This window comes from Euphorbia lathyris, chromosome 1 (assembly GCF_963576675.1).
Source record: "Euphorbia lathyris chromosome 1, ddEupLath1.1, whole genome shotgun sequence".
Classification (NCBI taxonomy): Eukaryota; Viridiplantae; Streptophyta; class Magnoliopsida; order Malpighiales; family Euphorbiaceae; genus Euphorbia; species Euphorbia lathyris.
This window is the reverse complement of record NC_088910.1, coordinates 73,447,099-73,519,187: the sequence shown is the minus strand read 5'-3', so window position 1 is coordinate 73,519,187 and position 72,089 is coordinate 73,447,099. Positions and strand designations below refer to the sequence as shown.

At 37.7% G+C, this 72,089-nt stretch overlaps 1 protein-coding gene across 1 annotated transcript; it reads left to right on the top strand.

Moving 5' to 3' along the window:
- The first annotated feature begins 32,231 nt into the window (after nucleotides 1–32,231).
- Nucleotides 32,232–48,428, top strand: LOC136202035 (uncharacterized). Its single transcript, XM_065992489.1, has 7 exons — nucleotides 32,232–32,608; nucleotides 33,530–33,658; nucleotides 38,571–38,771; nucleotides 45,201–45,297; nucleotides 47,628–47,731; nucleotides 47,896–47,947; nucleotides 48,056–48,428. Exons 1-7 carry the CDS (start codon nucleotides 32,379–32,381, stop codon nucleotides 48,275–48,277), a joined length of 1,035 nt encoding a protein of 344 aa, XP_065848561.1. The 5' UTR covers nucleotides 32,232–32,378; the 3' UTR covers nucleotides 48,278–48,428.
- Nucleotides 48,429–72,089: the final 23,661 nt, after the last annotated feature.

Genomic DNA, 72,089 nt, shown 5'->3' with positions numbered 1-72,089 from the left:
CATATGAGCTCATCAATGAGCTTGCAAGAAAAAGCGTTCAATGGCAAGAAGATCGGCTTGTCGCACCCCCGAGACATCAAGCGTTCGCCATGGAAAAGGAGGCTCCAAAGAGTTCCATGGTTGAGATGAATAAGAAACTAGACGCTTTAATAACACAATTGAACCCCAGCAAAGATGCACATGTCCTGATGTGCAACCATTGTGGTGGTAATCATGACGGGAAAAATTGCAACACCAGCACCCCTTTTGTCGGTGACACCGAAAACGTAAGTTACGTAGGAGGTAACCAAAGGTATAACTCTAACTCAAACTTGTTGGTCCCGTGTGATTAGTCCTAAGGGGGGGGGGGGGGTTAGGAACTAATGCAACTTTTTTCCTTTAATTACGCTAACTTAATTGAATTCTTTGAGTTTCACAACTCAGCTTTGGTCAGCGCGGCCGAGTGAGGCGTAAGACGGCTTTAGCCAGATACTGACTAAAACTGTTTTACTTGTGAGTTGGGAAATGAAACTTTTTTGGTCAGCTTCCAACTCAGCACTCTGATTTACTCAGTGTCAGCTAAACATTTTATATACTGAGTAAATATAGCAAGCAACACATACAGATATATATTGAAAGAGAGTTTAGAAATTACTCAGCACGACTTATCCTGGTTCGGCCTCTCCGCCTACGTCCAGTCCCCAGAATCCCTCCAGGATTTTTAAATCCAATACTGAGCTCTTTAAAGGTAGAGCGCAAACCGTTTGCAAGGCAGTTGAATATGCAAGAGTACCATCCTCTATTCGTCTACTCAACTCCTACTAAGTGCTATAACCGAACACCTAGATTTATCTACCACTGAGTACTCAGCACACTCTCTCAATACTACGATTGATACAAAACTTGTTCTTTTTCAGACAAAGAACACTTTAAATGATTACAAAGAAAATCACTCTAGCATTTACACAGGAATAGAAATTTGGTGTAAGATCTCTTTCTTGTATTGATGTGCTTTTGTATGTATGCTCTTATTCTCTTTTTGTTTTCACTATCGGCAAAGGATCCAAGAATGAACTTGTCCTTTTATAGTTGAAGTCTGAGGCCTAATGATTTGAATCTGGAGTTATCCGTTGGATTCAAACGGCTTTATCTTGAGACATGTTCTGGTCAGCTTCAGTTTTGCAGGCCAATCCTGTCGTCTGAATTCCGTAGTCGTCAGGTTTGTCTTCTTCTCGCAGGTTTCGTCTTTTTGTGGCAGTTTGTCTTTTAGCAAAAGAACAGTTGACCTATGCATCTTGAAATTGGCTTTTGCGTAATTCCAAGGTTTCTATTATTGGTGCAGACAGTTGTCGGATCTTGTCTTTTAGCAAACGGATCATTCGCACTGTCCTGAAGATAACTCAGCTTGACTTTGATAATCGTTGTCTTCGATTGTTGCTGATACAAATACTGAGTTCTCTTTTACTCAGCTTCCATGGTCAGCTTCGTTCTGCAAGACATGGTTCTCAAGAAGACTTCTCTACTTTTAATACTGAGTTCCGTTCCACTCAGCTTCGTTGACTAGCTTGATCTTTAAGCTTCTGTTCTGAAGATGACTTATCTTTTGTCACGCTGAGTTATACTCCACTCAGCTTGTGCTGTTTCCTTATGATGTCTTCGTCCTGTCTTACTTTTTATTTCTTTTTCAATTTGTATTTATACTCAACATTGAACAAACATATTAGTACAATTAAATCAAAGCACTTAAATTTAATTGCCCCTTAATCATGGATTAACTTAAATAATTTTGTCAAATCAAAATCATGTGGAAAGGTGTTTCAACAAAACTCCTATCCTCACCACCACAATAATAATGATAACGGGTGGAGACCTCGATACCAACATCCTAATTTGTCATATAGCAATAACAATAACGTATTGAGGCACCCACCCGATTTTCACCAAGAATATAGGGAGCACGGGCTAGGGCAATCCCAAAACGCCCCCGGCGGTCGGAATGCCCAACCTCCCAACAACGTGCAAGGCCAATCGGTAACTTCCTTGTTAAACGACATTCTAACCCGTCTTGCCGATAATGAAGTGTTTTGCAGGGATTTGAGTCACCAAGTGGCTCATTTAAACCGACAACAACAGGAGAGACAGCTAGGAACTCTCCTAACCAATACCGAGCAAAACCCGCGGGCTAAAAATAGAGAATCCGAGCAATCAATAACTCTTCTTAACAGTCATAGTTCGGATCCATCGGGCTCCGTTTCGGATGTCTTACAATAAACACACCCGCCGAGAAAGTCGAGCTACTCCGACTATAAACGTAGCACCAGTTTGCATCCTCCAAACCTTTGTTTATATGTATCATACGTATTTTTCAAATTATTTTCAACTTTATTTTTCCGTATTTTAAATTTTTTTTTTCAAGTTTTTAAGTTATTCCCGTTTCCGTTTTACTAAGTTCGCCTTATTTTTCCTCTTTGCTAAAAAAAAGAAAAAAATAATAATTTTCAATCCAAAAACGGATACGCGGGGCGTACACCCTAGCTAAGCCCCGCGTACTTTTAAGACCTGTAGGATTTTTCCATTTTAATTGTCCAAAAAAATAGGTCACGCAAGGCGTACACCCTAGGCACGCCCCGCGTATTTTTAGACCTGTAGGTTCCCCCTCCATAAATACACAAATAATAGGTTACGCGGGGCGTGTCCCTACACTACGCCCCACGTACCCTTGGGGAGTTACGAAATTCAACTCCCCATGACACCTTTTTCTTCCCTTCTCCACTCTAACACTCTACCTCCTCTCTTCCACCACTCACATCACTTTTCCCACTTCTTTCTCCATTTTTCCACTCCACCTCTTCTAACCTCCAATCCTTCCACTTATTTCAAAATTCAAAATCTCTTAACCTCCCTCTATAATTAATTTTTCATTTAACCACCACCTTAATTACTCATTAAAAACCATAAAAATTAAAAACCATTAAAAACCACCAAAAACATTGAATACATCTTCAAAAACGAAAAAAAATGTTCCACCTTCCGTCTTCTACGCGGGGCGCACCCCAAGGCACGCCCCGCATACCTTCCTTGCCTCGACCACTTTTTGGTCAGAGACCCAAGTATGCGGAGCGTACATCAAGGCACGCCCCGCGTACCTTGTCTCATTGAACCAAAATTTGGTCTAGAGGGTGGGATGCGCGTGGCGTGGCCCCTTCACGCCGCGCGTATCCCCTGGGAATCCGAAAAACCCTTGGATTCCCAACCCCCTCACTATTTAAATAACCCTATTCCCACTCCCTTTCTCCCTCACATTCCCTTAATCTTCCTCCCACACTCGCTCTCCTTCCTCTCACCATGACCCGAAGCAAAAGAGCCGCCGATATCCGCACCCCGCGATCCACTGGCGCCCACTCTTCCCGTTCCAACCGAACACCATCACCACCACCACCCCACGAAGACGAAACACCACCACTCACCCTCCAATACCGAGCCCCCTTTCATATTCTCACCGAGGGTGAGGGGATAGCCTCCCACAACGTCTCCCGCTCCCCAATCATGTCGCTCCCTTACATTACCCTCGACGCCCTCGACCACCACAATCTTGGTCGTGCCTTCCAGGACCATCTCCGTGCCCTCGGATGGCATGTCCATTTCCTTGCACGCCACCGCATATACCCTTCCTTGGTGATCGAATTCTTCACCACTCTTGCGCCCACCGATCTCCACGGAAGTTATATCCTCGCCTTCCACCTCCAAAACCGGCCATTCTCTATCACCGCGGTATGGATCCGCACTCACTTCACCAAGCAAGGTGAAGATACCGGTCTCACCTGTTGGCCTTCCGAAGTCGCCCCCCGTGACTTTTGGAAGTCCATTACGGGGCAGGACGACTATCACGTCTCCAACCTCAATCCGGGTAGCATCCGCAACCCCATCCTCCAACTCCTCCACCGGTTCATCAACTATTACTTCTCGGGGAAGGCCGAGGCCACTAAGGTCAACAAACTTGAGCTCCTCATCCTCTACTGTTATGAGCATGGGCTCGCTTTTGATCTCTCCCTCCTCGTGGAGACCATGCTTCAACAAATGAACACGAGGAGGCATGCCGAGATCAGGTTGGGGCACTTGGTCACTATTCATGCCTCCTCCACCCTTGGCCAAGTAGCCCTTGACCTCCTACCCTACTACGACCCTCGTCCTTTGGACAAACATGCATTCCAAACCCTCAACCACAACACCTCCGGTCCGGGTGAAAGTTCGGGGGCTGCCCAACCACGTGAGGGGGATGCGTGGGACTCGGACTTTGACCTCGACCTTAGCCCACCTCCTGGTCCCACCTACTCCGTCGATCCCGACTTCCAATCGATCTATGCCCGGTTGGACATTTTGGAGGGGAATCAAAGGCAAGATCGGGCTCACTTCAACACCCGGTTTGACACCCTCGAAGCCAACATCGCTACCCGCTTCGACACCCTCGAGGCTTATCCCCTCATGGACCAAGCCGCCCTCGCCACTCGCTTCGACATAATCGAGGCACAAAGGCAAGCGGACTGGGCTAGCTTTGAGGCCTTCACCAACACCTTCTTCACCCATTTTAACATCCATGGGAACCCGCCCCCTCCGCCACCATAGTTTTCCTTTTTGCTTTCCCGTTTTTATGCTTTATGTTTCGTGTTTTCTTTTATGTTTTGTGTTTTTATTGTATTTTATGTCTTTTCTCTGATATATATATCTATTTCCTTCGGTCTCTAATTGTGTTTTGTTCGTTTATTTTCCGTCCTTCTATTTTATTTTTAACTAGCTCGTTATTTACGTTTATGATTGTGTTCGTTTTTTATGTTTTTGTGCACTAATAAGGTTCACGCGGAGCGTATCCTATCACACGCACCGCGTGCCCACCATCTTCGATCCATCAGGGCATCAAATTCGGACTACGCGGAGCGCCCCTTTGGGCACCTTCCGCGTATCCGAGTCTCTGCCCAAAATTACCCCCTATCAACCTCGTACGCGGAGCGTCCCCTTTGGTATGCCACGCGTAAAAACAGACCTGTAAGGTCTTTTCTTTTAATTCACCATTTATTTTTCATTTTGTTTTTGTTTTCTTTTCTTTTCCGACGTCTTTGGAATACACGTCATTTTACTCACGCAGAGGGTCGTGCAACCCTGCACTTACAGTTTGTTTTGCACTAACAAAAACAAAAATAAAAATAAAATAAACAAAAATAATTGAACTAATTTATTGGCTCATAAATTGCCCAACACACTACCTTCTTCGGAAAAATTAAAAGTTCTGTTATTCGTCGTCAAAAGTAAATACGTCGAAACACAAAGGATGGGTTTAATTAAGAAATTTAAGTCCTGATTTCGAAGTTATGGAATTTATGCAAAGCCAAGATTCGTACTAAACAAAAGCATTGAGTCCTAACCCACAAGTTATCTCTATAATGAAATTTAAAAAGGCAATAAAAACGGGATTATTGAATTTTTTTACGAGAACTTGATAGTACACAATTTAACCCGAAATTCATGTGAGGTATTTTTTAGCCTAAAAGAGTTCGTACAAGAACTCTATTTCTTTCACAACATTTCGAGAGCTTTGACTTCACTCAACTCATAGAGTTTGCATCTAATACCGGGTTAAGTACACTTATTTTGGTAAGAAGGGCAATAGATGATAAAACGGACCCACTTAGGCTAATTCTTTTCTTAATTATTTTCTCGTTTTCATAAACCTTTAGGAAACCCCCTCGAGCCTATTAACCGACTTCTTTGTTAACACCTTTTTAACATTTAACCCTTTTTCCTCTTGTTCAAATACCAATAAAATCAACCGCATCGGAACTACCAAAAAACGAATCATAGCCTTAGCAAGTAAGCACAATAAAACTTTGAAATCATTTTGTGCCGCTCTCAAATAAAAAGAAAAAGAGAAAAATAAATAAATGAAGCAGAAATAAAGAGCAAAAAGGCATTCTTAAGCTCCACCCGAGCAATTTCAAGTTATATTTTACAAACTTGCTAAAGCCAAACAAATAAAAAAGTGATGCGATCATCAAAATGGTATTCGGACTCGAGTTTCTAAAAATTAACCGCTTACCACTAAAAAGCCACTCACATTACAACCCCCCTCCGGGTCCATTTTTAATATTGCCCAAACCATAATATAGGTGGAAAAACCCGGATGAAAATGCAAACTCGATGTGACTTTGAGTAAGTGCAAAGAAGAGCGTAAAAACACCAATCCAACAAAAGTTTGAGCGTAAGAGTGAAATCCCTTGGTGAGGTACAATCGGGTTCTCAAAAGATAATCAATCCCCGTTAATATTGCCTACTAAGTTTAATTATGGAGGTTTCGAATAAGTTTTGGTCACTCATTCACTTGTGTAAGTACTCGTCGAAAACTTTTCGTAAAACTTTAGCTTTGAAATCACGCGCTTGGTAAAACCAACCGGAGGTTTGTTTCTCAATTGTCTCAATCCCTTGTCTTTCGACTTCTTTTACTTGAGGACAAGTAAAACTTTAAAGTCCGAGGAGGTTGATAGGGGCATTTTGTCCCTATCTTTTAGCGTGATTTACGGTTTAATTTCGAGCTTAATAGATAAATTTAATTACAAAAATAGTATGTTTTCAAATAAATTACGAAATAAAAATGAATTTTACGTTTTTAGTTGATTTCTTTAGTTTTTGATTAATTTCAGAAAAATAAACATCAAGTTAACTGGGTTCTCGAAGATCGTATTTTTCAGGTACAAAGAAGAAAACCATTAAGCACTAATTCACAACTACGCGGGGCGTAAAACAGGGCACGCGGTGCGTAGAACAATGCCCCTCAACACACGGCAGTCAACCGAGCATTCCCACATGGTCAACATCAACTACGCGGGGCGTAAATCATACTACGCGGAGCGTCTCTTGTGTGAATTGAAGATAAAAGTTCCAGGAACTCAACTACGCGGGGTGTAACCCAGACCACGCGGGGCATACAAGGCATATTTCGAGCAAATAAGTTCCAAAAGCTCAACCACGCGGAGCATATCCCAGTTTACGCGGGGCATGGTTGAGTCAACAAGTCTAAATCTAGTCCACGCGGAATAAATTATCAACGGAATGGGTTAATCTTGCAGATACGCGGAGCGTACCACCTTCTACGCGGGGCGTACCTTGTGAAACCTGCAAAAATAGTGTGAATTCTTATTTCAAACTTGTGTAATTATGATTTTACCCCCGAGCTTGATGTGTATAAATAAGAGTGATTAGCACTCATTTCCTCATTCAGATTTTTGTATAGCCAAACTCTACCACTTTGAGAGCTTGTTCATTTGCTTCGCCATCCCGCCGAAGTTCCGTTTCACCCTCTTCCACCAAGCTCGAGAAGTTCCACCTCCAAGACCTAGGTGGCAGCCTTGAGTCCGGTTAGCTAGTTCTAATGGCCGATTCTTCCCTTTTACTTGCTAATTAGCTTGCACTCTTCCTGTGTACTAGGCTTGGTTGTATTGATATTCTTTTTATTCCATATTTATAATATATGATTTGCAATTCCCATTTCTTTATACGTGTTGATATTTGCTACTTGTTTTGATATTCTTAATTGATTATTATGTATGGGAGACACGATTTCTGGTGACCCGTAGGGACGGGTTATCCTTAAGGATTCATATAGGTGTTGCCCTACCGGGATTAACATTCCAGAAACCGTAGGAATTGACAAACCACGGAACTTACGGACCCTAGTTTCTGATCCCCAGCATTAGACATGCCTTGACTAGGAACCACGTCGTCTAAGTACTTCACGGTGCGGTCCGTCTACACATAGTCGTCTTTGCAAGAGTAAAGTATCAATCGTATACGTTCGGAGTCTTTGCTTATTATATATTATAACTTATCATAGTCCGTAGAGTTCGGTTATACAAGTCTGTCTCACCGTAGTTTAGGAGTAGTTTGTACTTGTCACCCAAACCAACCTAAAGTATTCACTGCCTAGATAACGAATAGAACCAAGTAGTTTAATACTTGTAGATATAAATCACGTGGATTCGATACCCGGTCTTAACCGGATTATTACTTGATACGACGGGGTACACTTGCCCCTACGTAGTAGCGTCTAGTAGAGTTTTTCATCAACGCACACATCACATTTATCATCACCCATATACCATTTACAAATTCCATTGTCCCACATTATACTACTAGGTGCCATGCCATCACCATCCTGGATGGCCAGCTCGCGTATAATGTTATTTTAGGAAGACCTTTCCTTTCGGAGGCGGCTGCCTTAATTTCTGTCCGTCATTTAACCATGTATGTGCCAACTGCTAAAGGTGGGGGTAATGATTAATGGAAGCCAAAAAACAGCTCAAGAGACATATATGGTTTCTTTGGCCATTCGCCCACATGATATCTACTACCAAACCCTTAAAAAATGCAATCCATTACGAACACAATCCGATGTCGAATCTTCTACCCTTCAACATGCCCAAAAAAAGAATAGGATAAAAATTAATGGAAATAGAAATTACAATGATCCTTAATGAGCTTGCTAGAAGTGGTATTAGGATTAAATCCATCCAAAATCGTCAAATATTTCCAAACCGGATTGGTTTGAAAATTGTTTAGGCTTATCATAAAAAATATGTGTAGGAAATGCAAACCAATTACCCATCTCCTCATACAAAACTTCATAAATTTTACCAAAATTCCTAATTGTAATTCTTTTATTCTTCCTAGTAACCAAGAAGTCAATAATGTCCGTTTCACTATGCGTCATGCCCATAAAAAATGCTTGTACCGCTTCCCTTCCTCATATGAAGTAATGTCGAATGGATCCATATTCAACATGCAAACAATTATTAGAGGTAGATTAAACCGTGGGAGCAACCTTCTTATGTCTAGGCATGGTGTATAAAATGTGAATTTAGGTTATGGAGTTTGTATTTGGGAAAATAGATGAATAGTAAAAAGGTGTATGAGAAATCAAAAATTTTGTATGGAAAAAGAAGTGTGTTGGATAGGTGAAAAAGTTGATAAATATTAAATGTGATATGGTGTGGAAGAAGAAAAAGTGTTTGAATTAGAGAAGAAAATGGAAAACAAATTTAAGTAATTTTTTTTTGCTGAAAATCGAAAATCTCGATTGCGACAGAGATTCTCAGTGAGATAAAAATCCTGCTTTAAGTTTCTGACTTGTTGTTTCTATAGAGATATTGATAATCTCTATAGGGATTTTTGTGCTGTTAGGCCAAAAACTTGTATTTTTTACATATTCAACTTATAAAAATTATTTCTTCATGCACTGATGTTCCTGTAGTGATATTTAAACCTGTAAAAACTCAAAAACAAAACTAAAAATTAAATTAAAGGTAAGCCTTAAGGGCTTCCCTTAAACTAAAATGAATAAAATATATGAGTTTATGAACATTGGAACATATATACACAACCACAAAAATTTAAAATATGCAAACTAAAATATAGAAACATATTTACAGAGAATAACATTCTAAACACAACGAAACAAATCTAATCTTCGTCTTCATTAATGGAAATTCCTCGTGCTTGAGTGTTAGGCGAATTCCGCAAGTGCACGGTTTCGCTTGTAGTAATAAAAAGATATCGATCCCACAGAGAACGTATGATAATTTGATTTATTGTCTTGATTGCATTCGTTTTCTCAAGGTTTATTGGAAATAGTTAATAGTTTGAAATGGAATAAATGGTTGTGATTCAGAATCCAATTATGTCAATAGTTTGGATTATAAATGCAGAAATTATGTTCGGGAACAAGTAGAATTCAAGACTTGTTTACACAAAGCAAGAAAGCAACTCATAACTTTGCTTCGATTATTAAGATGTAACAATTTATCTAATAATGCAATTACTGGGATTCGAACTGCAGACAATCTTTCTACGGTCGAAACAGATTGCTACCTTAATCAAATTGGTGTTCTATGTTTGATAAGCCGAGCTATCGATCATATCAACCATAAATCCTAATTCTTTTAAGTGCTCAACAAAGTTTTCATTGAAATGTATTTTGTGTAAAAAGGTTTTTATTGAAAACATCGGTTTATTACTTTAAAGAATATATCAGACTCGAAAATAACAACAGTAGAAATAAATTGCATTGAAAAGATAACTTATTAATTTATTATGAATCGAATCAAGTTAACATAGAAGAAGAAACATGGATAGCATTTTAACTAATTTGAGTTCCGGGTTGTCAATCCTTTCCTCAAACTTCGTAGGTTTGTCAGACTCTGTGGCACTTCAGCCGCTAATTCTTCTCGCTGAATTCTCGAAATAGAGATCGCTGAATCCACTATCAGAGTGTAAACTCATCTTCGAACAACACTCGAACTCTAAACTATAAGAACTACATATTGTATCTCAAACTATTTACACAACTTGTAACTTTATAACAAGTTTGTGTAACAAAACTAACATAAATTAGAACGACTAAACAGCTTCAACAACATTGATTCTGAATTTCTACATCTATTTATAATGTTCCAAAAGGTGTGTTTGAAGGGTCGTATCCGTTGGTGAAGAGTCGCTTCTATCCGGGCGAACAGACGTGTTATTTGGAATTAAAACATGTGAAATCAGTGCTAAAAACTTCAATGTTGCTACCGAGATTCTGGAATCTCAGTCGCGACATGGGCATAGGGAGATTGTTGAACGAACGTGTACTTTCGAGACTGAAAGACGCATGTCGCGATCGAGATATTAGAAATCTCGATCACGACACGGGCTTATGTTCCCGCTCGTGATCGTTTCCCAACTCCTCGTATCGGTCTTCTGAATTCATGCGTGCTTTTAGCTCGTAAATATGATTTCTCTCTCGTTTTTGCTCCGTTTTAGCTCCTATTTGGAATTTTCCAAATAATTAAGTACCTTGCACAATAGAAACGAATATAGACGTAAAAGTATTCTAAATGAATATAATTAACATGATTTTAATATAAGACTAACGTAATTATTAATGGTATTTTAGGTATATTTTGGGCTTATCATTGAGCCCAGTTTATTTACATGAATTGTGTATTGTCTCTCTTTTGAAGAAAGAAACCAAGGACCAAGAACTCGAAATAATTAATATTCATGTTTGACAAATCCTTCGTTCTCCAACAACTCGAAATCAAGGACGGAGAATGGTCAATTCACGCTCCAAGGAACGAAACTTGTGCTGAGATACAACTAATAAAATTCTCATATCCAATTTTCTTGTTCTTTGAACGGGAAGTAGATATCAAACCTTCTATTTAAAATATGTGAATAATCCACAACATTACCTTATAAGAATTTTTGGTGTTTAAAACTGATGAGTTAAAGATTAAGGAATTCAGAAATTTAAAATTGTAAATTTGAAAAATATGACAAGTTTTTAATTTGTAGGTTTCAAACCAAAAATCATGACTATTGAAAAATGAAAAGGTGTCTTTTGTGCCTTTTGGTGAATAAAATCAAAATTTAGAAATTAAATGCATATGAGAAAAAGGGAAAGAGGAGAAAATAAACTCACCAGCGCAGAAATAATGCATGTCGCAATCGAGATTCTGGAAATCCCGGTCGCGACACGCTTTGCCCACTGGCAAAGACCTGCGCGTTGGACCTCCCTAAATCTCTACACAAGCAGAAATTCTTATAAGGCAAAAATCAAAATTCTTTATTGAGATTGTAATAATCTCTGCATGAGCGGAAATTTACAAAACTTCAAACAAAAGTCACTGTAGAGATTTTTTAAAATCTATATAGAAACAGAAACTTTAATTTTTTTTAAATCTAAAGACATTTTTCTAATTTATTACAAACAATTAATATACATAACAAATGTCTTTTAATGATCAATTTTTTTTTTTCTAATCTAACTATTACTTTCTAAACTAAAGACTAATGTGTAAACTAAACTAACTATGAAATGTAAAGATTAAAATACGAAAAACTAAAAATGTGATAATCCTTAAAACTAAAAGGAGAATCTAAATTTTGGACAAAATCAATTACCTGGACCAGATTTAAATATGGTCCTGTCCATTTTAACTTACTTGGAAACAATCAATCGGGAATTGAAAAGGAAAACTGTATCCCCAACTTTGAATTTTTTTTTCTTTTTTAGCGTTTTCTCAATTTAAGGATCTACTGATTCCGGTTGAATGCCCGAACTTTTAGTTTTGTGCACGAACAGGAACTACGCGCATGAACTGAAACTTTCGAAACTATGTTAAACGTAGATAATTCCTTCCTGGTGGATAAGATAATTTCATTGACTTTATTCATCATTCCTACTTTCTGATATATCTGTCTGAGAAGATTTTCCATGGTGATTTCTTAGAGAGAGATAGATGTAGGTGTTTAAGGAAATGATATGATAAAAAGAAGAAATTATTTGGTTTTAATGTAGGATTTGAATAATTTTTTTTTACAAAGAGATATGATGTTTTGGTGAAGGGTTAAGTTTATAGAAAAGAGTTAAAGGTGTTTGGGAAGAGGTAAATTTTTCTGGAAAAACCATAGCTTTTTCAAAAATTTCCCTTCCCTTCTGATGTATCTGCTAGCCGAATTTCTTTTCTGTAGACTCCTTCTGTGAATTTGTACTGATGATCAAATCTCCAGTTTATCTTTGAGAAAACTTGGATTTTTTCTTTTATGTTTATCTGCAAACAATCTGAATGCAAACGTTATATACCAACAAGGATTTAGTCCTAGTGACCATCCTAAAAAAAACTATAAAATAAATAAATACATAAATTAAAAATAAGTCTATAAACCAAGATTCGGAATAAAATAAAGCAGTAATTAAAAATCAATTAATCAACACCGTTTCCCGGGAATGGCGCCAAAAACTTGTTGGGCGAATTCCGCAAGTGCATGGTTTCGCTTGTAGTAATAAAAAGATATCGATCCTACAGAGAGCGTATGATAATTTGATTAGAAATTATTGTCTTGATTACATTTGTTTTCTCGAGGTTTATAGGAAATCGTTAATGGTTTAAATTGGTTTCTAATCCTAATTTTGGTTATAGTTAAGATTGCAATTTATAGCAATCATGTTTAGGTTAAAATATAATTCAAGACTTGTTTACACAAAGCAAGAAAGCAACTTACAACTTTGATTAGATTATGTATATGTAACAACTTATCATTTAATGCAATTACTGGGCTTCGAACTGCAGACAATCTTTCTACGGTCGGAATAGATTGATACCTTAATCAAATTGGTGTTTTATGTTTGATAAGCCGAGCTATCGATCATATCAACCAAAAATCCTAATTCTTTTAAGTGTTCAATAAAGTTTCCATTGAAATATATTTTGTGTAAAAAGGTTTTTATTGAAAACACCAGTTCATTACTTTAAAGAATATCAATAGATAAAACTTGAAAATAACAACATTAGAAAATATATTATATTGAAAAGACAATTTATTAATGAACTGTGAATCGTTACAAGTTAACAGAGAAGAAGAAGCTTGTATAGCATTTTAACTAATTTGAGATGCACTATCTCCCATGTCACCTCTTTGCCTTATAGGATACTCAAAATCCGCTTAGCCTCTTTCGTATATTTTATCAGAATTTCATCCTTTACGTTAAAGTTTTTCATCACCTGGTTTACCACCAATTTTGAATCGCTATATATGACCACCCTTTCAAGGACTATCTCTTTTAACAGTTGTAAGCCTAGGATCAGACTTCATATTCTGCCACATTATTGGTCACTGGGAAGTTCAGTTTTGCGGCATAATGTATTTGACATACTCTGGACCTTTGATCACAACTCCTGCTCATGCGGCTTCATCGGATGACGCCCCATCCGTGTACATAGCCCATTCTTCTAGTTTACTTTTTGGCGTATCCATGAATTCCTCCGTAAATTCGTTTACAAAATCCGCCAATATTTGGCTTTCCAAGGCGGTTCTTCCTTCGTAGCATATGTCAAACTCTCCTAGACGTATGGACCATTCCATCAGCCTACCAGATGCCTCTGGCCTTTGCAATACCTTCCGCATGGGTATGCCCGTGCGCACAATAATTGTGTGTGCCTGGAAATATGGTCGCAGGCGGATTGAAGTTGTTACCACCGCCAATGCCATTTTATCCAATTTCGAATATCTAGTCCCAGCATCTTTCAACACCTTACTCACATAATAGACATGGTACTGTTGCCCTTTTTCTTCTCGAACAATCACTGTGCAGATTGCCTTTTCTGTGACTGACACATACAAGAATAGATCCTCTCCTTTAACAGGTCTACTTGTAACCTCCTTTTTTATGAATCTTAAATATACAACACAAGAATGAATTTCATTCAATATATTATCGACGAATACAATCACCAAATATAATATCCTAAAGTTATTAAACAAGGCTAATTAACATTCACGTTAGTTAGGATATAACCAATATTAGGATTTGAATATATATATATATATATATATATATTCTACTTCAATTTATAATATATATTATATTCAAGCACTACACTTCTGTAACCCATTTTTATATATATTATATATAATAAAAAATTTTATTAGAGAAAATCATATCCTTCCAACTTTTATCATGACCATCACAAAAAAAAATGTAAAATGTTTCGCCAATCATTTATCACTAGACTATAACAATTAAAACCAACACAATGCTAACTACCTCACCTTATATAATAAAGTCTAAAAGTAATATTAGTAATCGCATAAGCAACTAAAATATTTAAATAGCTCATGGTTCCACTTCATAAACAAATTGGTATAAAACTCAATGTACCACCACGCAAATACCACAAAATCACGATAATGTCCTATAAAATTGGTTTAATCCAACGTAATGTCAAATAACTGCAACTCATATTTTAAACATCTATTTCTTAAATAAGCTAGTCAAATATAAAAAAAAAGGAACAAATCAATATATCAACGATTTCACGTATTGGCCGATCCAAATGAGCATCTCTAAAAATCTTACTCATGTAAGGTGGTAATGGCAAGGGGTGAGCTGCCAACTCAATAAGATGATTAATTAAATACATAGCACACTCACATACACATACATTAATTTATTCATACATGTATATATAATATAAAACAGTAACGATGGAACTGACTGAGGTGTCACTTCCTCCTTTTTTAGTGATAAAAAATTTAATATATTAATTTTAATTTTATTATATATATTTATCTATAAAAAGATTGTTTTATCCGTACTATATCTAAGAGTTCTACAGAATTTAAATTAATCCATAAAATCTCGCTAATTCTCTACATATCTATATATATAATATAAAACAGTAACGATGGAACTGAGGTGTCACTTCCTCATTTTTTACTGATAAAAAATATAATATATTAGTTTTAATTCTATTATTAAATTTATCTATAATTGGAACTGAGGTGTCACTTCCTCATTTTTTACTGATAAAAAATATAATATAATATATAATATATTAATTTTAATTCTATTATTATATTTATCTATAAAAAAGATTATTTTATCCGTACTATATCTAAGAGTTCTACAGAATTTAAATTAATCCCTAAAATCTCTCTAATTCTCTACACATCTATATATAATATAAAACAGTAACGATGGAACTGACTGAGGTGTCACTTCCTCCTTTTTTAGTGATAAAAAATTTAATATTTTAATTTTAATTTTATTATATATATTTATCTATAAAAAGATTGTTTTATCCGTACTATATTTAAGAGTTCTACAGAATTTAAATTAATCCATAAAATCTCTCTAATTCTCTACATATCTATCTATATATAATATAAAACAGTAACGATGGAACTGAGGTGTCACTTCCTCCTTTTTTACTGATAAAAAATATAATATATTAGTTTTAATTCTATTATTAAATTTATCTATAAAAAGATTATTTAAAGTAAATGTGAAAATTAAATAATAATATTTAATTTATATAGCACCTTTATGTCATTAATTGTAATTATTAGATTGTATTTTTATTAATATTTATATATTAAGATGAATCCGTGCATCGCACGGGCCAAAAACTAGTTTAGTATAAATAAGTTATCAAACAAAACGATCAACACTTTTAATTGTTTACTAATTTATCTAATGGCCCTGCTTGTCCTAATCTAGTAATACCTAATGGTTGCATGACCATAATTCGTATACCAATTTTCTGGGTGTACCCTGTCGTAACAAATACTAGGTACCCTATCGTAACAAATACCCGGTACCTTGACACCATATCATAACAAATACCCGGTATCCATAATTCACATGATCAGAATGATCAAATTTCACATTTCTTTTTGCAACCATTGAGTATACTATCTTAGATAAGCTTTTTGACTCACATTTTCTAACCTTTCATATTGTTCAACTCTTATGTATATAACGTATATGTCTTAACTTCTATATCGTCATTTTCAACATCAAAATATCACGTACTCATGTCAAACATATAGATCAAACCAATATTTCTTAATTTCTATATCGTCATTTTAATATCACGTACTCATGTCAAACATATAGATCAAACCAATATTTCTTAATTTCTATATCGTCATTTTAATATCACGTACTCATGTCAAACATATAAATCAAACCAATAAATTGAATAACAATATCAATTCAAACTTAACAATAAAACGTGTAACCACATACCACATATTTAATTAACCACTTACCTCTATCACCGATGAGAATCTAACTAAGCAATATCTTCCGGTGTGTTTTTTACTTGATCACCACGTCCTAAAATAATGTTTATTACGCAACCTATTAAAATTTAAAAGAAAACCATTAATATAAGTACAGTAGAGTTGAATTGATAAAATCCAAGAAAAAACTATTTAATGTTTATAATTCAAGTGAAGAAAGGGAAAAGAAGATAAAATAAATCAAAATAATAATCTAAGCCTAAGTTAAACATCTGATTTGTTTTCGGATTAAAACTTGTTTTTTTTTGTGAAAGCCTTAGTTCAATAGAGGAAAAAAATAGAATTGGGTGTATGGTACTGCTATGGCCGAAAATCCAAGAAGGTTGAAATACTAAGTATCATGTTGCTAATTAATAAAAATTATGTTTGCAAAAGATAAATAAACATGTTGATAATAGTAATTAGACATGCATGGAACAATTAGAGAACAAATCTTAATCCTGAATAGTTAATTTCTTCAAATTCCCAACAACCAATTTGACAAAATAAGTCTCCAGGGTTGAGAAAAAAAAGAAACGGCAACAACAAAATCAATTTATAACCAAGACATCATACCTTTGAGAGAATAGACCCAAGTAAAACCTAAATTCCATTGTGTTCTTTGATTTTGTCTTCTCTCCTTTTTCTTTTGCGGCCGGAACCCCGAACATGGAGATTAACCAAAACCCTTTTTATTTCCTTTAACCCCAAAATTGTAACTTCCACCTTTTCTTTTCTTTTCTTTTTCTTTTTTCATCTATTTAAATAAAGGATTAATAATAATAATGTAATAAGATATTAAATTATGATGCATGAACCTACTTAAACCATATATGTAGTTATTATTTTTTTTTACGGACGTTACACTACTCATAAGAGGTGGTTTCGCCAAAAACTCTTTAATACCTTGGAAGGCTTGCTGATAGTCTTCGTTCCATTCAAACAATTTTTGCTTCTTGATTACTTCATAAAAGGGGAGACATCGTCTGGCGGAGCATGATATGAACCTTCCCAAGTCTATTATCCGCCCATTGAGACGTTGTACCTCCCTGACGTTCTGTGGCGCCTTTATTTCCAATACCGCCCTCACTTTTTCTGGGTTAGCTACTGATAGCTCCCTATTTTATAGTGTTTTTAGGATTGTTTTAGATTGTTTCTCTTTGTTTCCATTCGATTCTAGTATCGTTTTATTAGTTTTTAGTTAAATTCAGCATTTTCCTTTATTTATGGCATTTTCGGTATTTTCAGGGATTTTCAGGATTATTTGAGCATTTCCAAACCAGACCCAAGCCTTTTGGAGCATTTTCGGACTATTCAAGGACCGTCGGAGCACTTTTGGGATTCGTCAGGGACTATTAGAGCATATTTCAGAAGCCCATGGACCAAAACGGACAAAAATCGGAAGTTCCGCCCCATTCTGGCACCTGTCTCGTCGAGACACTTATGTGTCTCGTCGAGACAGGTCCTCGTCTCGACGAGACACTGCCTGTCTCGAAGAGACGAGGTGGGGAAAGGCGCAAAAACACATTTCCCTTGCTGGAATCTCGAATTAGTAACCCTGGAAGCCTATTTTTCATAGACAAAATATCCATTGTACCCCCGGAGACCTAGGGTTCCGCCCTATCTCTATAAATAGGGAGCTACTCTCAGTTCTTCGGGGAGATTAGACAATCAGATTTTTATTAGCTTTCAGTACATTATTTTCCAGCTTTAAATTCAGTTTAGTTATAGCTTAGCTTTATTTTAATTGAAGAACAAGCTCAACGGGTGGAGGATCTACCTTGTTTACATTGTAATCAGACAAACGGGTTTTATAATTTCTTTCTCCTTCCCTTTTATCTTTATTTACATTTAATCAATAATGTCTTCCATTATTCTTATTTGCATCTTTAATATAATTAGTTTGTCTATGAGCTAATCCCGATGGGGATGAAATTGGTTAAATGAATATGTATGATTAGGGCTTAGGGTTTATTATATTCGCTCTTGATTGATTAGATTATGCATGCTTAATGCCTAGATAATGCTAGGAATAGGATTATTACTAGAATGAGGCTCGATGACGATCAACTAGCCTGTTTTGTATATAATTGTGCCTAATGCCTATAAACCTGACATAGATAATATTATAGATAGATGAGAACCCGACCATGAAATTGTCTATACCGAATCTGTGTTAATCTGACCTCACTAGAGACCACTAGGAGTGTGGCTATGTGACTGGACTACGGCTTTAGTCTTAATTGTCAAAGAAACTAATGTTTTGCATGACCTAGGGTATATGCCTAATCAAGCCGTCACCCGAATGCATGTGAATATGTTAGATGGATCTTGATCACATCTGTCTTTCTTGCTACGACAATTACCAACAATCACTAGTAGAACATAAACCTAAAGTCCTAAAACCCATACTTAGGAGTTAACCAATGAATTCCCTATCCTAGGTTGTAACCTCCACTGAATCACAATCCACTATGCGACTTATTCTGTTTACTGCTTTCTTTAGATAGTTATTTATTTTATTTGTTCCACTACCAATTTGTTATCAACTCCGCTAAATAGATAGATTTACCCTTCTAATTTGCTAATTAGGATAATAGTCTTTGTGGTTCGATCTCGTGCTTATCACAATATTACTTGTTACGATAGGATACACTTGTCCTATTAACTGCTATATATTTTACGAGCATCAAGTTTTTGGCACCGTTGTCGGGGACTGTTGTAATTGTGATTAGCTTAAATTAGATTGGTATATTTGTTTATTTAGCTTCCTATGAACCGACGTTCTCAGAGTCATTCTCCATTGCGATTTGATCCTGAAATTGATCGTGTTTCTCGTAGGTTAAGGAAAGAACGCAAGGCAGCCTTGATCAGATAGAGAGCCAATGAGGATTTTAACACAGCAATCCCTAGGGAAAGTTGTGAAGAAGAACCAATGGCATACCGGTCTATTATAGAGTTGCTTAAAGCGAAGAGGCCTACTGCTACCTCGAGTATCCTTGATCCCGAGATCACCGCGGCTTCCTTCGAGATCAAACCGGTAATGATACAAATGATCCAGAATTCGGGTCAGTTTGGTGGGGATTACCATGAAGACCCCAACGCACACCTCAACAAGTTCATGGAGTACTACGGCACCTTCAAGTACGAGGATGCGACACTCGAACAGGTCTTCTTGAAGCTGTTCAGATTCTCTTTGAAGGATGATGCTGCAGACTGGCTGAGCTCACTTGCATCAGGCTCTCTCACGGATTAGAAACCACAGCGGGTGCATTTCTGGTGAAATTTTTCCCTCCGTCGAAGACTGCACAGTTCAAGAGCGACATCACATCGTTCCGGTAGTTTGAGAGTGAGAACTTGCATTTGGCCTGAGAGAGATTCTAAAAACTGTTGAGGAGGTGCCCCCACCACGGATTTGAAGTGCACCATCTTATTGACCTGTTCTACTCAGGCATTACTTTAGCTAGCCAGGCTTTACTTGATGTAGCAGCGGGAGGTAACCTTTTCAACAAGACGGCAGCTCAAGCTTATAGTTTGGTAAAGGAGCTGGCCGAGAGGAGTGCACATTGGCAGATTGAGAAGCCAAGTCAAAGGAGGGGCGTGTTTGCTATTGCTGCCCCGAGTACACCTGCAGAACCTGATCCACGGATTGCAGCACTGATAGAAAAGATGGATCTCCTGGTAGCTCAGCTAAAGACACCAGAAGTAGTGGCAAAGTGTGAGGTTTGCAGTGGCGGGCACAAGAACGTAGAGTGCCCGATGGTCATTGAGCAGGTCAACTACATAAAGCAGTTTGGACCATACAACACCCCCTAGAGGCAAAATCATCCAGGCTTCAGTTGGTCCAACAATCAAGCAGCCGTAGGACCACCATGATTTGCAGCTCCACCACCTCAAGAACCAAAATTAGGGGCCGAGACCCAAGAGTGGTATGGAGGAAAAGATTGATGCAATGGTGAAAATTCTCGGAACTATGAAAGGAAGGTTAGCCAACAACGAGGCTTTCTGCAAGGGCCTAGAGACTCAGATCAGCCAACTGGCGAAGATGAATTTTGAGCGTGCAACAGGGCAACTGCCGTCGAACAATGAGCCGAATCCGAGAGAAAGAACACCACCAGCACCCTGAGGGGGAAGGACAGTCTTAAGCTCTAAAGACTCAAAAACCGAGCGCTGTTGGGAGGCACCCCAAATATGAGTACAATTTGGAATATTATTTTTACTTTCTTTTAATTCAGTTATCAAACTATTTTATTCATTAATTTTTCTTTATTAGGTCCGTATCATTAGTTATTTTCTTCTTTTTATCATTTTATTAGGTTTAGTTTAGATTTACAGAATTTTTATTCTTAAAAAAAAAAAATTCAAGCCCTTTCGGCCTTGTCTCGGCGAGACAAGAACCTGTCTTGCCGAGACAGGGGGCGTCTCATCGAGACATGGGGATGTCTTGTCGAGACGTCCCCGAGGGACCACATCGGCACTTTACCATGTCGCTGTGTCTCGTCGAGACACATAGGTGTCTCGACGAGACGAGCCGCCGAAGACTATTCTTGGGCGGCTCAGTGAGGGGTTGGCCGAACCAACCCCTCCAAAACCCCCCAAAACCCATGTTTTTAACCCATTTACCCTTTTTAATAATCCACCTTCTCCCCTACCACTACCATAACTCACCCTCTCTTTCTCTCTCCTCCAATTAATTGCTCTCTCTCTCTCTAAATCCTAACCTTCCCTCTTCCATCTCCTCATCTCCCACCTACCCATATAACTTCCTAACTCCCATCTTCTCATCTTCCAACAATTAATACTTCCCACATCCTTAACCTTTCACCTATTTAAACTCTTCAAACCATTCAAACCTTCACCACTTCTTTCCCTATATCACTCTTCCATTTCTTTATTTCCACCCATCTCCTTCAAGGTCTTTTGGTATGTAAGTTTTTAATTTGGTTTAATTTTATTGTGATTTTGGCTTGGGTTTGATTGTTGGTCTATTAATTTGATTTTGGGAAAATTAGGGATTTGCATGTTTTAGGGATTACCTTGCTAATTCTCCTAACTCATTTTTTATTTTGTTTTGTGCTAATTGTGTTAGGGGTTAACTTTTGCTTGCTTATTGTTTCAATTAAGTTTTTTTTGTTGATTAATAGCTTCTATTGAACAATTTCACTAATTTCATCTTTGAGGAGTTTTTTTAATTATAGAAAGTGACTTTAGTTGTTTTTGCTATTTTTGTGTGCTTGTATTTTCGTTTTTTGTAGATACTAATGGCAGATCCAACCGGAAGATGCCTCCGCCGTCGAATTGATACACTCCCCGAGGAGTTGGAACCAATCCCAGGATCGGTTCGTGCTTGAGTTGTTGAGGATCCACCCTGCGCTCCTACTGTCCTAGCACAAAACACCAACCTACATCACCCATGTGCGCTTTCACAAAGGTATAAATGTCCTTTCTTATTACTTTCTATAGACGAGGGTAAACTATATAAGAAAATAAAAAATTATCAATGTTCGATCCCTCACCTTTTTTATTAGGACTGGTTAGAAACATATGGGTTACACGAGCATGTTAACGCTCTTTTACGGAATATGGGATGACATGTGATTGATAGACGTCGTCGTCCCTTGTCTCCTTTCTATATCTTAGAGTTCTACACAACTCTTAGATATGAGACAAACGATGACGGGGATAAAATTTTACATTTCCATTTTAATATTACTCAGTATGCTTGGGATGAGGAAACATTTAACACGGCCTTCGAATTTAAGGAGGCCGATGTTAATAAATGGGAAAAGGATTTATCCCACAAACTGTACTTCACTGAAATATCTAGAGAGGCTCGTTACAGTAAATCCACTGCCACGAATAAGAGTCTGACGGACCCAATGGACCGTCTAATGCACAAATGGATATCATTTAATCTGTGTGGTTAGAGGGATGCTGACAAGGTCAATGAAATGGACCTCCTTCTTTTGTGGTGTATGAAAAAGGGTCGTCCTGCCAGGATGGCCCACATCCTTTGTAGCCAAATGGCTAATTTCCGCTTCACTAAACGGACTACATTCCCATTCGGCGCTATCATTACACACATGGCATTTTGTGAAAGGCTTACAAAGGAGTTGTCCCAAAAGCCCAGCATTCCATTCTTATTACTTAGTCCATCTTATCTGCATAGAGCTGGTATTATTCACAACTTTAATGTGTGGACTAGAGATTTTAAGGTAGGTACAGCTGGAGCCAGTTCTTCTGGTGCAGGTTCAGCAAATCTGATGCAGACGAGTTCTGAGGAGGAAGACGAGGATTACCAACCGGGTTATGCTGGTGATTTAGAGGAATGGTTGGAGCAGGCCATTGCTATTGGCAAGCAGAACAGAGCGGATATCCAGGTGCTCAATTATAATTTTCAGGATTTCCGCTTGGATTTCAACAGCTTGGCGAGTGATATTCGGGGTTGGATAGATCGCCACCCCTAGGGAGTATTTCTATCATATTTTCTTTCTTGCACTTTACTTTATGCTTCGTTTTTGGCCTTTATGGAATAAATGCATGTCGTAAATGTGGGGAGGAGTGCAATAGGATAGAAAACTGTGGACTTCTACCGTTTTGTTTGAGTTTGCATGTTTTTACTTTTAGTGTACTTTGCATGGTTGTGTGTGTGCGTTTATTTTTAGAGTCTTTGCCTGTTTGTTTTCAATTCTTAGGATTTCAGGTTTATGCTTTTAGTTTTTAGGAATAAAAAGAATCCTAGGCAATTGAATTTGATGCATCTAGCAAACCTGACATTACAATTGAAATTGTGCTTGAAAAGTCTGAACACCCAAATGAAATTGATGCATGCAAAAACTTTTGAACAACGTTTGAGTCTCCAAAGAGTATTATTTGCCTAAGATTGACATGGAATGAGACGTTAGTTGAGGCTAGGATTGGTACAAATAACCCCTAAATTGTGAGCTAGAGCCAAAAAGATCGATATTTTAGACTCATTTTTAGGAACAATTGATCTTTTAGGTGTGGGATTACATTTATTGTCATTATGCTCATAGGAATTGCATCCAATACTGGTTAAATGTTGTGTTATAATTGAACTTGAAGTGATTAGGCAACCTAGGTATAGCCCTTTGTGAACTTGAGCCTATTTCTTGTTTAGCCAAAAACCCTTGATAAATCCACTAGATAAGCCCCTTTGAGCCTACATGTACCCTTTTTCTTTGAGTAGCCTTGCTACAAGCCCTTAGCATTCTTAAATACCCTTTCCCACCCAAGTTACTTGACTCAATTTGGTTTTGATGAATCCTTAGACACACACCTATCCTTAAAATTTTCGTTAGTAATCATTGAAAGGTTGTAATTTTAATAGAAGAAGCAACACATTTGAATTTGACTCTTTGTCCCCTCTATTCAAAAAGAAAGAAAAAAAGGGTTAAAAACCAAATCAAAAGAATAAATTGTAGAGGAACGGATAAGAGACGTGCTTTAATTGCTTCCTGAACGCCTCATGGAAACACAAAACAACATTGAGCTTACTATCTTACACATAGCGGAAAAAGTGTCCTTTTTGCAAAAAAAATCTAACTAGTTGAGTCATTAAATTTTTGCCTAAAAATTCCCTTTTTCCTACCCCAACCTTTAGCCTAAGTTACAACCCTTAAAGAACTATGATCTCGTTTAATTGTAATGTGTAATTTCGACCAGATGGATGATGCAATCCCAACATGACCATTTTGTGCAATAAATTGTAGAGTGTTTACCAAATACATCATTCACACCCAAACACTTGAGTGTTAGAGCGACCAGCTGTGAGCTAGCAATCTTAGTCCTCGTCTTTCGTTTTCATGAAGTGTTGATCGATAAAACTAATTAATCAATTTTGGAGACTCGTCTGAGGTCCACTTTGTTTTTAATTGCAACTTGAGTAGTCCAAAATTGTAAAGATTATAAAAGTGAAATGGATCCTTGTCTCTGTACGAGAGCTATTTGTTGATTTTTCGCTGTTTTGGATTCTGTCTTGCTTGAGGACAAGCAAGATCCAAGTGTGGGGAGGTTGATAGCTCCCTATTTTATAGTGTTTTTAGGATTGTTTTAGATTGTTTTCGCTTTGTTTCCATTCGATTCTAGTATCGTTTTGTTAGTTTTTAGTTAAATTCAGTATTTTCCTTTATTTATGACATTTTCGGTATTTTCAGGGATTTTCAGGACTATTTGAGCATTTCCGAACCAGACCCAAGCCTTTTGGAGCATTTTCGGACTATTCAAGGACCATCGGAGCACTTTTAGGATTCGTCAGGGACCATTAGAGCATATTTCGAAAGCCTAGGGACCAAAACGGACAAAAATCGAAAGTTCTGTCCCATTCTGCCACCTGTCTCGTCGAGACACTTAGAGCATATTTCGGAAGCCCAGGGACCAAAACAGACAAAAACCGGAAGTTCCGCCCATTCTGACACCTGTCTCGTCTAGACACTTATGTGTCTCGTCGAGACAGGCCCTGTCTCGTCGAGACGCTTATGTGTCTCATCGAGACAGGTCCTCGTCTCGATGAGACACTGCCTGTCTCGACGAGATGAGGCGGGAAAAGGCGCAAAAATTCCTTTCCCTTGCTGGAATCTCAAATTAGTAACCCTGGAAGCCTATTTTTGATAGACGAAATGTCCATTGTACCCCTAGAGACCTAGGTTTCGTCCTATCTCTATAAATAGGGAGCTACTCTCAGTTCTTCGGGGAGATTATACAATCAGATTTTTATTAGCTTTCAGTACATTATTTTCCAGCTTTAAATTCAGTTTAGTTCCAGCTTAGCTTTATTTTAATTGAAGAACAAGCTCAACGGGTGGAGGATCTACCTTGTTTACATTGTAATCAGACAAACGGGTTTTAGAATTTCTTTCTCCTTCCCTTTTATCTTTATTTACATTTAATTAAGAATGTCTTCCATTATTCTTATTTGCATCTTTAATATGATTAGTTTGTCTATGAGCTAATCCCCATCCAATCTAGGATGGGGATGAAATTGGTTAAATGAATATGTATGATTAGGGCTTAGGGTTTATTGTATTCGCTTTTGATTGATCAGATTATGCATGCTTAATGCCTAGATAATGCCAGGAATAGGATTATTACTAGAATGAGACTTGATGACAATCAACTAGCCTATTTTGTATATAATTGTGGCTAATGCCTATAAACCTGACATAGATAGGATTATAGATAGATGAGAACCCAACCACGGAATTGTCTATACTAAATCTGTGTTAATCTAACCTCGCTAGAGACCACTATGAGTGTGGCTATGTGACTAGGCTACGACTTTAGTCTTAATTGTCAAAGAAACTAATGCTTTGCATGACCTAGGGTATATGCCTAATCAAGCCGTCACCCGAATGCATGTGAATAGGTTAGATGGATCTTGATCACATTTGTCTTTCTTGCTACGACAATTACCAACAATCACTAGTAGAACATAAACCTAAAGTCCTAAAACCCATACTTAGGAGTTAACCAATGAATTCCTTATCCTAGGTTGTAACCTCCACTGAATCACAATCCACCCTGCGACTTGTTCTGTTTACTGCTTTCTTTAGATAGTTATTTATTTTATTTGTTCCACTACCAATTTGTTATCAACTCCGCTAAATAGATAGATTTACCCTTCTAATTTGCTAATTAGGATAATAGTCTTTGTGGTTCGATCTCGTGCTTAACAAAATATTACTTGTTGCAATAGGATACACTTGTCCTATTAACTGCTATATATTTTACGAGCATCAGCTACCACGCCCTGGCGATTAATGATATACCCTAGGAATTTTCCTGATGTAGCGCCAAACGTGCACTTCTCCGGATTGAGCTTGATGTTATGCTTGCTCAATACTTTTAACACCTCCTTTACATCAGCTGCATGCTTCTCCATACTGGTACTCTTGATAATCATGTCATCCACATACATAGAGAAGTTATCCCCCTTTTTATCTTCAAAAATCTTGTTCATCATGCGTTGATATGTTGCTCCGGCATTCTTTAACCCAAATGGCATCACTTTAAAACAATAAGCCGCCTGGTGTGTGATGAATGAGGTTTTAAGCCTATTTTGGGGTCTATGGGGATCTGATGATAGCTAGACTTTACATAGGATCCATCCACCAAGATATCAATACATGGTAATGGGTAGTTGTCTTTTGGGCATGCCTTGTTTAGATTCGTAAAGTCTATACACATTTTATAGGATCCGCTGACTTTCTTCACCAAGACCACATTCGCCATCCATTCCGTATACATGACTTCCTCAATTGCATCGGCCTTTTTGAGCTTAGAAATTTCTTCTTCGATCGCCTTTTGCCTTTCCGGTCCATGGTTCCTCCTTTTTTGAGTGATAGGCACCGCGTCTTTCGTAATATTCAACTTGTGAGTAATGATGTCTGGACTTACCCCCGTCAAGACTTCATTATCCCCCGCGAAAACATTCTGACATTCTTTCAATGTTTTTACAATATCCTCATTGATCTCTGGACGAAGTCCCTTCACAATTTTCACCTTTTCCCTTCTGTAATGACGTACATTTCCGTGTCTCCCAAGGCGCTTGCATTTGGTTCTCCATCCTCTTCCTCCCTAATTTATGGACAAATGGTTAGGGAAGTCGTATAGGTCTCTTGGGCTGTTTTCTAACTTCCCTTTATTATAACTCCACCCTTGGCGGTTGGTACATACATGGTCAAGTGGCGAACCGAAATTAAAGCAGCGGCCTTTGACAGAAAAGGTCTTCCTAGGATAACATTATATGCTAACCGCCCATCCAGGATGGTAAACTCCAAATCTCCTTTCCATATTTGATCCCCGTAATTTTACATTCCATCATCACATGACCCTTGGTTTGAACAGTGTGCCCTATTACGCCGAAGATGTCCACGATGGTTGCCTCCACCTGCATAGGATCTATCTTCAATTTTGCAAATGCTCCCCTGGTAATTACATTGCAAGAACTACCCATGTCAATCATCACTCTCTTTATTTCCCATCCTTCAATAAACCATGGTAATCACCAAAGCATCCGCATGAGGGCCTTTAATAGAGCCTAATTCTGCAAAGGGTTTGTTAAGAGCAATTTTATCTATTGTTGATGTTTTTGCTTTTTTGACTGGCGGCTGATACCCTAGTCCCCCTGCAATCACATTTATAACTCCTTTTGGTTTTGTTTTTGAACCCTCTTTTTCTTTTCTCTCTCCCTGGTCATTTTGCACAAACCTATCCCTCGAACCCCTTTCAATCAAGCTTTCGATTTGTCTTTCCAACGCAAAACATTTATTAGTGTCACAGCCTTGCCTCCTATAAAACTGACAGTATGCCTTTGCGTTTTTGCCCATTGGAATATGCTTCCCCCCTTTTGGTTCGGGATATGCAATGTCCCACCTAAATCTGCTCTTCTCCGACCATAAAAGTATTTCATTCTTTAGGGTATTGAAGTGCGTGTAATGGGGCCTGTTTTTAGGGTTCCGCTTTCCTCTCTGATCCGCCCATTTATTTTCTCTTCTACCATATCTGCCTTGATCTTTTCTCTCAGGGGACTCAGTGGCTCTATTAATATCATCAATTTCCATGAACCGCTTACAACGTTCCATTAATTCCACCATGGTTCGCATCTTGTGAATAACCAATTTCTCTTGCAATCGCTTGCTTCTAATATTTTTTATTATTGCTTCGACCGCCGTGTTAACGTCAATATTAGTGATCTCACCCTCCTTGTGTTTGAGGTCATATAACGTTCTATTAGACACCACAAGCGGAATACTACCCACAAATTTAGCGCAGAATTCTCTACTTAATTGTTCTCAGCTATCTATAGTACCCGCTACCAGGGATTGGAACCATCCGTGAGCTGATCCTCCCAGCGTTGTTGAGAATACTCTACACAGAATTCCTTCATTAGCTCCATTTATGCCCATCAGCTCCCTATACTTCATAGTGAGCCTCTAGATTATCTTCCCCCTTATATTGTGGTAAATTTGGTGCCTTGAACTGCCCGTTCATCTGATAGCACAATATATGCGATGTGAAAGGCGAATGTCGATTTACTTGATCTGTATATCACTCTGCATTCTGATTATGCCTACGTGATTCCTCCTAGAACCGCGCCTCTACCGCCACATTGAACCGTCGTGGGGATAAGGACCTTTCATTCCTTCTATCATTGTTTCGATTGGTCCCGGGCGAATGTCTTGAGCGGGAACGTGATCTATCTCTTCGATATTCCGACCCTCCTAAAACATGTTCGACTGCCTGGTGGGTTCCTGCCGTCTGAGGCGGATGCCTGTTCTCCATGTTGGGAATTGTATGAGCGTTGTTGCCTTGATCCGGCTAATGTTGGAATACTCGTCTCGCTCGATCGATTAGGCCATTGCCCTGCAATTAGGGGTGCACATGGTCAGTTAACCATTCCATTAAGCTTAATTCGGTCAGTTAACCATTTGATCGGTTTTTTTAAATCATTAACCATACACTATTCCATTAAATTCGGTTAACCATTAATCGGTTAACCAATTATTTTGGTCGGTTAACCTTTTATTTCAGTTTCTAACCATTAGTAAATAAAAATAAAAATAATTAAAGAATTCTAATTTTTATTATGAGTGGGATAGTGGATTAACGAGTTGAAGAGATTAATGGTGAAAAGAGAGATATGCATGCATTGTGTATGTGTGGACTATGCACTGAAGAGTGAGTGAGGTGGAGAAAGGGTAGCGGAAAATAAAAAGTATGAGCCAAGTAAAAACAGGATTCAATTTTGACATTTTCTAAATTCATAAACTTATTTCAATTTTTTATGTTCTTTATTATATGATTTAAGTTTCTTATTTTTTTATCTTTATTTTTTTTACCAGATTATCTTTATTTTGAAAGTTCCTTCTTCATATATCCTTTCCTTTTTCTTTAACAAACATTACTGAGTACATAGTTAATTAGATAAGTATAATTAATTAGCTAACTAATTACTAATTAATATAGTTGGAGAATATATAATTTGGAATAAGAAAACCGTAATCGTAACCATTAACCATTATTTTTAAAATTAAAAATTGTACACTAGTCTATCGGTTTCGGTTAACCTTATTTTCGGTTTGGTTTTTCGATTTTTTGGTTTTTCGGATTTTTGTGTGCACCCCTACATGCAATATGGTTCGAGCCCTTTCAGCTGACTTATTTCCTAAACCCCGACGGACAGACTCCACCATTTGTTCAAGAAAAGACTCCAGAGACCATTCGTGTGATGGTTGGACCACACCCTCTTCTGGCAGAGTAGCATGCCCCGTATTAGTGACGTTATTTGTGTTGGAATTCCTAGCATAAACACTGCTAGTGGATGGCGCCACTAGTATCGACCCTCCAGTTGCTGAAGTAGTGGTACCTCTTGAAGGTGGGTTAAGATCATCTGAAGACATTTGTTTTACCGCAAGAATTCTATTATTTTTAGAATTCCACCTTCACTACACCAATTGATAATTTGTGAATTTCTCAACACCGAATTATATCCCTACGAGATGCCGTCGTGTTCGGTCGGGGAAACTCCGATGCTTAAATCAGTAATATATCTAAAGGATAAAATTGTAATCACCAAGTAGAGTGAAAATTAGAATTGTGTACCTAGAGAACACCTTATGGAGGGTATTTATACACTCTTCTTGTAACAATCCCATTAACCCCCTTTTAATGCCTTTTTAATACCCGAGGGATGTTTCCATTCGGTTACACGCTGATGGCTTTAAGGTTTAATGGAGGCATTTTAGTGTTATCAACTCTCCATGGTTCTTTCTTCAGGATCGGTTTCGAGTCCTTTGAGTGGTTCCACCTCTGGTAGTTATCAACCTTCCTCCTTGAGATGTATCCCTTTGAGCGGACTCCTCTAGGGCGCATGCCCTTTACATCTGCCATATACTCTAATCCGCCTGACTCTGAGATGATGTCTCCTCTATTTCACGCCTTATATTTTTTGGATGTTATCATTCATATGAAGAAATTAATACAAAATTAGGTTTGGAGACTCTTAATTGGTCTGTGATTATAAGGGATTATTGTGGTTTTGGTTGGGTATGGAGAAGCTGCAAAAAGCTCAAGAAATTGCAGCTGCAAAGGGTATTGAAGAAATAAAATTAAGGAAAACATTGTTGGTTTGATTTTGTTTAGGTTAGCAGAGAATTGTGATTGTTTGAAGTTTATGTTGATTTATGACGGTGGAAGTGAAGCAGGATTACTTCATTTCATTATAAATTCTACGTTTAATTTGTAGAAAATTGATCTTTCTTGCCTTTAGACCTTAACAAATAAATTAATTTATCCAAATAATAAATAATTTGTTTTCTAAGAGAGAAAAAGAAAGAAATAATTTTTAAAAGAGAGAAATAAAGAAATTTGAACCCAAATAGATGAAATGGGTAAAGAAAAATAAAAGGGGTAAAAGAGATAAAAGAGATAATTAATTCGATCATTTTATATGCGGTATAGAGTGGAAGGCTGTGAGACAAAATGAAAGTTGTATATCAAATCGAATGGAATAGTAATTTTGAAGATTTCGGTAGGCATGGAATGAAGAAACTACTAATAGGTTCGGGAGTTATGAAGAAACTCGTGGATATAAATACATGCTAATTACTAATCTAATCCATTTGAGGGGGTTCATTTACATATTTGACACACTTCCCTTTCATTTTACCAAATTAGACACTTTCATCCATTCTGGGCAAAAATACCCTAACATTCCCTAACCCCCTTCTCCTTTTCATTTCTTTCAAATTCTTACAACAAAATACAATAATTCAACCTAAGATCTAAGCATATTCATACATCATTCAAGTTCATGTAAGTATTTTTTCTTCATTTTACATACATATTATTCAAGTACGTATTTGATTATTTGAATATTTTATTGTTGAACCCGCCATTTCTGATTTCCTCCATTTTTGTCGCATCGATAGTTCTTCTGTCGCATTTGTGATGAAATTTGTAACAAATGCGACAACAGTTGTCGCATGAAACAACTTTGTCGTAAATGCGACAGGAGCAATTTTGTCGCATTTCGCATTTGCGATAAATTTTATCGCAAATGCGACAGGAAAACTGTCGATGCGACAAAAATGGAGGAAATCGGAGATGACAGGTTCAACGAGAAAATATTCAACTACCAACTGCGTACTTTAATAATGTGTATGTAAAATGAAGAACGAAGGAGATGGTGAAGGGAAATCATGAATGGAGATAGTAAATCATCGATGGATTTTCCTTGCGTGTTTTACTCCGTGTAGTTTTGAACAATTCCGAAACAATTTTTGAGTTTTTTCTACTCAGATTCCGAACATGCCTCCATAAGAAACCGGGATAAAGAAGACTTTGTAGCATTGCTTCAGTGGCGGTAGCAAAAGGATTTTCAGGCAAATTAGGAGATAAAGTTTGAGAGTCTGAGAAGGAAGGTGAATTGAAATAAAAGTATTCTTATTCAAAATGGATGAAAGTATTTAGATGTAAGGAGAAATGGAAGTGTATAAAATATGTGAATAACTCGAATGGGTTAGATTGGTAATTAGCCGTACAAATAGCGTGCAGAGTAATAGAGCTTTACCAAATAATTTTTCAATTCGTAAGGTTGGATATTTCGATATCTTTCTAAGACTTCCTTCCCTCCTACTTACATCATAGTCGGAATTTTTATCAGACCGCCACTCGCATCTCGATACACACGCTCTCTCTCTCACTCATATTCATTCTACAGCTCGATGGCGGGAATACGGTTGCAAGCGGAAGAAACGGACCTCACCCAGCAGCAGCAAACGCGAACTTCGGCAGCCGGAGCCGTCGATCTGGTTTCGGACGACGATAGGTCAGTTGCTGCGGACTCCTGGTCCATAAAAAGCGATTACGGAAGTACTCTCGATGATGATCAACGGCACGCCGATGCTGCCGAGGCTCTCTCCTCCGCCAACTTCCGTACCGCTTCTGACTACAAGTAACTTATATCTCCAATTCACTAAGTGAATTTCCTGAGTGCGTTAAGTGTTATCCGAAGGGATTTAGGAACTCTAAGAAATTTGATTGCATACTTCTGTTCTAGGTCCCGGGAGTTGAGAGGAAAGAAAATACTGCACTGAGTAGTAAGATTTATTAATTAAGATCAGTTAGGGGATCTAATTCGTTGTTTATAAGTTAACACTTCATATAAGTAAAATTTCATCTATGTAAAGTTTAATGAACGTACTTGGATGGTTGAACTTTTATTTCTCCTGGATTTATGCCGTGAAAAATTAAACACTAAAGTTTTTATAAAAGGTTTTAATATTGTTATCAACAAAGTTGTTCAACCCTTAACCTATATGAATAGTAAGCTTCATCTTCGTCAATAATGTTGTTTCCCCCCCTTTTCCCTCTTTCTTTTGAATCATATCAGCTTGTTGATGGAATTTGCTATTTTCTGCTACAATAGAAAGGTAACTAGTTTTTTTTTCCTTCGTAAAAATAAAAGGCAAAGAATGAAATTTGATTACATTATTATTATTATTATTTTTTTTTGATTCTTTTTCTTTTATGATTTAGGCATGAATATTTATTTGATATTTGTGCATGTAAAAGTGGGGGGATTCTTTTCTTTTTCCCATATGACTTGTCTTTCAGGATACCGAGAGTTAGCTCCGATTATGTAGTTAAGACAAATGGAAATCTATTAAATCGTTTTGCATATGATTGCATAACTTCCAGAATACATACAAACCTTACAACTGCAATGTTTTGCATATGAATGATAAATATTAACTCCTAGAACTCGAAAAGGATCTTATAGCTGCTGCTTACATGCTGATAAAAACCCTTAAACTTTATTATTTGTTTTTTTTTGATCCTTGACTTTGTGCACGTGTAATATGTATGTGTACAGTTCTGACAAGGAGGATCAGGAACCAGATGGTGATGGAACATCAATGCTAGGTCTCCAGAGTTATTGGGATGCTGCATATGCAGATGAGTTGACAAACTTCCGAGAACATGGCCATGCCGGTGAAATATGGTAATCATTCATTTATTTTTAAATTTCAAGCAAACAAATTCTTCTATTCTTAGAGGAAATTTATCATAGCATTGCTTGTTATAATCTTTCTAAGGAAATTTATCTAGTTGACTAGTCACAGTATAATAGATTTTGCAAGTTGGTTTGCTGTTACGAGTCCTATCCTGTATTAGTTGCTTATAGAAATCTCAAAATATCTACTTTTGATCTAGCATAATGTTTGCAGTACCCATGTCATAAATCCTCATGATCCTATAGTATCAAATCATTGTGATTCTTATATGAATTTTCCATCCTCTTATGGTGTCTCATACGGAACATCTTTTATTTATATTGTAAGGTAACTTGGGCTTTTAGTATGGAAACAGAAGGGAAACAAGCCATTTTCTTTATTCATATGTTTCTCTAAGCTGAAATTTTAAGTTTGACTTAGTAAAATGGCCAAGTTCTTGGATTACTTCCGTTTGATGAGCGGACCGAAATGGATTAGGTCATTTTGGATGAACTCGTGAGAATTGTTTCACGGCACGTGATGTTTGACAAATTTAGAGAGAAATTGAAGTCTGTTTTGTAGAGAGAAGAGTTTTGCTTCCTTATCATTGAGCGGTTACACATAATATACAAGATGTGTGCTAGTTAAAGACAAAAATTGATTCCTACAATCTAGAAGCCAATCAAAGGGAGCTAATCAAGGAGCTAATTATGGTTTACTAGTGTCTATTAGTTTACAACTGATTATTGACTATTAGTTTACATCTATATGCACTTCACCATTAGTGTATATATCTATATACACTTCACTATTAGTGTACAACTATATACATTGATATCTCCCTCAAATTGATGCTGGCCGATCCAAAAGCATCAATTTGGTATGAAGAAACTAATGTCCTCTACTAGAAAGAGCTTTAGTAAATGCATATGCAGTTTGATGTTTAGTAGAGATATGTGGAAGAGAAATAACATGTGAATCGTGTCTCACGAATAAAGTGACAATCAACTTCAATATGCTTTGTGCACTCATGAAATATTGGGTTAGCTGTAATTTGAATTGCACTATTATCAGCATGGAATGTAGAATCAGTTTGGCAAAATCCAAGCTCAACCAATAGCCCTCGAAGCCAAAAAATCTCCGAACAAGCAAAAGGGTATAACTCTATGCTTAGGCTCAGTGGAGGACTCAGATATGTGATCTTGCTTTTTTCTTTTCCAAGAAATTTGTGAAGAACCAAGAAACATGCATCAACCAGTAATGGAGTGTCGAGTATTAGGACACCCGACCCAGTCAACATCACTATAAGCAATAAGGCAAATGGAGAGTTGATCAGAAAGAACAAACATCGTCCAAAAGTGCCAAGTAAATAACGAATAATTCGACATATAACAACCAAATGAAGATGCCTGGGTGCTTGCATGAAATGACTAACCTGTTGAATAGAAAAAGAAATATCTGGACGGGTAAAATTAGATAGTTAAGGTTGCCTATGAGTCGCCTATACTAAGAAGGATCAGAAAGAAAGTCACCCTCATCACGACTATATTTAGCATTCACTTCCAAAGGAGTATTAACAGAACGACCATCCTAAAAACCAGCCAAAGAAATAAGCTCTTGTTTTTCATATGAAAAACACCGTGGATTGTTAGCTGTAAAAAAATACAAGCAGAGGTAGAACACACTTCAAGGCCTAAAAAATAGTGCAAAGGACCCAAGTTTTTCATATGAAAAACACTGTGGATTGTTACCTGTAATAACAATGTCATCAACATAAACAAGAAGCAAGACAATTTCCCGAGGAGTTCGGCACATAAACACGGAGGAATCATACTCAATTTGAACAAAAAAGTAACTAAGAAGCGCATCATGAAATTTATTGAACCAAGCTCAAGGTGTCTGTTTCAAACCATAAAGCGACCTTTTTATCTTACAAACATTTGAAGGGGAGTAGAAAATAACCCAGATGGTGGAGTCATGTAGAGATTTTTCTTAAGATCTCCATGCAAAAAGGCATTTTTAACATTCATTTGTCGCAAGGACCATCCCAAGAAAATGGATCGATTTGCTACCGTGGGCCGAATATTGTTACAACACTGCTTATCATTCTTCCTTGGGTATGACGCCCTTTCGGGTCCTCTATGGTCGTGACCCCCCTCGTTTGCTATCTTATGAACCTGGCTCATCATGTATTGAGGAGGTTGATCGCTCCTTATTGGAGAGGGATAATCTTTTGGCTGAAGTGCATACTTGATTGCAACAAGCACAACTTCAGATGAAGTAGAATTATGGCCAGCGCCACCGAGAGTTGAATTTTGAGCCTGAGCAGTTTGTGTGGTTGAAGCTCCAGCGTTATCGTGAACGCTCTATGGGAAAACGGCTTGTTCCTAAGTTAGCTCCAAAGTTTTATGGGCCTTTATAAGGTGTTACATGTGTAGGATCCATAGCCTACAAGCTGGAACTTCCGGAGAGCAGTAGAATACATTCATGATGTCTTTCACATTTCCCTTGAACTCTTCCAACCAGTACCCCTGCTTTGCCTCTTTTAAAGCATGGTCGAGTTATTCCACATCGTGCATTTGTGATTCGTTCGCTTGTTAATTGTGGTGTGGTTAAAGTTCTAGTAGGGTGGGCTGGTTTGCTTTGGGTTCCATTAACTGAGTTTTGCGAGTCTTATCCTGAATTCGAGCTTGAGGACAACCTCTTTGTGCAGGAGGGGAGTAATGTTGTAGACGCCTTTGTGGGTCAGCAGTATCATCGACGTCACTAGTCTTATTTTTTCCTATTGCCCTATTTTTTCAGTCTTCTATTTTCTTGTTTTGTCGGTCTTTATTTTTATTCCTGTTTTGTCAGTCTTCTAATTCTAGTAGAATTCCTAGTCTTTATTTTATTCCTATCTCCTGTGGAAGTTCTTTAAGCACAAACTTGTACTCTTCCATAAAAGAGGATTTTTTTGATGAATAAAGGAACATAATTTTATAGATAAAAAAAATAATACAGGGAGTTCAGGGATCTCTTACATATCGCTACCGAGTTTTCAAAATAGGTTCCACGAAACGAGTAACAAGGGAAATCAAGGGAATTTTCCAATGAACAGACCTGTGACGAGATCCTATTCGCGGGCACATAACACAGTCATATGATTAGATTCACCATAATCAACAAGCCAAGAAGAAAGAACATTTTTACCTTGCCCCATAAGAAAATGCTGATAAAATCGTCTGTTGTACCATTTCTGGAGTTACAGTAGTAGACTGGTTAACCGTAGAAACAATGGTGGGAAATGGTGCGGGTGGAGGTATATCAAATACCATCTGGAACAACAGCTTGTAAACCTCTAATCTGACATTTTTTTTGGACAAGTAGGACAATCCTTTATAATGTGTCCGACGTAATTGCAGAATTTCTTATTGCAATTACGAGCAATATTCCCATCTCCTTGCAACTATAGCACTGCAGCAGTCCCTTCCCTTGGTTCTTTCCTTGAGCAGCATAAGCAACATTGATAATTTTAGATGACTCCTTGGATGCACCAATAACAACTTGTGAAGCCTACCTCTGTTCCTCACACAATAATTCACCAAAACATACATCCAACAAGGGAACTGGATTTCTATTTAGCAATCCAGCCTGAGCAACTTCAAATTCTGGTCTCAATTTCATCCAGAATTGATCACGTCTACTATCTTCATGAACAGCTAAAACATCTCCAGGAACCTTTGCATAAATAATACCAAAATATTCGCTCCATAGGTTAAGGAATCCAGAATAATACTGCTCAATAGAAACATTACCTTGATAAGCTCAAGTTCCAGTTGAAATCGACGAGCTGTATTATCTTGATAATATATGCGCTTTAGATAATCCCACATCTCTTTGGCAGTAGTGAAGGAATGCAAATTATTCACCATATGAACTTCAATAGAGCCTATGATCCATGATACAGTTGGAGCATACTTCATCTTCCATTCATTGGGTGCTTTATTTTCCGTAGGGGGTAGGAAAAGACCCGTCAATATGACCCCAAAGCTCTCTCCCCTTTCAGAAATATCCGGAATTGAAATTCTCATGCTGTATAATTCTTTCCTGAAAATCTAATGCCCAAGGTCTCCGAAGAAGACATTTCTAGACGAAATAGAAAACAAGAAAATGGCTGACCAAAAAAAATAACCCGAAAGAGTTCAAAGAACCAGAATTTCAAACAATCAAAACCAGAAAAGAAACTAGAATTTCCAGCAACTGAAGCCAGAAAAGAAACCAGAGTTTCAAACAGCCCAAATGGCTCTGATACCATGACAAATTTAGAGAGATAGAAACTGAATTCTGTTTGTAGAGAGAAGAATTCTGCTTCCTTATCATTGAAAGGTTACACATATTTATACAAGATGTGTGCTGGTTAAGAAAAAAATTGATTCCTACAATCTAGGAGCCAATCAAGGAGCTAATTATGGTTGACTAGTGTCTATTAGTTTATAGGTGACTATTGACTATTAGTTTGCAACTACATACACTTGGCTATTAGTGTGCAACTATATATACTGATAATGTTATCCTTTCACAAGGAGAACACGTGTCAGAGAAATTTCCTTGATCTTGTGCAATTTTGTGTTGTTCTTGTTCTTAATTCTTATCTACTTCAGATGAGGTGTGTTCATGGTGTTGGTAGTACATAATATCAATTTGAGGATGTTGTTTGTGAAATATGAAGCCCTTCAAAAGTTAATTTTTATGCTGTCTCACTTTGGATAAAAAATGATTAGAAGTTGATTATTAGGCCGTGTTGTTTATCAATGATAAATGAAGGGTAACACATTACAACATGAATTTTGCTTGATGAGATTATTCTCTAATATATCTGTTAGTAAGTGCATGAGTGTATTTGAAACTCATCCTGTTGTTACTTTTCCTCTTTTTACATAGGTTTGGCTCTGATGTCATGGATACGGTTGTTTCGTGGACCAAGAGCTTGTGCATTAAGATTTCACAAGGTCAAAGTTCAAATCATGCTGATGATTCCATGCCTGAATCTGTAGACCAGGGTGGTAAATGTTTGTCTTCCTGGAGTGTCCTTGACATTGGAACTGGCAATGGTGTACTCCTTCAAGAACTTGCTAAGCAGGGGTACACACTGAGATTTTGCCTGTAGTTCTGGTATTATATGCTAAAGCAATCAAAATAGTTTAGATTAGTTCATAATCTATATTTAGACTGCACAATCATGTGTTAAGATCTTATTTTCCTTTTTCTTATATTATATTAGTCCCATATAAGTTGAACATTAATGTCGAACAGTCCTAAAAGCCATTCCTAACATTTTGAAAAGTTATAAATGCTAGATAAGAGTGCCAAAAAAATGAAATTGCACAATTTAAGATGGCTGATATGTCAAAATTTTAGTATATCTATATGCACTTATGTAGAAAGAGACATGCACTCTAGTGTTGTTTAGAACTTGAAAGAATCTTCAAATGTTGTGCATCCTGTTAAAAGATTCAGTCATGTAAATCACCTATGGTACCTGATATGAAGACATCAAATTTCTTTGCAAATATTGATCTGTCTGAACAATCTTCTCGTCCATATACCTTTAGAATTGATGGGACAGTTATAGTGAACTTTGAGGGTTGTGATAGAGCTGTGTGAACAGAATTTGTCCTCTATTAGGTAAATTTATGAGTGTTACCACAAAATTAGGCTCTAGAATGATCAGCATAGCTGGTCAAGGTTATTGAATCTTAGGCTCTTATGTTTAATAATTATGGGTTGATTGATTTGAGGATTTAATTTCAAATGGAAGAAAATATAGTTGAAACTGAGTTTTATTTGTTCAGACTTTAGAGGGACTAATAGGAAACTAACTCAAATGGATAAAGATAATGCGTGTTTGTATTGATACAGCCCCTTTTCTCAAAGGAATGGCTTTAGGGAAACAATATAATAGAGATTAGAAACAGTAAAAGATAAATGAATCTTAGGAACAACCTACAAAGCCCCTCTCTCATCCAAAGATGCGGAGCCAAATATGAAAACTCAATGAGGTCTTCCTGCCTATCCCCAAACCAGAAACAGACCATTTAAACTAATAATACGATACCCCTCAATCGCCAGCTCACTACCCCTAGTAGTAAAAATCATAACAAACTCTTAGAAAGCATAACTAACTTTTAAACAATTGTATGGTCCTCAATTCCCTTCTTTCCACTCTTCTTGCGCCTAGAATAAACCCGGAGGACTCTAGGTACACAGTCATTGTGATCCAAGGAGTGATTAACATATTCATTAGTAAGCAATTCTCTATCATTTCCACCCGCTTCAAGTAAGGTCTTGTGACTTCTGGAAACTCAGTGCGGATCACCAAAGCATCTTCCCACGTTGATTTGTCAGTCTTAGTCTGCCATTTTACTAGCCACTGGGTAATGGTATCACATGTTGCTGAATCTGTCGAGTAGCTAAAATCTGTTCCGGAATTAAAGAATCAACATCATCCAAACTTAACTCCGCTGGCAGTTCCAAGGAAGAATCATGGGGACCCAATGCTTTCTCCAGCAAGGAAACATGGAAAACTGGGTGAATTTTAGATGTATCAGTTAAATGGAGCTTATAAGCTACAACGCCAATCTTAGATAACACCTGGAAGGGGCCATAGTAGCGGGCTGGCAAAAGAATGTTGTCGATAAGGACGTAGCTTCAAATAAACCCAACCACCAACCTCAAAATGAATGTCATGATGATGCTTATCATCTTGGGACCTTCATTGCTGTGAACAATATAGAAGAAGCTTAAGTGGCCGCAAAGCTTAATCTCCATCAGCTAATTCTCTAGCAACAACCTCCACTTTAATTTCTCCTAGGATTAATTGCACCACTGTCGGCGGTTTGCGGCCATACACAGCTTCAAATGGGGTCATACCAATAGAGATATGTAAGGTGGTGTTATACCAAAACTCTGCCCAAGGGAGCCAAAATGACCAGTGCTTAGGTTGATCAGCAGCGAAGCAGCGAAACAGTGCAGATAAGTCTCAAGGCAACAATTGATGACCTCGGTTTGCCCATCAGATTCCGGGTGGTAAGTAGAGGTGTGATGAAGCTGAGTACCTTGTAACTTGAATATTCCTGCCAGAATCGACTTAGGAAAAAAAGGTCTCGATCACTGATGATAGACTGGGGAAAACCATGGAGGCGAACTATTTCCTTCACAGGGACTTCAGCCACTAATTTAGTAGTACAAGGGTGTTTCAAAGGGGCAAAATGGCTGAATTTAGACAATCGATCCACAACTACCAAAACTGCCTCATAACCCTTTGATTTAGGAAGTCCAATAATAAAATCCATCAAAATATGAGACCAAACAACATTTGGTATCTGTAAAGTCCCTCGGGAGACAAAGTAGGAGTCTTATATCGGTAACAGATACTACAATTTTGCACTAACTTCCTGCACATCCTTTATCATACTCACCCAATAGAGACTAGCAGCAAGACACCTGTAAGTTCGATAGTAGCCGGAGTGCCCGCCGGAAGGAGTGTTGTGAAATTCATGACTAACCGTCCTTTATAGTATAACACACCTTTGGCTAATTCAAAGCTTGGTTTAGCCTGAGGATTATGTTGGAGTGCAGTGATAATAGGCAAGAGATGGGGATCGGATTGGACTTCATCAAGCAATTGGTGACCTGCGGGCCAGCTTGGAGAAGAGACCACATTTAGGAGTTGGGAATCAGATGGTGACTCGTGTTGGTGACACAAGGCATCAACCGCTCGATTAGTGATACCAGGCTTATACTGTATATCAAACAAGGGTAGAACTCATCAAATGCTTCAATTCGTCAAATGCATATTGTGCCTGAGGTCCCCATTAGAAATTATCCTTTTTGGTAAGCTTAATAAGGAGCTTAGCTATTTTACCATAGTCACGAACAAATTTCCGGTAATAGCTGGTGAGTCCCAAAAATCCTCGCACTCCTTTCATTGAAGTTGGAATTGGCCAATTGACCACATGACCCAAATCTTCAATTGAAGTACGACCAAATGAACACTTCTTCAAATTGGCTTTAAACTGCTGGCCTATTAGGATTCGTAAAACAAGGGACAAATGTTGTAGGTGAGCTTCGCAAGTACAAGGGATAAGCATTTCTGCAACAATGGCCTGAATATTTCATTCATTACATATTGAAAAGTAGAAGGAGCATTTGTGAGGCCAAACGACATCACCAAAAATTCATGGTGGCCATCTTGTGTGCGAAAGGCAGTATTCTTCTCATCCCTTTCACGTATACGAATTTGGTAAAAACTCGATTTCAGATCAATCTTTGTATAGATACTAGACCCATGGAGCTCATCAAGCAATTCATCAACGACCGGTCTAGGGTAATTGTCGGGAACAGTGGCTTTGTTCAGTGCCCTATAATCGACACATTTTCCAAGTTAAGTCTTTCTTCTTAACAAGAACATGACTTGAAAATTGACTGTGACTGGGTCGTATCATGCCCATTGCCGACAATTCCTTAACCTGACATTGTATCTCCTCCTTTTGAATAGGAGGGTAGCGATAAGGGCGTATACTGATTGGTCCTTGACCGGGAGAAAAGATTAATAGAATGATCAATCATTCGTTGAGGAGGCAGAGTAGAAAAGTCAGAAAAAACCTCATTGCAAGATGGACTGTAGAGCTGCCCCCAAAAAATCTCCATGATCAAGTGTTTGTTCACTACCATGCAACCCACCCAAACTGTCTTTGAGCCAATAATTGAGAGGACCCATTGATTGTTGAACTTGGCTAATACCCTTTAACTCGTACTCCTGCCCGTTACTCCAAAAACGCATAAGCTTGGTTTCCTAGTTGTTAAGAACCCAGAACTAGCTTGCCAACCTCACATTTTTGGGTGACATCAATACAAAAGCAATCGCCTAGTTTAACCTTGAGCGGTGGAATGGGTGTGGTTGGAAAACTCATAGCCTGCACCAATTTATCAGAGATAAAGTTATGGGTGGCCCCACTATCCACCATAACCATAATAGGGATTTGGTATACCACGCCATAAAATTTGATGGTTTTCACTGCGTCATCATTAGAAATCCCATGGAACTCAAGGACCTTACATTGTCCACCTTCATCAGTGTCATCGTCATTAGTGGCTGCTAATGGTTCGAGTTCTCCCCCTTCATTATTTTCTTCACCGTCGCCGAGAATAATCAGGCGAAGGCTCCCCTTAGAACACGATGCTGCTTACTCTAAGTCTGTCCGCATTTAAAACAGAGTCCCTTGCGGCGGTGTTCTTCAATTTCTGCAATGGAGAGTTGACGAGTGGGTATTTTACCCAAAGATTGAGAAGAAGTAGCATTAGGGTTTCTAGGTCCTGGACTTGACCCATTTTCTCTCCACCCAATTAAACCCATGGGTTTTGGGCCTGGCCTCTGACCCGCAACCCATGTGCTGTTGCTAGCATGACTAGGGTAAGAGATGTCGGACCCACCTTTATAATGTGGATTTTTTTTTTAATGCCGGCGGCTGGAAAGGTGGATTCAACATGTCGCGCTAATTTCATGGCCTGAATGCGCGTTGCTGGAGACAATACCCGTACCCAAGGTTTAATCTCCCTACACAACCCATTCTTATTGCTCCTCTGGTTGATTACGGATCTGGGCAGCCACAGCCTCAAAAGCTTCAATGTATTCAGTAACAATTCCTCTCTGTTTTAAAGCACCCAATTCTTCATAAGCCTTCAACAGAGTAAGACCATCAAACCTGGACATTAATTCATGAGAAAAGTAATCCCAAGAGATTTCCGGGTGTAAATCTAAAAGAGTGGAGAACCAATTAATGGCAGGGCCGTCCATACACATTTGGGCTTGCGCCAACTTCATAGTGGGGGAGGTTTGATTGATGCGGAAATATAAATCTACTTTCATAAGCCAACTGCGCGGATCAGTGCCAGAAAAGGAGGGCAACTTCACTTTCTGAACAGAGAATGATTGATCAGAAAAATGATTCGGCCGAAACATGTCACCAGTGGTCTGTGGCCTGCGATGAAGATTGTGATGCCCAGTTTGGTGGTAAAATCTGCCTTGAGTCTCATCAGTAACAGCTAGGTGGACACCAGAATATGGTCGAGATTGCGCACCAGCCTCATCGGTAAGTGGTTTTTTGCCCTGTTGCTTCATCCAACTAGAAAACATAGCTTTTAATTCATGAACATTTTTTTTTCAAGTGAAGTGAGTACCTGAGCTTTTACTTGCTGGTCTTGCTGTATAGATGACATAGTGGAAGAAAGGTCTAGTAGATGTTGGTCCAAACCATCCATCCTCTCATCTTGTGTGTCTAAACAAGCCTGTCTGTCTTCCCCATCATGAATCCGGAAGGTCGGACCAATTAATAGGAAACGAACTCAAATGGATAAAGATAATGCGTATTTGTATTGATACAACCCCTTTTCTCTAAAGAATGGCTTTAGGAAAAAGAGAAACAATACAATAGAGATTGGAAACAGTCAAAGATAAATGAATCTGAGGAACAACATACAGACCCCCTCTCTCATCCAAAGATGCAGAAAACTCAATATAATTCTTCCTGCCTATCCCCAAACCCGAAACAGACCATTTAAACTAATAATACGATACCCCTCAATCGCCAGCTCACTACCCCTAGTAGTAAAAATCATAACAAACTCTTAAAAAGCATAACTAACTTTTAAACAGCTGTATGGTCGTCAATTCCCTTCTTTCCACTCTTCTTGCGCCTAGAATAAACCCGTAGGACTCTAGGTACACGGTCATTGTGATCCAAGGATTGATTAACATATTCATCAGTACGCAATTCTCTATCAGGGACAAAATAGTATCAATCATCAAAAGCATAATCTAAAACAAGTATATTCTCGATGAGGTCTGTGTCACTGAAAACTGGACAAGAAACCTTTAGCATCTGGTTTGATCGGATACTGGAAGACATAACATTTCCAGGCTTCTAGATTTAGAAACTTCCATGTCTCTCATAGTCTTGTCAGGGTTAATCGGTTAAGTTGTAAAAATGAAACTGCATGAATCTAAAGGGTAAATTACAAGTGCACTTGAAGTGTTCTGGTATTAAGCAGGGCCATTAAGCAGACAAGTTTTCAAGTAATTTTTAGAATGGTCAAAATTGTGGAGGAGGATGGTGTTTGAGTTATTTAAGAAAGCAAATTATAGTTGCTTTTTATCATAGTAAAAAGATGAAAGGGGAGGAACATGAAAGATCAGAAGCCCTCTCCTGTCAATTTCGACATCCATAAAATTATGTGCTATGGTACTTGCACACTGGTGTGCATGCAAGCACATGCATTTACGTGTTCTTGTATGAGGATATTAGGCTATGTCTTTTACTTTGTCGATTATGGAACATCTCTCTTCAGCAAATCTGTCTGGGTACTGCAAAGCTCGGTACAAGTTCGTTTAACCCATTCCTGAAGTTAATATCAAATTAAATACTATTTTTATTTAAGTTAAAAGAATAAATGATTCTTTGTTAAGTTCCACTAGGAACTATGACAGATTAGTCTTCTTGTCTTTGGTTTCAGATTCACGGATTTAACAGGAGTAGATTATAGTGAAGGGGCAATTGATCTTGCTCGGAGCCTTGCTGATCGTAATGGGTTCTCCAACATCAACTTTTTGGTATGAGACATCTCTAGCATGATTAGTATTTAAATCATGGAACTGTTCTGCTTGATATTTTTCTGCAAAAGTATTTTATGCCTTTTACCTGTACTACAAAGATTACTACGCAAGTTTCTTAATTCTTTTCATATACCAAATTATTTTTGTGGCAAACAAAATAAAATGCGAATTTACTTAAAAGAGGAAAGCATCCACCTATTGTCAGTAGACTCACTACTGATATATGTGATGCATTTGACTGATATACTATAGCACAAATTAAAAAGAAATGCTTTTATAGCCTGTTAGGAGAATAACAAATATAGAAGCACTCACCTAATTGGTTACTTCCAATTATGTAAATCAATTTGAGTTCTATCTTGGTACTTTTGACACTGTGACTTAGTTGCTTAATTATAATGGGAAAAGAAAAGCTTTTGTGGATTTAAACATTATACTATACATAAGGGTCACACGTGGTCAGAAGCTTCTGCCACCTTATCACACATCGCGTGGAGGTGCGCCGCGCCTGAATCTCCATTTCAGGCTTTGACCAGCCTTTCCAGTGTCACCTTCTTTGTCCGCCGTTTTCTAGTTAGTTCATCGGGTGTGAAACAAGTTTCAGTGATTTCATTTTTACCCTTTACTCCTATAGTTTGCCTTGAATTTCGTGAAAATTATTGTTTGGTTTTATCTTCTCAGTATCTTTAGGTTAATTTATTGGATTTGGCATGAAGTTGTGGAGTGTCATTTTCTTGATTTGACTTTGGATTTGTGGGTTGCACTTAGTGGTATTATTCTTGGTTGCGTTGAGATTTTCAAATGGAAGAATTAGAACAGATCATATAGAAGTTGATTGCCATTTCACTCGGGAAAAGCTAGAGGAAATTAATCTCTAGTCCACATGTCAGAACATGAAGCTAGTGAGTTGATGTTTTCACCAAAGCTTTACCTGGAAATAAGATTGATTATATGTATACCAAGCTGGGCATGATCAGTATCTATATTTCAGCTTGAGGGGAGTGTTACAATTATATAGCTGTTTTGTATAGCTCTAAATAAAGTAATCTTGGGATCAATTAAAGGGTTTTAGAATTATTACCTTAATTAGAATTTTAAATCTGTATAGAAATGTACTTTTTCCCTTTGAATGAGATATACTGGATTTCTTCCATTCTCTCTGAATTTACAAACTATATGAACACTTTGAGCTTTGACATGAATCTGGTATAATAGATCTAAAAAAGTCGCTTCTTGCTAGGACCATCTAAAATACGAAAAAAGGAAAGTTGTGAAATAAAAGTTTCTTAAATGCCCCCCAGAAAAGTTATTTCTTCAGTTCATTCAAAATTAGAGCAAAGAGCTGGTCCTAGCCATGTGAGTTCTGATACAGATACAGATATACAAGCATTGTCTTCTGTCTCATACTGTAGTAAAGGCAAGTCATACTAAATAGCTTAATATAAAAGGGATGCTGCACAATAGTTTTTCCTTTTAGTCTCTCTCTCTCTTAACCACGTGGCTTGGCTGGGAAGTGGGATATATGCAGGTATGATAAAAATGGATAACTGAAGATAAGAATATCAAATTACTCAAAGTCCATGCCACACTATCTTAATTAACAAAAACAACTAATACTAAGAAATAGCAATTTAGTAATGAGTTTGATAAGTATTGTCAGATATTAATATGAATTGAGCCTTTTACTATCAGCTTAGGCTTTTAGTTCAATTGGTTCCATGACATTTATCAACTGCAAAATTTTTGTATATAAATTATATGATTTGTAAAATAAGGTTAAATTTTGAACACCACTTGATGAATTTTATGTTGAATGATTATCTGCAGTTTGTATTACCATAATCATTATGGTGTTGTAGCCTATAGGTACCTACCCTAAGAGAGTAGGGTTTTGCTAATTGTTGCTTCTAGGTCTGACAACGTATCCTGCGGTTTTATTGTAAGACCTTGCTAATTGTTATAGTAGGGATGAATTTATGTAGAATGATTATCTGCCTTTTTGTTGTACTATAGTCATATAGTATGTGACAACAGAATCGCGTTGCTGTTAGGGATTCATTTATTGTGAATGATTATCTGCCTTTTAGGCTTGGGGAGTGCTCTTGAGAATTGATATTTGATTGTGCTATAATACCAGATGTTGATGAAGTAGAAAAAATGAAAAGAACCCATTAGTCAATGGCAGTCTCTAATTTCAACATTTTGAAAGCATAGTTGATTGTTTATTATAATAAGATATGCCAAACATAATATATGCTTAACAGGCTGACTTTTTTATCCTATGTTTAAATTAAAACTCTCCTTTGCCACTTCTATTTATCATACAGGTTGATGATGTCCTTGAAACAAAGCTAGAAAGAGAGTTCCAGCTTGTCATGGATAAAGGGACTTTAGATGCCATTGGATTGCATCCTGATGGCCACATCAAAAGGTAAACTCGTAGCATCCCTTCTAATTGTGACATCTTGTCTCTTTTATTTGATAATTTTACTATGCTCTCCTTGGGAGCACACCATTCTTATTTTTGGTTTATTTCGCCATTTCGTAAGTTGTCAAGAAAGCAGAAAATAAGCTGATTTGGCTCCCTACTTTTAGGATCATGTACTGGGACTCCGTTTCAAAGTTGGTTCCATCTGGTGGGATATTGGTAAGCATCAAGATACTGTGATTTGGCTTAGGTTATTCTTTGCTGGAAGCAACTCTATTATTAGTTTTCTATCCTTAATTGCCCCATTTGTTTATTGCAAAAAAATAGGTTATTACATCATGCAACAACACAAAGGATGAACTGGTGCGAGAAGCAGAAGACTTCAACCAGAGAAGTAACATGTTCCAAGGATCTGTGACTCAGAAGGACCAAGTATCTGGAGACTCTCCTGTATTTGAATATTTCGATCATGTTCAAACGTATCCAACATTCATGTTTGCTGGAGCAGTCGGATCCCGTGTTGCCACCGTTGCATTCCTTCGCAGGTGAAAGAACATACATTAGTGGTATGATTAGGCTTTATTATGTTTTTCTTAGTGTTGATGTCTCCGGATTATAGAATTGAGGTCCACAGAAGAAAATCTTATTGATGTGTTTGAAAATTGAATTATTGAATCCAAGATTTGACACATTAGCGATAGTTTTAACGAGTAAACTCCAAAATCACATGCAAATTTTAATTTAGCATACATGTTTCAGCATAAGTAGCACATGCTAGTTACTTGATAAATGTCCGTTAGTGATACCTATCGTTGAATACATCAGGGCTCTGAGTTAATCCCCCTCCCCGATTTGGATAAAGCCTGTATCACTTTAATCAAGTCCAAAAGGTGGTTAACGAGGCGAATTTAGGGACCAATCAGTTTTTTTTAGGGTCAATCACCCGTGTATAAAATATACTAGTGGGATTGCTACATACATGAACAAGCATCTGGAAAATTGTAAAAAAGAAAAGGTATTTATATCAATATATTTGTTTGAACTGGGAATTGATGATTATCATTTAACACGTGACATTTTTTTTATCTTAGGTGGTTTTGGAATTTATTTCTGCTTGAAAGGTTTTTTTTATTATTATTTTTTATAATCACGAAACTTGTATAACGAAATCAAAAGATAAAACATCATCCCGAATACAAGAAAAAATACAAGTAGGAAAATCTTCGATGAGAATTTCCAAATGAGATAATGAACTTAAATTATGTTCAACAATGTTCGCTTGGCGTCTCTCAAATATGAACTCAATTGAACTAAATGTACGTGCAATCTCAAATATATCTTCAAAAATTACACCCAACCAGTTTGACAAAGCATAACCTCTTTTAATTAAATTTAGTAACGCAAATAGAATCGTTAATAATTCTGCGTGCAAAGCAAACATTGTAGAACCAATTGGCCCTCCACCAGATATTGAAACAAGACTGTCATTATCCCGAACTAGCCATGGGACATTTTAACAAAAAACGAAGCATCACAATTAAGTTTGTAATAGCCTGATTCAGGGGGCCTCCAATGATTGTTTGACGAAACAAAATCAACTCTTGCATCCTACCCTGCTGCAGCACCGATTTGCTATTCCTGGGCGACTAAAAAATTGGCAAAACCACCCGAACACAAACCCAAGGCACCCTGCTCCATATTAATTTCCACCATACATTTGCACCCATTAACCCGCATACCACTAATACCTTGTAATACATTTGCTGATTTCACTCCACCAACATTTACAAATTTTGCATCCTCCAATTGCTTCAGAATAACTAATGCTGCTATCATCGTTTTTAACGCAACCTGTACTAAAACTTGAATAATCCAGACCCTCATCATTCCTCCAACAACCTATTTCTTTGCATAAATGAAAACACATTTAACAATTCCTTTACCCTTTCCACCGATTTAATTTCTCCAATGCGAATTTTGCCATGAATAACCTGATTACTTTTATATCAGATATAATGAATTAAACCATAAAACACAGCAAACTCTAACACCAGATATAATGAATTAAACCATAAAACACAGCAAACTCCAACAATGAAAGCAAATTCGCTATAACACCAAACCAATCTAGACAATTTAGACCTTCAATCTTATACATATGATATAATAGATTTGTCTGTTTCCATAATGATCTTGTTCCTAGACAATCTTTGAACAAATGAATTAAAGTTTCAACATGATAACCACAGAATCAGCATTGACCAAACACATTGATTCCTTTTTTCTGAAGATTATCAAAACAAGGCAATACATTCTTAACAGTATTCCATGCGGTGCGAATAAATTTTGATGGAGCATTTACCTTCCATAGAAAGTTCCAAAATGCATTAGCACCCAAAGAAGAAGCTACCATTGAAGAAGAAATGCGCAAAGCTCCAATAGCTACTTTATATCCTGATTTCATAAGATACTCACCATTTTTTGAAAAAGACCAGAATAAAGTGTCGATAATATTTCTTCTGCTTTATGGAAATTTCAAAATAGCAACAATAACATCTGTAGAGAAGCAGTAATTGACCAAATCCTTTTTTCGAAAAAATTCATCAAAATCAATCAAACAAGAAACCCATTGTGTAGGAGTCTCATTCAGTAAAAAAAGTGGACGATTACAGGGAATGTCAGGTATCCATCGTGATTGTGACAAATTAATAGTTCGTCCCTCCCCAATCCTCCAACAGCTACCATCGACGACAACAACCTGTCTACCATTTAAAAGACTTCGCCATAAACCCACAGTAGACTCCATTATCCCACACTTCGAAAATGCTTATGCTTAAAAACCTGAGAACATAGTGGATTAGGAAATTCAACTATCCTCCAAATCTACTTTGCAAGTAAAGCCAGATTAAAAGCAAAAATATTTCGAAACCCCAAACCAACATCTTCCTTAGATAAACACAGCTTTTCCAACTGATCTTATGAATTCTTTTTTACCTAGAATTATAATTCTACCAGAATCTAGCCATAATTTGTAGTAACTCATCACAGAAAGACTTTGGAAGCAAAAAGCAACTCATCATATATTGAGGGATAGTGGATTAGGATATTCAACTATCCTCCAAATCTGCTTTGCAAGTAAAGCCAGATTAAAAGCAAAAATATTTCGAAACCCCAAACCAACATCTTCCTTAGATAAACACAGCTTTTCCAACTGATCTTATGAATTCTTTTTTGCCTAGAATTATAATTCCACCAGAATCTAGCCATAATTTGTAGTAACTCATCACAAAAAGACTTTGGAAGCAAAAAGCAACTCATCATATATTGAGGGACCGCTTGTGCCACTGCTTTAATCAATACTTCTTTACCCCCACGAGATAAACACTTTTCTTGCCAACCACATATTCTCTTTTGTAATCTCTCCTTAAGGAAGTTAAACGCTACCTTTTTTTTTATCTCTCAATAATTGATGGTAAACCCTGATATTTCTCAAAAGACTCCACCTCTTTTACCTCTAACAATCCTGCACACCTTATTCGACTATCAACACCCGCCCCTCTACTGAAAGAGAGAGCATTTTTGTCATAATTTATCAGTTGCCCAGAAGCCTTTTCATACACACTCAAAAGCTCCCGAACCACAGAACACTTAGTAGAAGTTGCACGGAAAACCATGCAAAGCTCTGTGGCTTACAAATTTCCTAATCATCTTATAGGCCCAGAATTGCTAACCCGAATACCATGCAAAGCTCTGTGGCTTTTAAATTTCCTAATCAATGCTGATGGCCCTTGATGCGAACGCACGAGGAATAGTGCCTCGAAAACCCGACAACTAGATTTGAACCCAAGGAAAGCCAACGAATCAAGGTCGGACAGAAAAGAACCCTTACAAAACTAAGTTGTAAAGACCTGATCTCAATCTCTAACAGTTAAAGATTTAATCCCGAACTGTTCAAAGTAGTGCCTTAAAGAACACGGGAGAAATCACTCACAAACTCTTTTTTTTATTTAATCAAAAGGTGCCTTTTACAAATGAAAGGGCTCACCCTTAAATACATAAAACACAAATAAACCATGACTAGAATTTCCCCTTATGTACCTTAAACAATAACAATAGTACAAGGATAATTAGGGAATTAACTTAGTCAACCATAAAAATAAAATACTACATAAATGTTTCTAGATAATGAAAAACCAAGTCAATTAATATGGAATTGATAAGGTTCACATTGTGTTGAAATTGTCATTTTAACCATTGAAATAATTAAATCAATTCATATTGAATTGATTTTATTTTACCAATAAATCCAAATGGTTGCAATTCATATGGTGATTTTTGAATCAATTTCACCGCTTGTTTCCTTTAGTCCATGTTCGGTTTCTTTGATGTGTCCACTTTCCGAGTAATCCGAGAGGTACGACAAAGTTAGAGCTTCCTGAATTTCATTTGTGTCATTTTGCTCCGACATATCTAACATTTGCACCACATATGTTTAAAGCTCCTCTTCGAACTTCTTTGCGCGTGCTCGAGTAACAGGTCCATCCGGTAAATGTATTCGCTCTATGTGAGAATCCAGATTTTTAGTCTGGGTTATATCATTCCCTCCCTCCTCACGAGGATTCGACCTCGAATCGGAATCTTCATCATAAAAAGATAAATCAGAAACATTAAAAGTAGCAGATAGATTATACTCACCAAGTAAATCAATTTTGTAGGCGTTGTCATTAACACGCTCCAAAACTCGAAAAGGACCATCGCCTCGGGGTTGAAGCTTATTTTTACGAAGGCATGGAAATCTCTCTTTTCGAAAATGCACCCCCACCAAATCATCAGGTGCAAATATAACTTGTTTACGATGTTGGTTTACTTTAGAAGCAACCCGTCTATTTTTTTCTTCTTCAATGTGCTTGCGAACCTTCTCATGAATGGATTGCACCAATTTTGCCTTTTTAGCGCCATCTGTACTAGACTTGGCATCCACAGGTAAAGGTAGTAAATCCATAGGAGTAAGAGGGTTAAGACCATAAACAACTTCAAATGGCGAAAACAAAGTAGAGGAGTGAATACTGCGATTATATGCAAATTCTACCATAGGTAAACACTCTTCCCAATTCTTAAGATTTTTCCCAACCACAGTACGCAAAATCTGACCACGAGTTCGATTAACGACCTTGGTTTGTCCATCCGTATGAGGATTACAAGTAGTAGAATATAAAAGCTTAGTACCCAATCGACTCCACAAAACACGCCAAAAATGACTCAAAACTTTAGCATCTCGGTCGGATACTATAGTTTTTGGGACTCCATGCAACTTAACGACCACTCGAAAGAAAAGTTCATCAACATTAGTAGCATCATCTGTTTTATTGCATGCAATGAAATGTGCCATTTTGCTAAACCTATCAACCACAACAAAAATGGAATCACGACCTTTCTTTATCTTAGGTAACCCAACAATAAAGTCCATAGAAATATCTACCCAGGGTTCCATAGGCACGGGTAACGGGGTATAGAGACCTTAGGACAAAACCTTAGACTTAGCCTTTTTACAAGCGATGCACCAAGAACAAAGTCTTTTGACATCCCTACGCATCTTTGGCCAAAAGAAATGTTCATGCAAAATATCTAAAGTCTTACGTGTTGAAACACCTTTCCACAAGATTTTGATTTGACAAAATCATTTTCCATGATTAAGAGACAATTAAATTTAAGTGCTTTGATTTAATTGTACTAATCCGTTTGTTCAATATTGAGTACAAATGCAAAAAGAAATAAAGATTAAGACAAGATAAAGTCAGTATGAGAACACAACACAAGCTGAGTGAAGAGCAACTCAGCATAAGAGAAGATAAGTCATCTTCAGAAAAACGGCTTCAGAATAAAGATGAACAAAGAAGCTGAGTAAAAGCGAAGCTCGGCACAAAATAAATCTGCTCAAAGGAATGGATTCTACAGAACGAAGCTAACCATGAAAGCTGAGTAGAAAAAGAGCTCAGTATGAAACTTGGTGAAAATCGAAGACAGTGATTATCGAAGTGAAGCTGAGTAATCTTCAGGACAACATGAATGATCCGTTAGCTAAAAGACAAATTCGACAACTGTCTACACCAATAATAGTAGCTTTGAATTACGCAAAAGCCAAATTCCAAGATGCATGGGTCAACTGTTCTATGCTACAAGACAAACTGCTGCAAGAAGACAAAGTCTATAGGAAAAAGACAAATCTGACGTCTGAAGAATTCAGAAGACAGGATTGGCCTGCACATCTGAAGCTGACCAGAAGTTTGTCTCCCCAAAAGAGCCGTTTTGGACTCAACGGACAAATCAAATTCAAATGATTTGTTCCTCACATTTCAACTATAAAAGGGACAAGGATATCATTTGGAAGATTGCCGATTTACAGAAAATTACAAGTGAGAAAGATACAAATTCAAAGCACTCAAAACAAAAGAGAAAGCTTACACCAATCTTATATTCTTTGTGTAAATGCTAGATTGATTGTTTGTAATCATCTAAAGTGTTCTTTATCTTAAAAGGAACAAATGTGTGATCAATTGTAATATTGAGAGTGTGCGTGCTGAGTACTTGGTATTTAATACTTAGTGGTAGAGAAATCTAAGTGCTGGGTTGTAGCATTTAGTAGGAGTTGAGTAGACGAATAGAGGAAGGTACTCTTGCATATTCAACTGCCTGTAATCGGTTTGTGCTCTACCCTTAAAGAGCTCAGTATTGGATTCTGAAAGCTCGGAGGATTCTGGGGACTGGACGTAGGCAGAGAGGCCGAACCAGGATAAGTGATATTGAGTAATTTCTAACTCTCTTAAATATATATATATGTGCTTGTGTTGCTTGTAATATTTACTCAGCATATAAACTGTTAGAAGCTGACACTAAGTAAACTGGAGTGCTGAGTTGGAAGCTGACCACACAAGTGTCAATTGCCAACTCTCAAGTAAAACAGTCATAGTCAGCATCTGACTAAAGCTGTCTTACATTAAGTTCAGCCAAGCTGACCAAAGCTGAGTTAATAAACTCACCAAAATAATTAAGTCAGCAAGATTAATTAGCGAAAAAGTTATATTAGTTCCTAACTCCCCCCTTTGGAACTAATCATATGGGACCAACAAGTGGTATCAGAGCCTAAGCTCACTACTCAAAGATATAACTATCTTGAGCGGATCCCAATAAATGGCTGAGAACAGCACTCGTTTCCTTCCCGGGAACCAAACAACACAGATACTCCCTGAGGGATTATCTATTAGTCGGCCTCCCCTATTCTTTGGATCTAACTATACATTCTGGAAGAATAGGATGAAGAACTTTATTCAAGCCACAAACATGAGTGCATGGCTTGCAGTAGTTCAAGGCCCATATGTGCCATATAAAACTGTTAACAATGAGAAAGTTATTAAGAGTGAAACTGAGTGGTCAGAAGATGACCTTAGAAAACTTCAAAATAATGCTTCGGCTATCAATATGCTTCACTGTGCTTTAGATGCTGTAGAATACAATAAAATATCAGGTTGTGAGTCAGCACAGGAGATATGGAAAAAGCTCGAGGTGACCTATGAAGGCACTAGAAAAGTCAAGGAGTCAAAGGTGAACCAACACATGAGGTTGTATGAGCTGTTCGAAATGAACGACAACGAGGAAATCTCCGGAATGAATGCTAGATTCACTAATATTATAAATGAGCTAAAAAGACTCGGAAAGAACTTCACTGAAGAAGAGCAAGTGAAGAAAATCTTGAGAAGCTTACCCAAGAGCTGGCAAGCTAAGAAAACTGCAGTAGAAGAAGCTCAGGACCTGACTACATACAAGTATGACGAGCTAATTGGATCTCTGCTAACTCATGAGATCTCAATGCAAAACTTTGAAGATAAAGAGAAAGAAAAGTCAGAAGACAAGAAACAAAAATCACTTGTCATGAAAGCTGACTCGACCGAAGCTGACTCATCAGATGATGAGGAGATGGCCATGTTTACACGAAAAATGAAGAAGCTGTTTAGGAAGAATGAAAAGAACAGCAGAAGGCCATTCAGAAAAAATGACATGTACAAAGCTGAGTCCAGTGACAAATACAAGAAGGACAACTCTAAGCCTGTCACATGTTTTGAGTGCCACCAAACTGGGCACATCAAGTCAAGCTGCCCAAACCTCAAGAGAGACAAGAAGGGAAACAAGAAAGCAATGGTAGCAACATGGAGTGACAGTGATGAGTCAACATCATCCGAAGCTGATGCAAATGAAACGGCAAACATATGCTTCATGGCCGATGATGCTGATCACTCTCAATCTGAGCAAGCTGACCTCTCTAATGAGACTGACCAGGCGGTACACAACAATGAGGTAACATCCTTACTTTTGCTTAGAAATGAGATGGTAAACGCCCTGAGTGATTTATATGCACTAACTAAAAAGTGCAATAAGAAAGTAAAGGCACTCAACAGGCGATGTGATGAGATTGAAGAGGTCAAGCTGAGTGACCTCTGATATCTTCTCTAAGACAACTCAACTTTGCATAGCAACATGAAAATTATGCAAAAGTTTGTCTCGGAGGTCCAATCAGATTCAAAGAAACTGAAAAAGGATGTCACTACCTTACAAAGCCAAATAAGAGGCTCAAATAAAAATAAACCCCATGCTGAGTACTCAAGTACTAGTCTGCATAAACAGTTCACACAGTGTGACTGTTGCGGGAAAAAGGGACACACAAGAGAAGTGTGTTGGTACAATAAGCGGACTGTCCAATGTGACTTCTGCGGAAAGAAAGGACATACCACAAAGGTATGTTGGCATGCGCATCATAATAATGCTGACCACCCTCAAAGGGTAATTCATTGTGACTTCTGTGGTAAAAGTGGCCACACTATCAAAGTATGCCATCACAAATTAAAATACGACGTTGCACCTGTTTATGCTAACAAACGAGGACCCAAAAAGAATTGGGTACCTAAAGATGAATAGTCTAAAATGCAGGTGAGCCTGAGATGCGTGGAGAAATCAAAACTGTGGTAGCAGCGCATGCTCGAGGCACATGACTGGTGATGAAACTCAGTTCATCACATTAGAGCTTAAACGAGGTGGAAGTGTAAGCTTTGGAGACAATAAGAAGGGTAAGATAGTCGGCTCAGGTACTATCGGAGGTAACCCAACTATTGAGTCAGTCTCCTTAGTTAAAGGTCTCAAATACAATCTGCTAAGTGTAGCTCAGCTTTGCAAGAGCGGCAGAAAGGTTGTATTTGATGATACTAAGTGTCAAATACTCGAGGGAAAAACAAACGAATTTATTTTAACTTCCCATCGTGTAGACAATGTATACATGTTGAGTCTAGAAAAACAGTTTTCTAAAAATATATGCTTAGTGTCTAAAGAGGATAACTCCTGGCTATGGCATAGAAGACTTGGTCATGTAAGCATGGACCTTCTTGCCAAATTAGCTAGAAAGCAACTAGTTGAGGGATTGTCCAAACTTAAATTTGAAAAAGATCAATTGTGTAATGCTTGTCAGCAAGGCAAACAAACTAAAAAGTCATTTCAAAGCAAAAATATTGTCTCAACCAAGAGACCATTGGAATTACTACACTTGGATCTTTTCGGACCTATCCAGCCACTCAGCTTGGGAGGTAAGAAATTTTCCTTGGTCATTGTAGACGATTTCTCCCGGTACACTTGGATCATCTTGCTGAGTAGCAAGGATGAAACATTTGAGATGTTCACCACATTGATTAAAAAGCTTGAAAATGACAAAGACCTAAGAGTAGCTCATATTAGAAGTGACAATGGTGGAGAATTCAAAAACCAACAGTTTGATGAATTCTGTGAAACCAGTGGCATTGACCATAATTTCTCTGCTCCTAGAACGCCTCAACAAAATGGGGTTGTTGAAAGGAAGAACAGAACAATTGTCGAAATAGCTAGGACAATGCTGAGTGAAAATAGGCTTCCAAAGTATTTATGGGGTGAAGCTGTCCACACAGCATGCTACATTCTAAATAGGGCTTTAGTTAGACCTATTCTTAAGAAAACCCCATATGAACTTTGGAAAGGACGAAAGCCCAACATTGGTTACTTTCGTGCTTTTGGGTGTAAATGTTTTATACTCAATACAAAAGATAATCTTGCAAAGTTTGATGCCAAAGCTGACAAAGCGATCTTTTTAGGGTACTCAACTAACAGCAAAACATATAGGGTATATAATAAAAGAACTCAGGTTGTAGAAGAATCTGTCCATGTTGAGTTCGATGAAGCTGACCCTGCAGGAAAGTCAACTCAGCTCTTTGACGATGAACCAAGCTCAGCTTCCCCTGATCAAAATGGAGCCTCTGAGTCATCAATACAAGGGCTGACCAAAGGTAAGAAAGAGAATGAAATAACCTTTGCTAACCAATCTATTCCTGCAGAGATTGTAGAAACACCTGTTCCAAACAACTCGACATTACCCAAAGAAATAAAAATTCCAAGAGGACATTCGGAGAAGTCCATTCTTGATGCTGCTGACAACAAGCTGATGACAAGAGATCAACTTAGAAAGTATCTCAGCAATGTTGCCTTCGTCTCAGTGCATGAGCCAAAGAATTTTGCTGATGCTGAGCACGATGAATATTGGATCAACGCTATGCAAGAAGAGTTTGATCAATTCACAAGAAATGAGGTATGGGATTTAGTACCTAAACCTAGGAATCAAAAGACCATAGGAACTAAGTGGGTCTTTAGAAATAAATTAGATGAGCAAGGCAACGTAGTCAGAAATAAAGCCCGACTTGTAGCCCAAGGCTATAGTCAGCAAGAGGGCATTGACTACGGTGAAACCTTTGCACCTGTTGCCAGGTTAGAAGCTATACGAATACTGTGTGCCTATGCTAGTTTTATGAACTTTAAATTATACAAAATGGATGTTAAGAGTGCATTTCTTAATGGCTTTATAAATGAAGAGGTATATGTTAGTCAGCCTCCAGGATTTGAAGATCCAAAATTTCCAAACCACGTCTATAAACTCAAAAAGGCCCTATATGGCCTAAAGCAAGCTCCAAGAGCTTGGTATGAGAGGTTGACCAACTTCCTGCTGACCAGGAATTATGTCAGAGGCAAAGCTGACACAACCTTGTTCATTAAGAAAAAGGGTAAAAATACCCTACTTGCACAAATTTACGTAGATGACATAATTTTTGGTGCTACTGACGATTCTATGTGTAAAGAGTTTAACAAACAGATGCAAACTGAGTTCGAAATGTCTATGATGGGCGAACTCAACTTCTTCCTTGGACTTCAAATCAAGCAAAGTAAGAATGACATCTTCATAAGTCAGTCTAAGTACGCCAAGGAAATGTTAAAGAAGTTTGATATGGAAGAATGTAAGCCCATATCAACCCCAATGGGTACTGACACGGTCCTTTGTGCTGACGAGAAAGGTAAGCCTGTAGACAGCAGGTTATATCGAGGTATGATAGGCTCTCTACTTTATCTTACTGCCAGTAGACCTGATATTCAGTACTCAGTAGGTTATTACGCAAGATATCAAGCTGACCCCAGGGAATCTCATTTAATAGCTGTAAAAAGAATTTTCAGATATTTGCAGAGCTCAGTTAATGCAGGTTTATGGTATCCAAATACAAGTGACTTCACACTGATTGGATATACTGATGCTGACTATGGACGAGATAAGCTAGAACGAAAAAGCACTTCAGGAGGATGTCAATTCCTAGGAAGCTGTCTGGTTTCGTGGTTCAGTAAAAAGCAGTCATCAGTATCCTTGTCTACAACTGAAGCTGAGTACGTTGCTGCTGGAAGCTGTGTGGCTCAAGTCCTATGGATTAAGCAACAGCTTGAGGATTATGGTGTCAAAACAGAAACAATAGAGGTCAAATGTGACAACAAGAGTGCCATTGACTTATCTAAGAATCCAATCCAACACAGCAGGATGAAGCATGTCAGCATAAGACACCACTTCATCAGAGATCATGTACTCAAGGGGGAGATCAAGCTGACCTACGTATCAACAAATGAACAGCTTGCAGATATCTTTACAAAGCCATTGGCTCGTGAGCAATTTAACATACTAAGGGAAGCTATCGGTATGTCTAATCCTCTTCAATAAATTCTATGTGCTAAACTGAATGTTGAGTGATTGCCATGCTGAGTGATTTGTGATAATTTAGTAACTGTTGCATGCTGAGTTAAGAATGACATGAAATCACCCTAAGCTGAGTAGACATACATGCTGAGTGATTTTCCTAAGCTGAGTTACTAAGTCCACAAACAAACAATCCTACGTAAAACTGACTGCTCAGAATCACAAACGTTTGATCTTCTTAAATGCTGAGTAAAACCCATTTAAAACATTAAATGCTAGCCGCGCATTAATAAGCCACCTAGGATAACGTAAGCAATAATGAGAAAACCCATGCGCCGAACGTGTCATAAATGACAGAATCTCTGTCGGTTGATAATCTCGAGGTTAAACGGCTAGTTCAATGAATATGATCATTTAGCATCTCTATAAATAGTGAAAGTTTTCCCACTTATCACTCTTTACATATGAAATCTTTGGCATTCGAATTCATCTCTCTAAATCCCAGAAAATCCTCAAAGAATACATAGTAATGGCAAAATCCCAAAATCCTTCCGGTGGCGGTAACAACGACGACCACGCCGATGAAAACCCTAAGTCTCCTCCTCAACAAGGTCAGCATGACCTAACTCCAAACAGAAACCTCAAAACTAACCTAGCAACCTCTTCAAAGAAGAAGAAGGATAAGCAGCCGAATGAGAAATTCTTCATCAAAGTGTACCCAAGTGTAAAGAATAATGAGGTTCTCAGATGTAGGTGGTTCTCCCCAAGCTTCATAACACATGAGCAACCGTTTTGTGAATGGATTGCGAAAAACGGATGGGCTGGACTTTTTTCGCTTCCTGGAAAAACCTACCCGAGGTTAGTACGTGAATTCTACTCCAACCTCTGTGTTGATGGAAGTGATGCTGACCATCTTGTCACTCACGTTAAAGGTAAGAAGCTCACCATTACCCCTTCCTATCTCGCAACCTTGCTCAACCTTCCAAACACCGGAAAGGAATTCAGGACCACCAAAGAAAAACTTGACCACACAGTCACTTTCTGTAAACCTGCGGGACATAAAGGGGAAATACCCAGCACGTGCATGGGGCAAAACCAAAAGATGGCGCACTATATACTAACCAACTTCATCTTCCCAAAGTTCAACGCAGCATCATCCGCTTCAAACTTCGAGCAGTGCTTCATCTGGCACATGCTGACCTACAGCCCCCTCAACATGCCCGTATTTCTGGTAGGAGCACTCCAACAGAGTACTATCAAGCTCAGGCTGGGTTCTCTTATTTCCCGAATTCTTGAAGACCACCAAATCGACGTGACAACTGAAATAAAAACGGTGGGAACTGAAATTACAGCTGCGTTATTGTTTGGGTTAGTATACAACCAACCTATCAAACCCAAAAAGGGCAAAGGGGTCGTCGAGGCAGCTTAGGGGGAAGCTGAGGGAGAAGCTGAGGAGGAGGCTCAGGAGGAAGGGGATGCTGAGCTACCTCAGGACGAGGATATCGTTGTAGTCGAAGATGCTGTCCAAACCAAGCAAGAAAAGAAATGCAAGGCAATCCAAACCAACTCAAAGGATGTCGATGCTGTCCCCAAGAAAATTCGGGTTGTATCTAAGGGGAAGAAAATTGATGCTGACCAAGGTAGGTCAGCAGAGAAAAGAAAGAGGCAAGATGAGCCTGGGGAGCTAGAAAGTGTGGAAACCCCTCTGAAGAAGAAAAAGAAAACTGCTGAGCTGAGTCCAATTGAAGCTGTTCCTCTTGGTTTTACTGTTCCTGATGATGCTCACTTCATCAAAAGCCAAGAGATTGACCTTGAGCAAACTCCTGCTGATCAAGAAGAAAAAGAAGAACAAAGTGACAATGAAGATCATCATAATACTGACGAGGATATTGAGCAATATCAAGAAACTCATACTGAGCAAGAACAAACTGGCGATATTGAACAAGTTGAAAGTCCAGCCGTACAGGATGAGACAGGTGATGCTGAGCTCCCAGAGCAAGAAATAGTCAGGGAAGGGCTTAACACTGATCTTAGAATTGAATCATCACTTGATTCCATTCCTGCTGACTCACCTCCTCCAAAGGCAAGAAAGTTAAGAAGACTTAAGAAGAAGGCCTACAAAACTCCAGCTATTGACCTCTTGGATGACTCGCCTCCAATGGATGAAATCACAGACCTTACCACTACTCACTTTAAGTTCTTCTCATCCCATCCTGAGCCTTCCATACAGGAAAACCAAGCCTCTGTTACTCATACCGAGCAACACGCCAAGACTCCAGAAAATCCAAACTAAGCCGAGCAAGAACTCGAGGTCCTAGCTGATCCAGAAAACAAGCAAGCTAAGGAAAATCCTGCTCAACCTGAAGTGCCTCCTCCTGCATCAACTCAAGTTCATGTTGAGCAGGTAACTATCTCTGCAGATCCACCAACTACTTCCCATCCTATCTTGCAGAACATTGAGCAGTCAGCTCCTGCTGCTCATCCACATCCCAGTCCAGTTGCTGACCATACTGGCACTTCTACTCAAGGACAACACCAAACATCTCAATCTGGTGCTACTAGAATTCCGGCCACTGAGGTACATCCTAAGGCCCAATTTGCCTATCTTAATGCAACTGAGTCCGGCCGTCGCATCATCGACTCGGCTCAACATCTTCTCCAGGATCTACATAATTCTCATGCCGATGCTGCTGGGTCCGCAAATGCTGTATCACAAGAGTTTTCGTCTATCACTCAGCTTCTCAATGAGATCAAGAATCTCAAAGATTTAGTAAGTGTCATGACCTCAGTCCAAGCCCAGCAACCCAAGCAAGAATCCTTTGTCAAGCTGACTGAGCTGATATTGATGATGGTGAATCACATGAATTCACTTCAAGGACATATCAATGCCTTACCTACCATCAACACGGGCTATGCTACCTCTGTTGAGTTAGATCATTGCTTTACCAAGCTGTCTTCTGAGCTGACTGGTGCTCGTGATCTTCTCTCTTCGTCTTCCCAATGTACGATGGATGAAATAAGTGAAGATGTCCGCCTTTTGAATCTGAGCAAATAGGAGATGGAAACTGATGTGGTCAAAACCAACACTATCCTCCAAACCACTCAAAGCCTATTTCGCCATGTGCGTCACACAAATGCCCAGCGAGACATTTACGACAAGGCTGTGCTTAAAATGTACCATCAATCGTATGCCCAGCTCGCAGAAGCAATATCTTGGCTAACTAAGTCACAGGAATACATGCTCAGCATGATCAGCTCAACTATCCGCGTCCCTGGTGCTGTTCTGGATGATGGAGTTCCTGTCCTTGATGACTTATTTGAAAGCACAAAGCGCCTCAAAGCCTATTCCGTAAAGCTGACTCGTGCTGCTCTCAATGATACCTTCATCCCTCCTCCGCCTGATGGTGGCAAAACGGGGGAGAAAAGCCAAGCTGATGGAACTCAGCAAGACACAAGGGAAGCTTCAGGAAGTAAGCAGCGGAAAGACAAAGGCAAGGGAAAATTGTATCAGGCTGCTCATCAAGCACAAGTTAATATGAAGTAATAGCTTAGTCAACTTAGGACTTAGATTATTCTATATGTATGCTTGATGACTTGAATATATGTTAAGTATCTTCTCTTTCAAATTGACTTAACTATGTGCGATGCTTATTAATATGCTGACCTGTCTAAAAATTGAACAAACAAAATAACTTCAATTTGAAATTACTCAGTACTCACTAACTCTGATACCAAAAAACATGTATCAAACTGAGTAAACATTTAAACTCTTCTTAAAATTGAACTAAGTCAGGATAAACATGTCTTCTCTAAGGTTTAGAGTAAAGTCAAGACAATATATGCAACCCTTACGGGGGAGTAATTTCAGAAGAATAAAATGTAATTCAATCATGGGGAATTTCAATACTGAGTTCCATAAATTAAATATTTTTCCAACATCAAAATGAGGGAGTTTGTTGAAACACCTTTCCACAAGATTTTGATTTGACAAAATCATTTTCCATGATTAAGAGACAATTAAATTTAAGTGCTTTGATTTAATTGTACTAATCCGTTTGTTCAATATTGAGTACAAATGCAAAAAGAAATAAAGATTAAGACAGGATAAAGTCAGCATGAGAACACAACACAAGCTGAGTGAAGAGCAACTCAGCATAAGAGAAGATAAGTCATCTTCAGAAAAACGGCTTCAGAATAAAGATGAACAAAGAAGCTGAGTAAAAGCGAAGCTCAACACAGAAGAAATCTGCTCAAAGGAATGGATTCTACAGAACGAAGCTAACCATGAAAGCTGAGTAGAAAAAGAGCTCAGTATGAAACTTGGTGAAAATCGAAGACAGTGATTATCGAAGTGAAGCTGAGTAATCTTCAGGACAGCATGAATGATCTGTTAGCTAAAAGACAAATTCGACAACTCTCTGCACCAATAATAGTAGCTTTGAATTACGCAAAAGCCAAATTCCAAGATGCATGAGTCAACTGTTCTATGCTACAAGACAAACTGCTGCAAGAAGACAAAGTCTGTAGGAAGAAGACAAATCTGACATCTGAAGAATTCAGAAGACAGGATTGGCCTGCACATCTGAAGCTGACCAGAAGTTTGTCTCCCCAAAAGAGTCGTTTTGGACTCAACGGACAAATCAAATTCAAATGATTTGTTCCTCACATTTCAACTATAAAAGGGACAAGGATATCACTTGGAAGATTGCCGATTTACAGAAAATTACAAGTGAGAAAGATACAAATTCAAAGCACTCAAAACAAAAGAGAAAGCTTACACCAATCTTCTATTCTTTGTGTAAATGCTAGATTGATTGTTTGTAATCATCTAAAGTGTTCTTTATCTTAAAAGGAACAAGTGTGGATCAATTGTAATATTGAGAGTGTGCGTGCTGAGTACTTGGTATTTAGTACTTAGTGGTAGAGAAATCTAAGTGCTGGGTTGTAGCATTTAGTAGGAGTTGAGTAGACGAATAGAGGAAGGTACTTTTGCATATTCAACTGCCTGTAATCGGTTTGTGCTCTACCCTTAAAGAGCTCAGTATTGGATTCTGAAAGCCCGGAGGATTCTAGGGACTGGACGTAGGCGGAGAGGCCGAACCAGGATAAGTGATACTGAGTAATTTCTAACTCTCTCAAATATATATATATATATATGCTTGTGTTGCTTGTAATATTTACTCAGCATATAAACTGTTAGAAGCTGACACTAAGTAAACTGGAGTGCTGAGTTGGAAGCTGACCACACAAGTGTCAATTCCCAACTCTCAAGTAAAACAGTCCTAGTCAGCATCTGACTAAAGCTGTCTTACATTAAGTTCAGCCAAGCTGACCAAAGCTGAGTTAATAAACTCACCAAAATAATTAAGTCAGCAAGATTAATTAGCGAAAAAGTTATATTAGTTCCTAACCCCCCCCCCTTGGAACTAATCACACGGGACCAACATTATGAACCCCAAAATGTCCCATCAGTCCACCATCGTGGGCGTTGAGCGATTTCCGCAAGTGCACGGTTTCACTTATAGTAATAAAAAGATATCGATCCCACATGGAACATTTTTTCACAAAAACTTATTTTAATACAGTTTAGAGTACGTCTTTAGGTTTATATTATAGAAAATCGTTTAATTGAATTGGATTGAATTGAATTGAATTAATCAGAATCAGATGAGAACTTTATGTTAGAAATTTAGAAAACAATTCTGTCTCGAGATTGGATTACAAGACACAAACTTTAGCGTTTAAAGTAAGAAAAGCGTTAAACTCATTCGTATTAAGCAAAGATAACAACTTAAACTTTGAAAAGATTATAGGCATGTAATAAATCGTGAATTCCTTCAATTAACAGGCTTTGAACCGTAGAAATCTCTTTGGTTCGGAGTAGATTTCTACCTTAATCAAATTGGTATTTATTTCCGATAAGTCGACCTAACGATCATATCTTCCGTAAACACTAACTCTTTCAAGTGTTCAACTAAGTTTCCTTGTAACTATGTGAAATTAAATACGTTTTAATGGAAACACCAGAACCTTACTTCGAAGGTAACATCAAAGTAACTACAGAAATATATATTGAATTGTGTAAACGTTTTATTATAGAATTTGTGAATCATAACAAGTTAACATAGAAAAGTGAACATGGAGAGCATTCTAACTAATTTGAGTTCCGGGTCGTCAATCCTTTCCTCAAACTTCGTTGGAGTTTGTCAGACTCTAGGGTCGCTTCCGTTATTAGTTCTTCTCATTGAATCTTCGTAATAGAGATGGATCGTCTTTTACCAGAATGAAAACTCGTCTTCGAACGATTCATAATCTAAACTTAATCGCTACTGTGTTTGTAATAATCTAAGAACAATTTGTGTACATCAAGATTGCTTTTACAGAATTGAAATCTAACTCTGGATCTTTTCTGACTCAGAATTTCTACATAAATTCTTCTCTCTAACTTAATTAATTTAACCAACATTGAACTCTGAAATCAACTCTCTATTTATAGATGTTGAAGAGTTGTGTTTGAATGGTCGTGTCCGCTGCGAAAAGTCGTTTCTATCCACCCGAACAGACGCGTTTCTTGGAATTTCGACATGTGAAATCAGTGTTGGATTGCTGCTGGTCGTACCGAGATTTTGGAATCTCAGTCGTGACCTGGGGAGTAAAAATTTCCTCAGAACGAACTTGTCTCTGGTGTCTGAAAATGGCGTGTCATGATCGAGATATGGGAATCTCGGCCGCGACACGGGATGCTTCTCCTAGTCTTGCTCCGTTCCCGTCTCCTCGTATCAGTGCGCTAATTTTCTCGTACTTTTGGCTCGTAACTTAGGGCTTTTCCTTCATTTTTTTTATCTGTTTTAGCTTTTATTTGGATTTTACCAAATATTTAGGTACCTTGCATCAAAGAAACATATTCGGACGTAAAAGTACTCTAAATAGATATAAATAGCATGATTTCATGATAAAACTGACGTGAATATTAATGATATTTTAGGTATATTTTCGGCTTAACAATGGTCTTTCCGAACAAGCAATTCTCGATATGAACATTGTGGCACACATAGTCTATTTTCACGGAATAAAAAGCCATCAAGTAAATAGAATTTGTCCACCGCAGACTTACCACATGCAAGATACATATCACCAAAATCAACATCACCTTTATACAACTCCTTAAGATGTGTAAATCCCAAGAGCTTAGTATTCAAGGAACTTACAAGAATATACATGTGCGATAGTGCATCAGCCACCACATTTTCTTTACCTTGCTTGTATTGAATAGTATATGGAAAAGTCCCAACGAATTCCATCCACCGGGCATGTCGTCTATTCAACTTACCCTGTCCCTTGAGGTGTTTTAGGGCATCATGATCAGAATGAATAACAAACTCCTTAGGCCAAAGGTAATGCTACCATGTTTCCAACGCCCTCACTAGAGCGTATAACTCTTTGTCATAGGTGGGGTAATTAAGTGAAGCCACACTCAACTTCTCACTGAAGAAGGAAATTGGTCGTTTAACCTGCTTCAAAACAGCACCAATACCTATACCAGAGGCATAACATTCAATCTCAAATGCTTTCTCAAAGTTAGGTAATGCAAGTACAGGAGCAGAACATAATTTATCCTTCAAGATATTAAAAGCATTCTCCTGTTCTATCCCCCATGAAAATCCTACTTTCTTTTTAATCACCTTAGTGAGGGGAGCAGCTAAAATGCTAAAGTCCCTCGCAAATCGTCTGTAGAATGATGCTAAGCCATGGAAGCTTCGCACCTCAGACACACTATGAGGTGAAGGCCAATCGCGGATTGCCCTAACCTTATCATCATCTACTTTAATTCCTTTAGCAGACACAACATAACCAAGGAAAATAATTTGGTCTGTGCAAAAGGAACATTTAGACAAGTTAGCATATAATTGTTCTTTTCTAAGCACATCAAAGACACTCCTTAAGTGACCTAAATGCTCTTCTAAAGACCTACTATATACCAATATGTTATCAAAGTATACCACCACAAACACATGATTCATTAAGCGCATAAAAGTTGACGGTGCATTGGTCAGACCAAAAGGCATAATGAGCGATTCATACAATTTGTGTTTAGTTTTAAATGTGGTTTTCCATTCATCCCCTTCTTTCATCCTAATCTGATGGTATCCACTTTTTAAATCTATTTTACTAAACACAATAGCTCCATGTAATTCATCCAACATATCATCTAACCTAGGAATAGGGTGACGATATTTTACCGTAATGATGTTGACGACTCGACAATCAACACACATTCTCCAACATATCATCTAACCTAGGAATAGGGTGATGATGTTTTCCCGTTGTATCTTGTCCTCGACAATCTTCATTTGAGAATTCAATAGTCGTAGGACGACTAATGACTCCCCTCGTTTGGCTCTAGTGAAGCCTTTCGCCTCCTCAAAGTCTTCGTCTTCTTCTTCGGCCTCATCATAGTCACTTTCAATGTCAGTGACTACTTCTCCGCCACTCATGATCATGGCTCATCTATTTGTGCATTCGGATGCTATGTGATCGAATCCCAAACATTTGAAACACTGAAGTTTGCTTGGTCTCAGTTTCTCTTCTCCCTTCTGCTTATTTTTGTCAACCGAGTTTGACTTGTGTTTGGCATTGTCAAACTTTGAAGGAAATCTGCTTCCTTTCTCCTGGTTACCCCACCGGTTCTTCCAATTAGAGTTAGAAGATGATGAACCTCCTGTGTAGGATTTGTCATACTTTATCTCCTTGAGTTGTCGTTGTACTATCTTTGCTGCATGTACCATGTCTTCCATGTCTACGCAATGTTGCAACTCGATAATATTAGCTATGTCCGGATTAAGACCAGCTAAAAACCGAGACTTAGTAGCTCTTCGATCTTCAGCGACATCGTCTCTCAACATTGTTATCTCCATCTCCTTGAAATATGCCTTTACACTCTTTGAACCTTGTTGAAGGACTTGCAATTTTCTATATAAACCTTCATAGTAGTCATTAGGGACAAACTGCTTTCTCATAATAGTTTTCATTTCATCCCACATGTCAACTTGCGGCTCTCTACATCTGGTTCTCATGGTGACAAGTTGATCCCACCAGACTAATGCATAATCTGCGAACTCAATTACTGATGCTCTCACCTTCTTCTCCTCTGAATAATTGTGGCAGTCGAATATGAGTTCAATTTTTTTCTCCCATTCTAGGTAAGCTTCAGGATCGCTTTTACCATTGAACGAGGGAATTATCAGTTTTACATCTCCAAGACCCCTGTCGTCTCTCGCATTATCATCCCGCTGTCTATTCCATCTTTCTTCTTTGTCACGTCGGTTTTCTCCACCAACTCGATTTGCTTCTAGGGCAACTCGATGATTTTCCTCCATGATGTCCATACATTCCCTCAAGCGGTTCAATATTGTTAACACTTGATCGTTTGCCATATTATTGTGCAAAAGAAATTCAAATAGATCAAGTAAAATATATAAAAAAAAAACTCACGATTCACTCGGTGTTTCGCTCAATTTTTTTTTTGGATATTCTCTCTAATATGCTCACCGCTCTGTGCTTTTTACCGCTCGATTTCTCTTACAGCGTTCTTTAAAGAACTCAGTAGAACAAATTCAGTTTTAAAAACTCAACAGTCAAAAACCAAAATTTAATCGTACAACTAGAAGCAAAACGTTAAACAATGATAGGGACGCAGATAAATCAAACTGATGACCAAAATTTTCGACGATGATAAAAACGACTAGTAAAAGAATATAGGTGACAAAAATTAAAAGGAGGAAGAAAAAAAATAAGGAAATTCAAATTAATTACTAATGTTTTACGTAGTGCTATTTCTTTTCTTTTTTTTGATATATATATATATATATAGATATATTATATAACCTTCTCATTCACTTCACGTACGTGCATGCTGGGCTTTGAATTTTTTATTTCTTTTTTTTTCACTAACAATTTTTTTTTTGTTTCTTTTTCCTTTCAAAATTGAGACAATAAATTTTTTTTTACTCGTAACAGAAAAAAAATAAAAAAATGAAAATAAAATAGTCAAAGAATATTACGAATAGATAAAATCTAAAAAGTTAGAGCTCGACTCTGATACCAAACTGATGCGAACCCGCGAGGAACATTGCCTCGAAAACCCGACAACTAGATTTGAACCCAAGGAAAGCTAACGAATCAGGGTCGGACAGAAAAGAACCGTTACAAAACTAAGTTGTAAAGACACGATCCCAGTCTCCAACAGTTAAAGATTTAATCCCGAACTGTTCAAAGTAGTGCCTTAAAGAACACAAGAGAAATCACTCACAAACTCTCTTTTTTATTTAATCAAAAGATGCCTTTTACAAATGAAAGGGCTCACCCTTAAATACATAAAACACAAATAAACCATGACTAGAATTGTCCCTTATGTACCTTAAACAATAACAATAGTACAAGGGTAATTAAGGAATTAACTTAGTCAACCATAAAAATAAAATACTACATAAATGTTTCTAGACAATGAAAAACCAATAATGAAAAACCAAGTCAATTCATATGGAATTGATAAGGTTCATATTGTGTTGAAATTGTCATTTTGACCATTGAAATAATTAAATCAATTCATATTGAATTGATTTTATTTTCCCAACAAATCCAAATGGTTGAAATTCATATGGTGATTTTTGAATCAATTTCACCGCCTGTTTCGTTTAGTCCGTGTTCAGTTTCTTTGATGTGTCCACTTTCCGAGTAACCCGAGAGGTACGACAAAGTTAGAGCTTCCTGAATTTCATTTGTGTCATTTTGCTCCGACATATCTAACATTTGCACCACATATGTTTGAAGCTCCTCTTCGAACTTCTTTGCACGTTCTCGAGTAACAGGTCCATCCGGTAAATGTATTCGCTCCATGTGAGAGTTAGTCCGGGTTATAGCAGATGTCCTGCACAGATTAAAAACAAATAGGGTGAAAGTGGGTCCCCTTATCGAAGACCTCTAGCCGGCTTTACATAGCCTTTTGGCACCCCATTTATAAGGAAAGAAACGGAAACTGTAGAAAGACAACTTTGAATCAAATCAACCCAACAACCTGGAAAATCCATCACTATCATCATATCTTTTACAAAGCTCCACTCCACTCTATTATATGTCTTGCTCATATTCAGCTTCATAGCACACACACCCTTCTTACTATTGATTCGATGCTTCATTGAATGGAATAATTCAAAAGCAATTAAGGCATTATCCGTAATCAATCGATTCGGAACAAAAACACTTTGTGAAGGGTGAATAATTGAATGCAAACAATGTTTTAGCCTATTAGACAAATTTTTGGAAATAAGCTTATAGACAACATTGTAAAGGCTGATAGGACGGAGATCTTTTAGTGTACCAGGGTTCTTAACCTTCGGGATAAGGGTAACAAAAGTATGATTTAAAGATGAGGGAAATGGACCACCATTAAGCACATTTAAGACTACAACAACAATCTGTTCCCCAACCACATCCCAATAGGATTTAAAAAATAAACTAGACATATTATCGGGATCAGATGTTTTCGACCCATCAGTTTGTTTCAATGCAACTAAAACTTCCTCAACGATAAATGGAGCCTGCAATAGATCAATTTTTATATGTCAATGTGTAGTTTAATGTAGAAGATGACGAATAAATATTATAATCGACAAATATAAAGTTATATGAATGTATATGAGTAGGAAAGATGGGAGTAGTGCAATATTTTAATTTTGACTCGAATAAACTGCTGTCTGTCTGTCCAAAATTATTAAAGAAAGATGATAAACACGGGTTTTTCAAAATAACAGGAAATAATTCTCAAACAGCAAAACAAATATAAAAAGATAAAAAAAAAATATGAAACAAAATTTCTGTAAATTGTTTAACAACAGATGTGTGGATACCCAACCCAAGTGCTCACTAACTCACCTAGATTCATACATTAATGAACTCCACATGCATTATCTTAGGTACTTCATACGTTTTATACTACTTTCGTTTGATATGCTCAGCTCTTTTTAAATTTTTTTTTATTTAAAACATTTTTTTTTATAAAATTACGGATTATAATGTGATTATAGCAACACTTATATATAGATTAATATATATATATATATATATATATATATATATATATATATATATATATATGAAAATTATATATATTACTAAAATAATGAAAAACTTACATTGAGAAAATAAGAAGAGCATAAATGAGGAGATAAGTCGTATTTATACTAGTAGACTTATAAAATGAATGATTCTAATTGTACTTATCTTTAATCA

Excerpts from the sequence above, each read along its gene's own strand:
- LOC136202035 (XM_065992489.1), top strand. The coding sequence starts at position 32,379 with ATGGCGGGAATACGGTTGCAAGCGGAAGAAACGGACCTCACCCAGCAG. Across the intron at positions 33,659-38,570 it reads GGCCATGCCGGTGAAATATG|GTTTGGCTCTGATGTCATGG; the intron begins GTAATCATTCAT and ends CTTTTTACATAG. Across the intron at positions 38,772-45,200 it reads CAAGAACTTGCTAAGCAGGG|ATTCACGGATTTAACAGGAG; the intron begins GTACACACTGAG and ends CTTTGGTTTCAG.